The sequence below is a fragment of the Dermacentor variabilis genome, chromosome 6, assembly GCF_050947875.1.
Source record: "Dermacentor variabilis isolate Ectoservices chromosome 6, ASM5094787v1, whole genome shotgun sequence".
Lineage (NCBI taxonomy): Eukaryota > Metazoa > Arthropoda > Arachnida > Ixodida > Ixodidae > Dermacentor > Dermacentor variabilis.
In genome coordinates, this window is record NC_134573.1 from 105370838 (window position 1) to 105442926 (window position 72089).

The following is a 72089-nucleotide window of genomic DNA, read 5'->3' on the forward strand; positions in this document are numbered from 1 at the left end:
GCGTGCGTCTCTCATTCACCGCTGTACTAATAGACAGATTTAGTTTAGCGTCTGCAACCGACCTTAAAAGCATTACGCGCGTAAAGAAATAGCGTCGTTTTGACTGCGCATACTCGAAACGTTATTAGGTTTCTGCGGTTAACGCGCGCTATGATAACGTACGTTATTTGGCGAGTGTAACGACCGCCTATAATGTTTGCGGACGCTAAGAAATAGCGCTGTCGAAAATGGCGGCATCCATGGCTCCCGCTTGAGCGTGAATTCCCGTTATGGCTACGCTCTCACTCGCGTTGATCGCCAGTAACTATTGTTGTGAGCTTTAGATTTCTCTAAACTCGCCTGAAATGTTAGTTATGAGTGCACTGCATGTCCATTTTCTGTGATCGTTCGGCGATTCCGGCGCACGTACGCCTAACATGACGCGTACACATAACAGCAGGATGGTTGCTAATGGACCGTCTTGGCTTGGATACGTTTGGCACGAGGCACCAGACGGCGCCCTGTTTTATAACGTTTTCTTTACGTTTGTGTTTCCGCAAGACAAACTAAAAAACCTGAAAGGACACGCGCCGTAATGTCCGCAAAGATGATTACGTTTAACGTACGTAAGGCGACAAACGCTATTCTAAAATTGTCTGATACCACTCGCAAGCGTTGTCGTTGTCTTGGCAACTTGCGTGATCCTCAACAGACCGGTCTAGACTTCGGGGATACCGCGATGGCGTCCATCTGCGTCCTCGCTAGTGTTCGGTGTTGTAATACATGTAAGATGCCGTTCCCGCTGCGATAGCGTAAACTGGGCGTCTAACGTAGGCTCCTTGTCGTCTTCCGTGGCAGCCGACGCCATTGTGGCAGATAGCGTCTCGTTATCATCTCTTTACTTGCGCCCATCAGAGGTAGTTATGCAATGTCAAAGAAGGGCATTGCTTTTTACAATTAACTTTCGCCCAAAGGCAGCGGCACGGTACAATATTTGGCAGACTCGAGGGGACACTGTGAATCAGCGTAGTGTTGTCACACTGAGCATACAAACACAAAACACATGGGCATGGAATGGAATGCGGTTTTATAGAAAAACAGCGCAATGACGAGGTCATCATCTGGCAGCAGCTTATGTATTTCGCGCTCTCATTTTCGTTTAGGATGTAGCGAGTGTACCTGCATGTCTTCCGACGCTTGTGTCAGTCCTGACACCGCTGCGTAGTTTTCGTGGCGGCTGAGCCATGACGCCCATGCTGGCGGGTTCACGAAGTCGAACGGTGCCGGTGGCTGGAAGTTGACGCCGTACAGTGTCGGCGGGATGCCGGTCTATAGGTACATCTTGGTGCCTTCCTATCGTGGGGAGGGCTAAGGCAGGGGGGGCGTTATCGGTTCACTTCTGACACCATGTCGCGTGGTTAGTGCCGCGGGGGAACGGGCAGACAAAGAGACGGACCGACACGTACACGCCGCTTGCTCAGACGAAAAGGCTAACCCCTTTCTATTGGGCCCGGATATATATATATATATATATATATATATATATATATATATATATATATATATATATATATATGCTCCTCTTCTTGTGGAGCATCCCTGTGCCGCTGTAATGTACCGCAGATGTGAACTTTCTGTTTGTCTGTCCCCATGTTCGTGCCCCTGTTTACTTGTGCGTGTATGTGTGCGCGTGCGTGTTTCTTTATATGTGCGTTCTTTCCCCTTGTCGCCTGTCTTGCCTGTAGGTAAAGTGCCACCATTCTATCAAACAACGAGAATTTACCGATAAACTATCAGTTCAGGGCTTTTTGTTCCAAAGCACTGTTCTTGGCTTCATAATTATTCGAGACATACGCACGCATCACGCGGAAGAGAGCGTCAGTGACTGTCTGAACCTGACAGTTTTCTGGAAGCTTTCTGAGCATCCTGGGTGCTTCATATATATGACATTGCGTCTTTGCGTGTTGCAACAGCCCACACCTTAAGCTATGCAAATTCGGCAAATCGCACCGGCGCGCACAGGGCCGCCGTGTGCAGTGATGGTTGAATGAAACGGCGCACGAGGGCGCCCGGGGCGTATAAGGCAGTGTTTCTGTATATGCTCCCGCAGGGAGCAGACTTTCGCATAACTTTTCCGGCGCAGTTCGCACCGCTATTCGCTGACAGCTATCACGTGGCGCAAAATAACTTCAAATGTTCAACTGCGCCGCTGGTGAGCCAACTTTACGGCGTCGATGCGGACTCGACGTTTCCGTCAGTGCCATCGACATTGCAATCAACGGACCGTCGAGCGCGCGTTGCATTCATCGGCTCCGGGCTGTAGGTACGTTACTCCACGATATTAAGTCAAGGACCTCGGTGAAATGATACGAAACACACCATATTGACACTTGTATTCCAGTATGACGGGGTGCAGCGCACCAAACTGCACAAACCGCACTAAAGGTGGCAAAGCTTTTTACGCGGCGCCGCGAGGACGGGCAGACGTGCGCCGGCGACTAGTATGGCTACTGCGTATCAGCCGAGACCGGCCGGGCCCGAAAGGGACCAGGATATGCGACCTGCGTTCGCCTTGTTTACAGAGGTGAGCTTGCCTTGTTTACACTAAAGCAACATTTATCTCGTGTAACACCCCTGTTAACGCCGAGATGCGTGCGGGTAGCATGAAAGGTTGTTCACTTGTACGATTTTTGGCGTACATGTGATTCGCGACACAGACGCGTGACAAAGAATGAACGAGACGTCGGTGTCGCGCTGCAAATATACGCCAAGAATGTTAACTTACCAACTAACCCAATTCGCTGCCTTGCTTGTGCGATTGTTCGGACTATGCGGCTCTAGAACAGTGTTTTCAAAAAAGAGTAACTACCAGCGGATACAACTTGCCCGCTGCACGCTGGTTTTCTCTTACTGTTTGCTTTTTATTTTTTTGGCGGCGTTCTGATTTATTATGAAAAGTTGAGTGATGTGCTAGTGTTCATTGTTTTGTCGCAAGCAAAAACCTCGCGTGTTCTCTCTTACGAGATAGCTGTGATAGCTTCAGCATTTAGCGCCCGCAATATTTTGCTTGTTCGATCGGCCTTAGTCGACGTGAGCAATGTAAAATTATGCCTGTATGTTTAATAAGCGCTGTGTTATAGTAAATTGATCGTAGTAGTATGAAAAGATCAAGAAAAATCTGTCATACTACAGTCTGCAATGTGTGAATAATTACTTTGCAAGTTTGCCATCTTGAGGTGATTTGCGCAATAAAGATAACCTGTTGTTACTTTCAATAGCTTGTTGCCTTTCCAGTTTCTTTGAATTCGGCACCCCAAGACTCGAACAACCAGCACTCTTGCCCTGCTGCCAGCAGCCATAGTTCATCCATTCCCTTGAACGAAATAAATTTTGATCTGGACGCTGGTCCGTCTTTAATCTTCTTCCACTTGCAGATTTGCTGCTACGAAGCAGGTGGTAAGTCTACGGTATGAATGAATCGTATAAATAAGCTTTGCATAAAATGTTCGCATGTGAACACTTGAAATGCGTTTAAATCGACGTGTTGGCACCGGATATATCGAAAACGTGTAGCTGCTGTTCACTACGCTTAGGGATAAATAACGCTCCGTTAATGGTCCCAGGCATAACTGCAGGCACGATAGTTTTCTTCGCAACGATCACTGATCGGCTGGTTTTGGCAGCCAAAATGCGCTCACATAATTGTCCACCTTACGTGTGTGAAGTTTTCTTTAAGCGCCCTTTAAACATTTCTTGGCTTTCGGCCTCGGTGAGAAAACTTCATATGTCTGCTGGAAAAACTTTACACCGCTTTTTGTGGCAAGGTACAGCTCGTTCGCCCGCGAACTTTTGAGCTGTTCGGGCAAGGGGCATAGTCAGGATTTTTTGTATGTGTGTCAGTGCGTTTGTGTATATGTGTATATATGTACGTACAAACAAAATTTCAGGGGGTTGGAGCCCTGCCCCATTCCGGCTACGCCAATGGTTCGAGTGTAGCCTACATTAAAAGGCGCCACCTTGCTCAGCCCTTGTGAAAGATTGGCGCATTTATCTCGCGACCAGCAGGCAAAAAAGCAAATGGACCACCGCGCGGCATTTGCTTCCTGCGCGCGTGATGAGTGGTTTCACTCCATAGCTGGAACATAGTGGCTGACCTATGCGCAACTCTACTCTTTGCGGGAACATATACAGGCACACTATTACAACCAAAACAAATCCCCTGGGAGACGGGGGGGGGGGGGGGTTGGTGCGGGGGCTCAGAGCTGCGCGCCTATTGGCTCTCGCCGCACGACTGTTCTACTAGCATGGCGGCAACCAGGGCTGCGGTTACCGACGTCGCCTCCGGGATGTAAGCTCGTTTACGCTCCGACGCTGGGCTGCCGCCGCGGTGACCGCGATGCAGCAGTGGACACTGACGCCCAATCGGTGATAAGAGCACGCATCGCTTGCATTGTGTTGTATCCGAGGCATGTGAGGCAAGTTGAAAGGCTTCAAGAAACACTTGTGCAACGTTGCGCAAGGGTTGTGTGCACCTTTGACAACGCTATACGCCTCGCTGCCGAAAGCCGCGTCGCTCCGTTTTCAACAAAGCTGAAAAAGCATTCATGCGGAACGTGGATACGAGCCAGATCAAAAAGTAAGACGACGGTGGCGGAATTATCATGGAGCCATGAAACAGCCGAATCATTAGCACGAACTTCAGGTGATATCTGTGCTGCCGGCAACTGTGCACGTCACTGATGCCAGATATAGGCAGTTTTCTTTGACCCAATACGAAAAAAGAGGCCTGTATTTACCAAAATCTACAGATTTCACACATCTAAATTCTTCTTGGAAACGACAATGGTGTCCTAACCGGCAATTCGAAGTATCGTTTACAAGACTGCGTTGCCATATTGCAACACTTAATTTTCACTTGCACAGATGTGGTGCGGCGGTATCCCCTCTATGCTACCTCTGTAATGAGCCGGAATCCATCGATCATATTTTATTATCGTGTCGGCAGTTTTCTACTCCTCGAAAACGATGTCTGCAAATTTCGCTTCGAAATCTAGGACTGCCTTTCAGCAGTACTGTTCTGCTGTCCCTTGGAGCAACGGTACTAGGATACAGCCAAAGGAAAGTTTGCCTCTGCGTATTTATATTTCTTATTTTCCATATTTGATTTACTTCCCTTCATTTAAAAGAAATTCAGGAAGTAGAAACACAAATTCATGGTTAAATATAATTATTATTATTATTATTATTATTATTCAAAATTTAACTTGCTCATGTTTAAATATATCTTTTACTTTATGTATTTCAGTAAGAGGTCCTTGTTACTACTCCATGCTACACCTATCAAGACAAGGCTGACTGTTGTATTAAACACTCCTTTATCTCACTTTTGAATGGCTTATTACTCATTCTAAATTATTCACTTATTTTTTCTTTATGTGTTACTTATTTATTAACTCATTAATTTTATTTTTCAACTATATTACCACCTGATTCATAGCCTATCCCTCGTAGTGGGTTTGTGCCATTATTTGAGGCTTCATCATCATCATCATCATCATCATCATCATCATCATCATCATCATCATCACGTGTTGAGGGCCCGACAATAACGACGACAAGGTAAGGTTTTGTTACAGTTCAAAGTGCATATTTCCGAGAACGCTAGTACGATCAGCCAAGACTTAACGCCGCATAGGTTACGTGGAGCACGCACTTGTTCAAAATATTTTGACGCCACACAGAGTGACTGAGTGCATGCCACGCGGAAGGGGAAGCGCGCGTATATTTGCAGATGTGCGTCCATTATCCTCCAAAGCATGCTTCAAACCATAAGTACTTTCCTGCTGACGCGCGTGCAGCTTAGCTATGACCCCCCGTTCTCCGTGGGACATGAGTGGATATGAGGCCATACTGAACCAACTGGCACAACTCCAGGTTGGACATCGAATATATAATTGCGTGAAGAATGTTCTTACAGGTCGCATGGCCACCATTACCATCGGAGGGTTGCAGTCGCCAATTCACTTCGGCAGCAAAGGCAGACCGCAAAGGTGGGTTCTGTCCCCTTTTCTGCTTAACGTGGCCTTGCTCGGAGTACCGCCTGTATTAGCTAGCATCCCCAACCTTAAGCATAGTCTCTACGCCGACGATATCACCCTGTGGGTCACCAGTGCCAGCGACGGGGACATCTAGGACACGCTGCAGCAAGCCATCAACGAGGTCGCTGCATACATAGAACCAGGCAGCCTGGCCTGCTCCCCACGGAAATCGGAGCTTCTTCTGTACAAGCCTAATTGGGGAGGTAGACGTCAAGACCCTCACCCGCCCGAGATAGAACTCCACGTGCACCAGCAACGCACACCTACTGTACCTAGCATCCGTATCCTTGGCTTACGCCTCCAACAATATGGTAGGGACACGCAGGTACTCAAGCAATTAAATACTCATGTTCACCAAACCACTCGCCTCATAGCATGCATCGCTAATCGACATCACGGCATGAAAGAAAACAACCTTATACGCCTAGTAAACACCTACACCCTCAGCAGGATCACCTATGTCGCCTCGTACCTCAGCCTCAATGCAACTGACATGCTCAAACTCCATACCATGATCAAGAGGGCCTATAAACAAGCCCTACATCTTCCCATCTGCACCTCTAACGAGAAAGTGGACGCCCTCGGCATTTACAACTCCATAGATGAGCTTATTGAAGCGCAGCGTATTAGCCAATACGAACGACTTACCAATTCCACCACGGGCAGGCACATTCTAGGTACCCTAGGCATAACCTACACTACCCAATTCGGACCAAAAGTACCATGCCTCCAAACATTCGCGCTCAGTTGTTATCCCGCCCATTCCTCGCAATATGCACCCTGAACACAATCCGGAGTGACGCGTTCAAAGTGCTAAACAACTACAAAAGCGCTACGACGAAGCCGCTGACGTAGCCTACGTGGACACAGCGGAATACCCCAACCAAAACACCATGGCGGCCGTCGCAGTCGCGGGCTCGCAGTACCGCCGCATGAATACTCACCACGCAACCCGAAGAAGGAGAAGAAACGGCCATCGCTTTGGCCTACGCCGCTACGAATGCACACTGCATCATGAGCGATTCAAAAACGGCCATTCGCAACTACGCAAGCGGACTGATAGCGCCCGAAGCGAAGAAGATACTCTCTGGCGCTCCTCCCTCAAGGCAACGCCGCGTCCAGATCATCTGGGCCCTTGGTCACTCGGGTCTGGCTGGAAACGAAGCCGCCCACGATGCCGCCCGAGCTCTCGCACACCGCGCGCATCATCCTTCTCCTGAGTCTTCCGACACCGACCAGCCCTCTGTACTGCATGGCGGTCACGTACGGGACCGAATGGTCTCGTTCATAGAAATTCTCCTCCACTACCGCAGAGAGTGGTTATGCTAGCCCCAGCACACAAAATAGTGAATAAATATTGTCATGCGCTAAGGCAAGAGCAAGTAACAGTACGAGAAGCCAGACACGAAAAATGGCAGTCACTAAGCGACGGCTGTCCAGCTGGCGCGGGACCTTTTGACTTCGTCGTCTTCCTCGCCGTTTTGCTGGGCACGCTATGCTGACTGTTCACTGCCTCAAAACACCAGGTGGCATTAGTCCTCCTCGCAATGAAGCACCGATTCGATGCCGAAACACAACATGCGCAGAGAAAGTACGCAAATTAGGTAAGACAAAAAATTGGGAAACACGCTAGCACACATACGGGCATGCAGACGAGGCGAAAGAAGGGTTCTGTCGTCGGCAACATAAAAGTAAAAGACGCTTCTCAGTTCCTTGGAGGACGACGCGACCACAGCAAAAAACAAAAGTTTGTTTCACCAGTACAATTAACATCACCGTGTAAAATACGGCTTGAGGCGGACGACATGTACAGTCTCTGCGCGTGGTAAACTGCGCTTGGGCGATGGTAGGTCTTCGTCTGGAATCACTTCATAGCTCACGTCGCTTGTACGCCTTAGTACTGCGTATGGTCCGAAATACTTGCTCAGGAGTTTCTCACTGAGGCCTCGGCGTCTAATGGGGGTCCAAACCCAAACTTGATCACCAGGCTCATAGGTAACTTGTCGATGGTGAAGATTGTACCTTATTGCATCTGTACACTGCTGCTGTCTTATGTGCACAGGGGCCAGTTGACGTGTTTCCTCGGCACGCTGAATGTACTCCTCGACGTCAGGAGCTAACTGGCCGAGCTGATTGTTGTCTTCATACAGAATCATGGCATCTAGCATAGTTTGAACATCTCGACCATAAACGAAGTGAAACTGCATGAATGGTGTGGTTTCCTGCGTGGCAGTGTTGTACGCAAACGTTACGCACGGCAGGACTTCGTCCCACGTTTTGTGCAGCACATCCACGTACATAGAGAGCATGTCTGCCAGTGTTTTGTTTAGTCTTCCTGTCAAGCTGTTAGTCTGAGGGTGGTATGCAGTGGTCTTTCGACGACTCCTGTAACTCAAATTGAAGATGTCGTCCAGAAGCTTCGCCGTAAATGCTGTCCCTCGGTCAGTGATGATGAATGATGGTGCGCCATGCCGAAGCACAATGTGATGCATAAAAAGCTGGACAACTTCAGATGTTGTCCCGCGTGGTAGTGCCTTTGTCTCAGCGTAACGTGTCAAGTAATCAGTTGCGACAATTATCAACTTATTGCCGGAGGAAGACAAGGGAAATGGTCCAAGAAGGTCCATTCCAACTTCATCAAATGGCGTACGCCGAGGGTCGATGGGTTGTAGAAGACCTACAGGCTTGAAGGGTGGTGACTTTCGGCCCTGGCATTCACGGCATCATTTCGCGTAGCTTTTGACGCAAGCAGTCAGTATAGGCCAATAGTATTGTTGCCGTACCCTGTCCAGAGTCCTTGAGCAGCCCAAGTGACCAGATGTGGGCTCGTCGTGGCAGGCTAATAGGATGTCGTCGCGAAGGGCTTGAGGCACTACTAGAAGATGTTGTTTGTCGCCTGCACCTGTGTTTCTTTTGTATAAGATTCCCTTTCGTAGGCAAAATGACGACAACCATCGCGAAAGTGGGCGGGGAATGGACGCGATGCCGCCTTCTAAGTGATCGATGATGGGCCTTAACTCAGCGTCCGATCGGTGTCTTGCGAGCAGGTCCGGCCTGCTGAGGGCTCCCAAGAAGCCACTGTCATCTTCCTCGTCAGGATTCTGAGATTCAACAGGTGCTCTTGATAGCGTGTCAGCATCAACCTCACGCTTTGCGCTGGTTGGTCAACCAGCGCAAAACGTGATGATGGGTCACAACTTTCAATGACCGCCCGTAAAGATACAGCCTAAGCTTTGTAGTAGCCCAAATAACCGCGAAACCCTCCTTCTTTGTGGTGGAATAATTGGACTCTGCGCATGACAGAGTGCGGCTTCCGTAGGCGATAACTCGTTCAGTCCTGTCTTACCGTTGCACCAGGATATCTTCGTGACCGATATTGCTAGCGTCAGTGCGTAATTCTGTGTCAGCATCCTCATAAAGATGACCGAGCACCGGAGGAGAAGACAATCGACGTTGTAGCTCCGCAAAGGCAGTCTGTTCTTCATCTGTCCAGAGGAATGGCGCGTCATCACGTGTAAGGCGAAATAGCGGCTCTGCAATCTTCGAAAAATTTTCAATGAAGCGTCGATAATATGCACACAAGCCCAAAAACCGTCGGACACTTTTCTTGTGCGTAGGACTGGGGAAAGCAGCTATGGCAGCAGTCTTCGCGGGATCAGGCCGAACACCTGCCGCAATCACGACGTGACGGTTCTGACAGCTGGCGCGAAGTCTTTTGACTTCGTCGTCTTCTTCGCCGTTTTGCTGGGCACGCAATGCTGGCTGTTCGCTCGCTCAAAACACCACGTGGCAATATCAAACCACCACTTGGCGTCTCTTTCAGACGCGAACTTTCCCGAACCATAGCTTGGACCCATAGGAGGAGCTCTGGGCCGTCCGGATGGCCGAAGACGCCGCCAGAAAGCAAGGGCTGGCCGCCGTCTGAGGAAGGGGCGGACTGGGGGTTAGTCTCCCGACCCGTGCCACCCCTGAACCCCATCAAGGACAAAGTTATATCTCTCTCTCTTATACCCGCTATGCGTGAAGGAAAAGCGCGCAGCCAATATGTAATTCTCTCATCTCCTATTGGAATAAGGTGTAGACCAAGGGGGAAACTCTACTAAAACATCGACATTGCTACGATTCTTCAGTTATAAAAAAAAAGAAAACGGTAACTTTTGATGGCTTCAGGGCACGGCATTTGTGTAATGCGGCGAGGCATTTAGTGTATTGGGGTGAAGCGACTGAGAATTTGCGCGCATGCGCAGTATACGTAGCGCGTTATTATAAAAACTGTAAACCTCACTCGGCCACGCTTCTAGCCTTTATTATTGTAACAGGTGGTCACCTGAGGCCTCCGCGCTGAGGCGTATAGTGTAAGTGTATTGCAGTGAAGCGAAAACAGAATTCGTTATAAAAACTGGAAACCCCATAGGGCCACGGTTGGAGTCTTTATTATTATTTCAGATGCGTACCTAAGGCCTCCTGCTGCCGGTATTATTTTTCTTTTCACTTGCTATAAAATTTCACCGCAGTACATACACAAGTATTGTGGAGATGCTTCTTAAAGCACATTCACCATTACGGAATGCGTATAACCCTCCCTCTCCATAAAAAAGAAACAAGATAAATACCTACCAGATCACAACTGAGGAAAAAAAAAACGTCCATGAAATGGGATGAGAATCACGAGTGTAGTCTTCAGAAATCATTCCTCATCTTTCAGATATACGAACATGTCTTCATTTTATTGGCATTGTTTAGACACATATTTTTAAATCAATGCTCTTTCGATCAAGGCATATAATCTGAGAAAGTGTAGAGGATTCTCTAATGCTTTGGGGTTAGGAGCGCAAGCGCAAATACTTGACCCACATCTGGTACGCTAACGAGAGACCTCAGAGAAACCACTTGAGAAAACGAAGCAAGTGGAGAGGTTCTCCACTTGGCGGTAGCACATTGTTCCTACTCTTGGTCTTATAACTCGGAGATCGCTCAACTAGCTGAGGAGAACCAGTGTATGATAAGGAAGCACTTTTTAATTTCCCATAATTCTCAAGAAATGCTGAAGTAAGCTTGAGTTCACTGTATGCGCGTGCAGAAATGTGGCAAATGAAAATGATTTCATCCAAACGTACAACGTTGCAGAGCGTTGTCCTCAAGAGGAACAGTAGACTTGCATGTTGATATTGTCCCATCAAGCCTACTTCACGATTTAGAGTATAAAAAGTATTTCATGATGATGAATGCGCTTTAAAAAGGTTCTCCAAAATACTCACATGTACTGCGGTGACATTGTATAGCAAGCGACAGACGGACGCACACAGAAATTTAATTAGGTCCTGAGGTCCGCTCAAGGTGGTAGAGCAGCCAGCCGCTACCACGTCGGGACGGATAGGCCGAGCCTCATCGCCGCGTCGTAGGCCCTCTGGACGGCCCTGAGTTGATGTAGTAGGTCTGAGCTCTTGAGTATGGAGCTCCATTCCAGTTCGGTCGTGCGTTGAGGAATCTGTAATGAGGGGCGCAGCCAAAGCATGTGGTCTAACGTACAAGCGGCGCCATAATCTGGGCATTTTGAATCAACGCCTTTAATGAAATGGTTGTGGGAATAAAGACTACGTTATGACCTGGTACGAAGCATACGAAGGGTAGATGCCTGCGCTCTAGAGAGCTTCTCATGAGGAAAGGGGAAGACCCTCCTGCTCAACTGATAACGTTTTATGATCTCATTAAAAGGGAGGGGAACGTCTCTAAAGACCGCTAGATTGGAATCCAAAGATCCGCCAGGCTGCCCAGCGCGGTGAGTTTGTTCGTGTGCTCGGACGTGGGCGATCTCATTCTGTTTGGCCATGTAGGCCACATGTGATCAGAGATGAGCCGGAAAACAGCGGATTGTGTGAGGATAAATATCCCTAAGACCTAAAATGCCAGTTACTTCAGCTGATACGGATCCGGATGCAATGGCCCTGACCGCTGCTAGTGAGTCTGTGTAGATATGTTGCTTAGTATCGTCAAGTAGAGCGAGGACGATAGCTAGCTGCTCAGCCTTCGCAGGAGTGGCGTTCCTGATAGAAGCGGAGTGGAGAACAGAACCTGTGTGAACAATCATAACGGTCGACAAGTTGGACGATCGAGCGTACTGCGCCGCTACTACGAAGCAAGCAGACTCCGGGTATGCACGAACGTCTTTGAGCAGGGCTTCCCCCCTGGCCCTCCGCATCCCCGCATTGTATTGTGGGTGCACGTGGCGGGGAAAGGAGAGACCGTAATGTAAGCCCTTTGCTCCCTAGTACGATCATGTTAGCGTTTCTATTCTAGAGCTGGACTACACCCTAGGACGGCAAGGATGCTCCTGCCCGCGGCCTAGGAGGAGAGCCTGGCCATCTTAGCTGTATACTGTGCCTCAGTTATTTCTTCCAACCTGTTGTGAATTCCCAGTTGCATGAGGCGGTCCGTGCTAGTACTAGAATGGACCCTTAGCACTCTCTTGGTGCTTTTGCGGATCAGGAGATTGAGCTTAGTCGTTTCATGACTCTGCCAGCCGTGCATGACAGCAACGTAGGTAATGTGGCTCATTAAAAAAGCGTGGAACAGCCTTAGTAAGTTGTCCTCCCTGAGGCCACCTCGAGAGTTGCAGACTAGTGATAAGCCGAACCATGCTTTCCGTTTTAGCTGTGATGTGGTGATGGTCTGCCTATTAGTGTCATTAGCTTCTATAAGCATGCCAGGAACTCTGATGACCTCTACCCTAGGAATGAGACAACCAGAGCTGGTGCGAAGCTTTATATTGAAGTGCGAGAGGGAGACCCAGCCCTTAGGTGAGACACCCTTTCTTTTGCGCCTGTACAGCAAAAGTTCCGACTTGCTCGGAGAGAGTCGGAGTCTCGTCCAACTAAGGAAAGCCTCGGTGTAATTCACAGCCTGTTGGGGTGCCTGCTCTACTCTACCCTCGCTGCCGCCCGTACACAAGACGGTGATGTCGCAGGCGCAAAGGGTATGATGTATGCCCTTGACTTGCGAAAGCCTCTTCGAGAGGCCACAGAGAGCAATGTTGAATAAAAGTGGTGAGACCACTAAACCTTGTGGAGTAGCTTTGGAGCCAAGTGTATAGCAGCTGTGTCTTACCAGTAATCACCTACGGGGCAGAAACCTGGAGGCTTACGAAAAGGGTTCTACTCAAATTGAGGACGACGCAACGAGCTATGGAAAGAAGAATGATAGGTGTAACGTTAAGGGATAAGAAAAGGGCAGATTGGGTGAGGGAACAAACGCGAGTTAATGACATCTTAGTTGAAATCAAGACAAAGGAATGGGCATGGGCAGGACATGTAATGAGGAGGGAAGATAACCGATGGTCATTAAGGGTTACGGACTGGATCCCAAGGGAAGGGAAGCGTAGCAGGGGGCGGCAGAAAGTTAGGTGGGTGGATGAGATTAAGAAGTTTGCAGGGACGGCATGGCCACAATTAGTACGTGACCGGGGTTGTTGGAGAAATATGGGAGAGGCCTTTGCCCTGCAGTGGGCGTAACCAGGCTGATGATGATGATGATGATGTGAGAGATTGTCAAACGCTTTCTCCAGGCGAAGTCTCAGGAGTGCCCTGACATCTCTAGTCTAAACGTCGATAATCTGATGTTTGATCAACTTCATGGTGTCCTGGGTCGAAAGTGCTGGCCGAAAGCCAATCACGTTGTACGTAAAGAGACCATGTTCTTCAATGTGTATGGAAATGCGGGTGTTAATGACGTGTTCGACCACCTTGCCTATACAAAATATGAGCGGTAGGGGCCTGAGATTACTTAAACAGACCCAGGGCGCGTCCCGGTTTCGGGATAAGGATGACTGACACCAGTTTCCACAATTCCGAGATGGCGCCCTGTTCCCACACTATTTTAACCTCGTCCGTGAGCGTCTGGAAGCATCGTCCAGATTACGAAGGAGCCTATTAGAGATACCGTCCGGGCCCGGGGCCGAGGGCGCATTCAGTCCCATGAGGGCCTCCCTTACTTCAGCCCTGCTAAAAGGTTCGTCTAGAGTCTCCGCGTGTGAACCCCCGTAAGGAGGATAGCCGGTGTCGCATGAGAGATCAGCCGGCAAATATGTTTGCGCGAGTTTTCGAGTATTTCTTCGTCTGAGCCTTCTGTTTGGCAAGATGGAGAATTTTGTCGATTGCAACCCTCTGGTTGGATTTCGAGTTTCGTTCAGTGAGCAGGGGCTTGAGCAAGTTCCACTTGCCGTCCGTGCGCATCTGACCGTCAGCCGAGCTACAAACTTCGTCCCACTGTTGCCTAGAGAGCGTCTGACAGGGTTCCCCAATCTTATGATTCAGCTCAGCAATCTTTTTTGCGGAGCCAACGGTTGGGCTTTTGTCCTTTCCACCTCACTAGAAGTACGCTAGATGGCTGTCCATCCTGTCCACATTAAGATCTATAACTACGGATTTGGTGGCCGCAGTCACATCCTCCTTGAGGTGTGCTACCCAATGGTCAAAAGATAGCGGTGACTAGCGTTCCTCAGCAGCCTGCTCCCTGATTTTGCGGAAAAGGTCCAAGTCCATGGGGATGAACTCCCATGGGCTCTTGCTCTGTACTTCCATCGAGGTGGCGAGGATATAGTGATCACTACCGAGAGTTTCGTTAAGGTTGTGCCAGGTTAGTGACCCCGAATCGGCAACAAAGCTGAAGTCCGGAGTGGTGTCTCTGGAGCATGAATTGCCAATTCTGGTAGGGAAAGAGGGATCAGTGATTACAGTGAGGTTGTGGTCCGAAGCCACCTCCCATAGATCTCTACCCTTTGCGTTAATGTGGCGATATCCCCACTCCTGATGCGGGGCATTAAAGTCCCCCGCAATTATGAGTCCCGCCTGCCTATCCGACTGCCTTGGATATGAGAGACGTGAAACGTTGTCTCATTCCCTAGGAGTACTGTAGATGCTGAGTATGAAGAGGCTGTTCCTAAGCTGCTCTCTTGCTATGACATCGATTAACAAGTGTTCAGTTTTATGGTGGTTTAAAGAAACATGGTGAACTATGGTGGTGAACTTCTTCGAGACAAGGGTTCAAGGCCCTTTTTATCCTGCCCGAAAGGACTGTGAGACCTATATTCCGATAGGGTGAATGAGTCAGTCAACGTTTCTTGGAGTAGGATAATGTGTGATTTGTTAGGATGAGATCTTGTGAATTGAAGAAGGACCGCTACCTTACGCTGGGATCCACAATTCCATTGCCAAATTACAATGTTACTAGGTCGACCCTTTTGTGATTCATAATTTGAATGGATTTTCCTCAGCGGCGGATCTCTAATTGCCCAATCCGACGACTCGATACCGGACGCGAATTAGAGCGCTCCTACCCTCACGCTCAGAGCGGAGAACGCCTCGCCAAGCGACTTGAGCGTATTCCTTAATTCGGTCTGCAATTCTCATGTCGCTTAAGTTTGCTAAACTCAGATTTGAGCTCTTTCAGTCCCTCACCTCGTAAGGGCTTTGACAGGGCTCTCTTCTTAGCGGAACGCCCGACTTCAGGCGCCTCCGACGGGATCTAAATGGGCGTCTCTACCGTCCCCGGTGGGGGAGCCGACTGCGAATGCGGCTATGTGGCCGCTAATTTTAGTTCGTCTACCTCGACCTTAAAACGCTCCAAGGCGCTCCTTAGCAAAGCGTTTTCGCGCTTGTGTGATCCTAGCCGCGCCATTGTTTGGCAGTAGTGATACTTCCATCATTACTGTGGGTAACGTTCCCTTGACGCAGTCTTTGACACAGTTGCCCAGCGTGCCTCCCCAGAGGGCTGGCTTGTAGTCGAACGGCAGGTGGCCCCCTGGATCGTGAGACCTCCCTGGAGCGGGAGCGCCCGCTCCAGGACGAAGAGCGTGGCGCTCTCGACGTGGATCTACTGCGGCTCCGCACATGGTTGATACCAGTCTGCGAAGGTGATTTGGTGCGTTGATGTTAGCGTCTTCTGCGAACCAAATACGATACTTGGAATCGCTGCTTGCCCAGCTCGTCCGCTGTAGGGTGAGGCCCTGCACACAGGGCGCACTCGGGCGGGGAGGGGGGGGGGGCACATGTGATCCTCGCACGGGGATGGCTTCCCGCAACTTCTTCAAATCACGTCCTCGGGCGCCGGGCAGACGTCGGCCCGGTGGACTAACCTTCCTTCCATGCGTAGCATACATCCGTTTGCCGATGGTAAAGCGTGCACTGTAACATATTTCGCCCAGACATGACGCGGTTGGGCACCTTCAGGCCGTCGATGAGAATGACGACCGTTGTAGTGGTTTTTATGCGCTTGACCTCCAGTACTCTGAGGTTTCTCGGTTCAACAATCATGCTGCTCAGCTGCTCTCGATTGAAGCCTAGGTCGACGCCTCTGACGACCCCCTTACACGCGTTGTCCGGTGCGGCCAAGTAAGAGCTGACCTCTTAGCTGGCCATCCCGACTATGATTACGTCGATTCTAGAATATGCTCGGGCATTTTTTTTCGGCCGGCGTATTATCAAGGAGAATGTTCTGCATAGCGTTGGGACACAGAATGTCGTCGGCTATCTCGGCCGGGCTGAGTTGTGCTTCCACCGCCATGGCTCGGGCCTCTTTGATTTGGCTAACATTCTTGACGTTCAGGTCACTTCGATGTCTAACGATGATTCTAAATCGCTCCTTCGGTAGACGGGGGAGTCTCGAAACGGCGGCGAGATACTTCTTCACGGCGGTGAGAGTGCAGCCTCCGCCGGAAACGCCACCACGTTGCGTACCCGTCTTGCACGAGCGCGCCGTGTTGCTTGCGCTTTGAAATGCCCTTGGTACATCCGGACTCAAGGCACTTTTCGGAGGTTATGTCCTGCCCAACGACTTCAACTTGCTTTGACATCTTGTAGGAAAAGTACGGCCGTACGGGGGGAGAGTCCCCTCTGCAGCGCTTTCGCCGAGAGAGTAGGCCGAGCTGGTATGGCCTAGCGTCCGTTCGGTGTGGTATGGCAGAAAAGTTAAAAAGAAATCGGAAACATGACCACTCATTGAGAAAAGTCCGACATTGCCGTGATCCTCAGAACAAACTGCGTCGAATGACGTAAGTTTCAGCCACAGGAACTACAAAATTCTGAGCGAAAACATTCAAAGTAGCGGGAGCCGATGTGTGCGAAATCGTACTAGTCGGCTTCTTCTTCTTCCATCTTCTATAACAACAGAGAGAGAGAGAGAGACAGTGAGAACTTTAATGAGAACCAGCAGTTTAGTCGGCTGGGCCTAGGCCTCCCCCGATGGGAAGTCGAGGTCTTGCCTTTACGTCGCTTCGTAGGTCTGCTGCGTAGCCCAGACTTGGTCGTCGAGATGGGAGCTGCGCAGGGCGGCGTGCCATCTCGACGAAAGCGTCAGGGGATCAAGGTCTAGTTATTGACGTTTGCACTCCCGTTGCATGTGGGGGAGTGTTGCTGATTGAGTTTTACAGATCTTGCACGTATGGCTCGGGTAGATGTCGGGGTATGTGATTTGATAGCGTGTGAGGAAACGGTATGTATAGGTCTGTAACACGCGAAGGGTGGTTGCCTGTGCCCTATTTAACTTGCGGTGAGGGATGGGCAAGGTTCTTCTTTGGAGGTAAAATGACTTCACAAGGTCGTTGTATATTGTAAGGCCGTCGCGTCAAACAAGGCAGAAGAAAAATTGCAAGCGAGAAGAAAACTAATACCGGCAGACGAAGGCCTCAGATGCACAGCTAATAATGAAGACTGCAACCGTCGCCCAGTGGGGTTTCCAGTTTTTATAAAAAATTCTGTCTTCGCATCACTGCAGCTCACTATACACTTCAGCGCGGAGGCCTCTGGTGACCACTTGAGATAGTAATAAAGGCTCGAAGCATGGCCGAGTGAGGTTTACAGTATTTATAATAACGCGTTCCTTACACTGCGTATGCGCGCCAATGCTGACTTGCTTCACTGCAATACAAAAACTGCTTCGCCGCATAACACAATTGCCGTGCGTTGAAGCCATCAGAAGTTACCGCTTTCCTTTTTTTATATATAACTGAAGAATCGTAGCAAGCTCGGTGTTTTAGTAGAGTTTCCCGCTTGGTCTATGTGTTATTAAAATCAGAAACAAGACAATTACGTAACGCGACGCGCTTTTCCTTCACGCATAGCGGGTACAAGAAAACCACATTCCGCGGAGAATGGGGAGTGAGACCTAAGCCGCACGCGCGTCAGCAGGAAGCTGCTTATGGTTTGAAGCATGCTTTGCTGGCTTACAGATGCACATATGCAGATATATGCGCGCTTCTCATTCCACGTGGGATGCACTCAGTCACTCTGAGTGGCGTCGAAATATTTTGGACAAGTGCACGCTCGGCATAACGTATGCGGCGTTAAGTCTTAGCTGATCGTACTAGCATTCTACGAAATATGCACTCTGAACTGCAACTAAAACTTATCATGCCATCGTTATTGTTGTGGCCTCAACCCGTGATGCATGCTGATGACGACGATAAAGCCTCAATTAATGGCACAAACCGACTACGGGGGATAGGCCACGAATCGGGTGGTAATATGATTGAAAAATAAAATTTATTACTTCGTAAAAAAATAGGTAACGCAAAAAAGCAATATAACTGAATGATTTTATATGAGAAAAAAGCTATTAATAAGTGAGATAAAGGAGTGTTTAATGCGAAAGTCAGCCTTGCCTTGATAGGAGTAGTAACAAGTTCTTATGACTGAAATAGATAAAGTCAAGGACATACTTATACACTGGCAAGTTAAATTTTGAATAATAATAGTAACACTATTTTAACTGTGAATTTGTGTTCTTATTTCTTGAATTTTCTAAATGGATGTAGAAGTTATTCAAATATGAAAAATGCCAAATATTAATAAGGCAGCCTTTCTGTGTCATAAAGAGAAATTAAAATGGATAGGCAAACGTTTTTCTGGCTGTAATCGAGTACTGTTGTTCCAAGGGAGAGTAGAACAGTACTGCTTAAAGGCAGTCGTAGATTTCGAAGCGGAAATTGTAGACATCGTTTTTGATGAGTGGAAAACTGCCGACGTGGCAATAAAAGATGACCGATGTATTCCGACTCATTGCATAGGTAGCATAAAGGGGATACCGCCAGACCACATCTGTGTAAGTGAAAATTAAGTGTTGCAATACGGCAACGCAGCCTTGTAAATGATACTTCGAATTGCCGGTTAGGACACCATTGTCGGTTCCAAGAATAATTTATATGCATGAAATTTGGAGGTTTTGCTAATGACAGTTTTCTTTTCTCTTCGGTCAAAGAAAACTGCCTATATCTGGCTGAAGTGATGTGCGCCGTTGCCGGCAGCACAGATATCACCGGATCTGTTAAAGAAGCTCGTGCTAAGGAATCGGCTATTTCATGGCTCCATGATCCTTCCACCGCCATCGTATTCCTTTTCGATGTGACGCGTGTCCACTTTCCGCATGAACGCTTTTTCAGCGTCGTTGAAAACGGAGCGACGCGCCTTTCGGCAGCGAGGCGTATAGCGTTGTCAAAGGCCTGCACACAACCCTTGCGCAACGTTGCACAAGCGTTTCTTGAAGCATTTCAACTTGCTTCACATGCCTCGGATACACCACAATGCAAGCGATGCGTGCTCTTTATCAACGACAGGGCGTCAGTGCCCACTGCTGCATCGCGGTCACCGCGGCGGCAGCCCAGTGTCGTAGCGTAAACAAGCTCACATCTCGGAGGCAACGTCGGAGGCTGCGGCCCTGGTCGTCGCCATGCTAGCGGAAGTGGCCTGCGGTGATGGCCAATAGGCGGCACGTCTGACCCCCTCCCCTAGCGTTCCTGTATATGCTCCCTGAGGGAGCATATACAGGAACACTACCCTCCCCCACCCTTCACCGGCGCCCAGGGGATATGTTTTCCTTAGACGCGCCCCGTGGCGCACTATTGCTACTTGTCGAGGATGCCATTAGTTTCGCTTTTAGTATCATTAATATATATAGAATCCGCGGCGAATTCCGATATGGTTGTATTGCTGTATGCTCATAGTTGAAAGTGCAGGAAGAGTCAGTAAAATAGAACGCCTATGGCCCCATTTTTTCTCTAAATTTTTCAAACACGCAGTACTTTCGTTGCGACTAATGGCCTTTGAGCACTCGGCTTTGGCTTGCGATAATGTACAAAATATTGTCGAAAGTGAGGCTTGTTATTACAATAATTGCTTTATTTTTATTAACTAGCTCAGATATTGTTGCAGCGTCGGCTGCCAGAAAAGCTAAAGGTAACCAATATAGGGACGTGGGATGGCGCAACATTATGTGGACGGCCAAGAAAATGCTTTGTCTGGCATTCAACTTACAGTTGGATAGCGTAGGCCTCGTGATTGATAATGATTTTGGTTTCCAAATGGCTGACTTGCGGGAAGGTGCATTTGTAAGCAAGAAATACTGACGTCACTAAGATCAGAGCTGACAAACAGTTTCGATATTATGTCTCTATTATGAATGCATGTGCCACATTAAGCAGAAACAATAAGACACGCTTTGGAACTCGGTCTATATACGACGTTCTTGCTTTATCAAACAGTTGTTGCTGTGTGGAGGTCGTCGTCTTTCTTTAGCAGTGCTTCATTTGTTGCAACATTATCGCCTGCGTCAGCTTTTACCTGAAAAGAAAAGGTGTCCAAATCAAGATCATGGTTCCTTATTCACGAAAAACAAATTCTGACAACAACAAACAGGCTCAAAAGTAAACAGCGCTGCTTCTAAGCTCTATCGCTAACAGTACTTGAGCAGGATAAATTTAAGTCGGTGCGCCGCCATGCTGAACATATGGACACACTGCAACTTTATATTGGTACAAACATGCCGACAAGACATAGCACAAGATAAGAAAGCGAACAGACAAATGTCTTACAGCCCGTCTTGTGTTTCGCCTTACTTTAGGTCTCATGTTGTCTTGCGTTTTTCCTAGCCTTCCTTCTGGTCGCGTAGTTTGCACTAGCGCATCCATTCCACCAAGTGCTACTATCAATCCTAACAATAGTAGAACACGTGACGTTACACAATCGAAATGCAAAAAATTCACACAGAAACTCCACTAGAGTTGTCCAAGTATGCGTAAGCATTGTGTCACTTGCTCATCTCCACGTAGCCCCATGTCGGTATAAATCTTATCAGACTTGATCGGATTAGCATAAGCACTTATCAGCCCTTATCGCTCATTATCTACCCTTTAGGGCTTGATCCGACCGACTCCTATCAACCCTTATCGGTCCTTATCAAACTTATAAGAATTGCTCCAACCATTAAAAGCCCTTCTCGCTCTTCAGTAACTTATATATCAGCCTCGAACCATTATCAACCGTCATGAGACCTATACAACTCCTCATCACGTCATTAAAAATTAATTCTAGGGTTTTACGTCCCAAAGCCACGATTTCATTGTGAGACATGCCGTAGTGGGGGACTCGGGGTTAAATTCTACTACCTGGACAAGGGTGGTTGCTTGAGCTAGTTGGTAATTCATGATTAAAAATAACGTACAGCACGAAGGACAAGGACTGCGATAGACGACATACACAGCGCTGACTTCCAACTTGGAAGTCAGCGCTGTGTATGTCGTCCATCGCAGTCCTTGTCCTTCGCGCTGTACGTTATTTTTGATCTACTACCTGGGATCCCTTAACGTGCACGCATTGCACGGTATACGGGCGATTTTGCATTTCGGCCCCATCCAAGTGCGGCTGCCACGGCCGGGAGTTGATCCTGTGATATTATGCTTAGCAGTGCGCGGCCAATAGAGAGAGATAGAGAGGTAGAGGGAGAGAGGGAGATAGAGAGAGGGAGGACAGGGAGGTTTACCAGATTACACATCCGGTTGGCTACTTTGTATAGGGAAATGGGGTAACGAATGCGAGAGATGTGAGGAAGAAAAAAATACCCCCCCCCCCCCCTCCCCACAAAACAGGACTGTTTCAGTGGGAGCTGTCACACAGTCCACGAAGAATTTACATAGTACTACACAATGTCGACATCCCAATAATATATTCTGCGTCACACAGTACAAAGTCGCAACTCGCCACACAGTTCGGTGTCCTTTAATAGCGCAGTGGTGCCTTGATAACGGCTTACGCTGATGTTAGCCTAAGCCAGTTTCGAAGAACTGTAATTTTCGCGAGTGGGCCTTTGTCCAGTTGGTCTAGCGCGGCTGAGAGGGCCGCTCTTTCCGGGTTGAGGCAACGCCAAAGTCACTAAGCAACTACGGCGGGTGAAGCAATGACTGTTCAGAAAAAGAATCACTTTTGAAGTTGGTAACTTGTTATTTATCAGCTGGTGTGCTACATACGCGCGCCACATTTTTTAAACAATTAAAATGCCTCAGTTATATGCTGAAGCCAGCCATTTGTATGTGTAGAAAGTAACCATCTGCTGATGCTTGTTAAGACAGGAACCAATTTTATTTCGCAAAAGAAAAGAAAGAAATTCCGACAGGACCCATCTCACGATGAATGTCGGCATTACGCTAACATTGTAGCAATGTAGCGACATAAGTACTGTCACTACAGAGACACTTCATGCACGAGACATGTATGCAGCCAGGCGTCTCTGAGGCATCCTTCTGGACACGCTGCACCATCTGCTAGCAGCTCCATGAAATCTACGCCTGGCGAAGGCCGGAACACATATCCAGAGCAGATAGTCTGAATATATCAGGTTCAGTTGCGCCAAGGACCCGCCCACCTGCCTTCCGAGTGCTCTGGGAAGACAGATTATGTTCCCAACAACAAGGCCATAAAGTATGGAAACCCCAGAATTACACCAAGGAGTACCCACTGACCAACGTTGTTGAGATTAAGGTTAGGCAAGGAAAAACTCTTTCCGCTTCTCCTTCGTGCACAATCCTTCGATGAGTCTGTTCCCTGTGCCATGGACACGTTTCAGGCGCACCCTGCGCAGTTAGTAGCGGCGCAGACTCCACGCTACAATACTCGTACAACATACAAACATACCGCAAACTAGGTGCAGTTCCCAAAGAATGCTAATCACATGAGCTGAATAATATGTAACGTCGTGTGATGTTTTGTCATTTTGATGCTGCATCCTCGATGTTCGTGCCATCCTGCGGTATTTAAAACGCACTACGTGCGTATGTTTCGTCGCCTGCGGCGACAAGACTGCCTAGACCAGTTAAGTTCAGTTCTTCATAGATCTAACGTTAGCAGTCTGGTTGAAGCTCTTTCAGAGAGTTCCGCAGCCATTTGTCATCACATCGGGGATGAAAATTTTGCGTAATATTTTCCGAACTAATCTTGAAAAGGGTTGCAACAATGTCCTGTACAATACACATGGTGTCTCTAGGGTATCTAAGAAACACGGCCGCCACGCAGTTTTTCCGGACCTCGCGGAATAACACGGCTGCCAGTTGTGGTAAATGTGAATATCCGAAAGTGAAGCGAATCTAAATGTAGTGCTGGAAATAAAAATGTTTTACAAGGAGCGCAAACCCCAGCCACCAAGCAATAACCCGGTGCAGAAGGGGAGCAACAGAATCGACAGGCTGCAAGGTGCAAAATTCACCGTCGCTGCGAATGTTGACTATGTATACGTACTTGCCTGAGACACGTTAGCGATATGTTTAAGAAATTGTCGTTCTGGCGGCATGCCCTGCATGCGCGCTTAGTTTGCCGCCAAAAATAATACTCTAAAAACCATTAAAATCGGTGTCAATGCATAAGAAACAACTTAAACGCCCTGCAAATCAGAGCAAACGCGTTGCAAGGAGGAAACGCCTGGACATGCTCGCTGCTGTCGGTAGTGCAGCCTTTTCTTTCTTCATCAACGATATAGAGCTCTAGAAGTATTTTTGTTCTCTTATATAATACCGAAGCAAAGCTAGCGCATCCTACACACTTTTCTGTGATTATGAGTGTGTTCTGTCACAAAAAATTTACAATTTGTCTCGCATTGGATCTTATTGTTTGGCTCTTCGATTGTCTTTCTAAGAATTCACGCTTTTTTCTTGCTTTTGTTCATTGCCAGCTGTTTCTTGTTGTACTCTCATTTATGAAACCAGTATTTTGGCAAAGTGCACCTGACGGAAACAAAGGGAGGACATATTATCTGTTTGAGTCGATTAATAGACACTGTTCTCAATATTCTGTATTCCAAGCAATATATTTGAAATATCAGAACTTCAACTACAAAGGTTAGGGGTGATATATAGCCTCACAGAAAAAGAAGTAGTAGACTGAGACACATAACAAACTAACCTTCTGTTCGTCGCACTCCATAATTCCTAGTTTTGTCCACATTTGTACAAACCAGCTGTTTAAAAGACTCGAATCTGCTCGACGCTGCCGGTTCTCACCTGTAAAAAGAGAGATAACCAAACTTGTTAAATGTCAAGGTCTCTTACTTTCCTTTAGCGAATAGTCGTTATTCCAGTCAAATAAAATCTCATATTAAACGAAAATAGACACAATATGCCTCTTTAAAAAATTATACAGGCAAGTATTAGGGCGCGGGTATAGTTTGAAAATATATATCAAATATTAATTTGTTTGAAGTTTATAAATTCTAATAATCCATTTAAATTAGAGAAGATTTTCAAGCATTATAAATATTTAATGAAATACGAAACTGCCAGAAAAATTTAATAAGCACGGGCTAATCGTTCGCTCCAAGGTTCGCTTGAATGTTAAACAGTTGTATCGTGTTTCTTTTTTTACATTTCATGATGGTTTTAACGACATTCGCACAGTCATTTAGCTGAAGAGCCAGCGTACTGTTCCTATATTGTATCTAATGTCGAATAAGAGAAAAACCTAGCTCCTTAAGTGAGCATCAAGATAAATAACAACATAAAACGGTCCCTCGCTTGAAGCAACTTTGCGCCGATCACCGAAACAGTGACTCCAATCGCGTATATTGATGAGTAGGCAGATTTGTATTTTTTAGCATTCTCAGGAAGCACACCTGAGGTAGCACGCGCGCGAACCGTTTGATTTGCGACTTGACAGCTGACTTCAAGCTAGGTGAACGGTGAACGCATGTAAAGTGTCTCACTTAGTTAATAAAGTTGGCGTATTCTTCATACCTGCTGCGCAGCTTATCAAGATTCCTAGGACAACTGTAGCCACGGTACTGAACAGGCAGCTCCAGAAAGGTGAAATCTGGAAGAAAACTGTGCTATCCTGTGACCTGCAGGGATAAAAAAACAACAATAGAACGTCACATTTCTGAGACATCTAGTGTAGCCTGTGCCAAAGCCATCAAAGTGACTAGCCATAGACGGTGTAGCTTACTCTGTGATGTGTAGCCTGCTCACAGATGCGATGCAGTACTCGAAATCTCTAGAGAGGCTGGCGAAGTTTCGCAGTAATGCTACAGAGCTTTGTAGCGCCGAGAAATCCACGCACAATGAAAGATGTCATGTCTAGTTAGCAACAGTAACAAATCTCCAGGGCTTTGCTATTTAACGCAACAGCGTTCTCTGCCGGGCTCCGGCAAAAATCTATCCCATGCACGTACGTCACGCAAACATCTACACGCAAATCCGCAAGATTAGGATATCTATATATATCCTATGAGTAAAAATGGTAGGCATAAAAAGCTTACAAAGCTCTCCTGTATTAGAGGAATTGTACTCTTGATGATGTATAGTTCTTGCAAAGGGGATAAAACAACGATTTGTTTTATCGTTGAATAATTCCGTAAAAAACAAGGACGAAGACCTAACTACCTATACACTAGGTTCAGTTGCAGCAATGGCATGCCTACGGCATGCTACGGCGACACTGGGCTACGGCGACACTTGTTGCTGTGCAGGAGCAGATTTCTCCCTGCACTGGTGGGAAGCAGATTGCGGTGCTCAAGCAGCGCTGACTAATACGAAGGCCAGTGTGGTCAGCGTGGTATGGCGCCGCACGGTAGGCGAATCTAACAGACTGCCGAAAAAGGGCATTTCCTGTAAGCGGCGTAGTGCTTTTTACCACAGTCACTGTTCGCTTCTTTTTTTTTTGCACAATGCTTTTGCATATCCTGGCCAGCTTACATGGCGCAGAGAGCGCCAGTTCGTCACCAGTCTTCTTTGGGGCCACACGCTTTAGGGGCTGAGAAAAACAATACAAACGTGAAATTACCGTAACCTTTGGTTCTGAGATTTAGGTAGTTACTGCTTGCTTCCCATGCATACTTTGGTTGACCCCCCCCATGCACGCACGCACGCACGCACGCACGCACGCACGCACGCACGCACGCACGCACGCACGCACGCACGCACGCACACACACACACACACACTCTCACACACTCTCACACACACACGCACACATACACACACACGCACACACACACACATACATACACGCGCGCGCGCGCGCGCACGCACACACGTAAGCATAATCCGTAAGCGTTATTTGGATCAGCTGTGACTTTTATTTTACTTACTTTTGCTTACATGCTTTTCCTAGCTTATGCGCATCTACCCATGGCCTTTCCGGTGGCAAGGAAGGCTGGAGCTTTAGTAGACAATTGTCAGATTTTCTCGCCGAATGCAGCCCCTTGAAAGGGATCGTGCGAATTGAGCCGGAACGCAGGACATGAGCGTGCCGCCTCCACGGAGCAGAGCGGCAGCAAAGGAACGCCACCGGCCGCAGTAGCGCGTGGGATATTGCGTGAAGGAAGAGTGCATCATCGCCATGCCATGTCACCCTCGCGGTCGCTCTCGCAAGCCTGTGTTATGCGGTTGTTCCTTGTCTACACAAGCTCTCACCTGCGTTCTAGGAGCGCGTCGGTGTGGCCCAATGAAAACGCATCAAGCGCGTCAACGCACTCGCTCGCCCGCGTGGAGTTCATAACTCGAAAGACTCTCAAGAGCGCTTAATTCGACATTGCGCTACCACAAATTTCAATTTGGCCCGCACCCAAATCTCAAGTTGACCCTCTCACACTTCAATTGGCCCACCCCTACTATAAGCTTCCCCACACATTTTCTAAGGAGCCTTATGTATTTCGGTACGAATACTTACTGTACAATTACTGTACTTACTGTACGAATTTTTTTCTTGTTTATATTGTGTCTTACCGCTTATAAACCTACCCATCATCTATATTTACACTATTAAAACGAGTAATTGCTTTAACTTGGCAAATTACACGTTCTTGTGCGAGTACGAGACATTGAGGTGTAAAATCGCTTGAAAATCCTTTACACGTCTAAAATTATACGTGGCTCTGCTATCTTAAACACCAGAGCCCAATGGAGCTAGGGTAAGGCCAGTAAGGTAACGCCAAATCGCACACAAGACGCACGAGCGCCGGCAAGGCATGCCTACGGCGTCCGCGATTCGCGTGGCCAAGGCCTTTTAGTAGACAACGCGATTGTTTTCACTCTGTACGGAGAGGCGGGTGATGAGGACATCGAGACACCCTAGTAGCCTCCGGAGAACACCTCTCCTCCTTAGCCTGACTCCCTGCCTCGAGGGCACCGTGCTCGAGGGTCACGGGAGAAGGCAGGCATCAGGGACGCGTTCCTCACTCGCGTGCTCGCCGCTCCTTCTCCCCAACTAGGCTCCACGCCCCCTCGCCGCGTCGCTGTGTTGCGCGATGCCATTTTTATACTCTGCTTTCACTCTTTCTCAACTCTCCCTCCTCTAGCTCGGCGAAGCTGCGCAGGTCACGAGAAACCCAACGAGCCTCTAACAGCTCTACTTTAAAAATACGTACACCACTTTTATCGTGCAGCCTTAGTACACTGCAGTCAAACTTGTCTAAAAGAAATGCGCACCAACCACCTAGCAACACTCGCCTAGATGCATATACCCTTCCTTCGAATAAAGAGCCCGTTGTTAGAGAATACAAAAGTCTTTGAGAGGTAAAACTTAATACCTTCGATAAAGGCTCCACTAGGAAGCAGAAAAAATGGATAAAGGCAACTTTCCCCTTTCTTCAATGAGCTCTCGGACTGCTACAAACAGGTTCCAAATTGCAATTGCATTAAATTGCTTTTCAATATAAACAGAAATCGTGGCTCTGGCACAAAGCTCGTTTGGATTGAGCCAGTCCATGACATACATGTACTTTTTAGACAGAAAACGGGTACGAAGGAGCCAGACTTTGTAGCGATCGCTGTAAGAGCCCCCTAACTTCTGCCAGGAGCTTCTTTTAGTGATAATGACCCTAAATGGTACATCTAGCGTGTGCGTGTCTTCGCGGCGAAGAACACAAGCAGAGCTTTGCTGTCACATTGCTTTAGCGCTAATTCGAGTTCCTGGAGTTTCAGATTCTTTAGAAGTTTAATTGCTTGAGACTTGGCTCATTTAGGTGAGACGTGAATATTTTCTTAATTCTCATTTTTTCACGTACCAAAATCACGATATGATTATGGGGCACGCCATAGTGGAAGTGGGGAAGGGAGGGAGGGGGATGGGTCCGGAATAATTTTGACCACCTGGGATTCTTTTAGGTGCACCCAATGCCTGGCACATTGGCGTTCTTGCATTTTGCCAACGCAGACATGGGGCAGCCGCGGCCGGGATTTGATTCCGCAAGTTCCTGCTTAGCATCGCAACGCCAAAGGCATTAAGCAACCATGGGTGGTCGCGCCATGTCAAAAGGCCTAAAATTCTTCTCAAGGGCTTAAAAGCGTGCCTGCCAACGCTCCTAATTTTTCGTAAAGTCTAGAAATCTGGACTCGTTTTACGATTTTACGAATTTTCTGTGCAGTTTGCTGAAAAGAAAAACAGTTCGCAAATACGCTGTGCTTCTCGTTCTCGGAACCTTCCTTTGGAACTGTTCTGATCATATCAGAACGTAATAGCAACACATAATCCGAAAAAGAAAATTTATTGGGAATTACGTGCCAAAACCACGATCTGACGATGAGGCATGCGCAGTAGGTTACTCCAGAAATATCAACCACCTAGGGTTCTTGAACATTCACCTAAATCTAAGTGCACGGGCGTTTTCGCATTTCGCCCCATCGGAATGCGGCCGCCGCGACCAGGATTCGATCCCGCGACCTCATGCTTAGCAGCCCAACGTCATAGTCAGTAAGCAACCACGGCGGAGCAAGTTTGTGTCAACACGTACCTAACGGCCCAAGCTGCTACATAACTTTGGTCACTAGTTCGACGTAAGAGGATAGATAGATAGATAGATAGATAGATAGATAGATAGATAGATAGATAGATGGATAGATAGATAGATAGATAGATAGATAGATAGATAGATGGATAGATAGATAGATAGATAGATAGATAGATGGATAGATAGATAGATAGATAGATGGATAGATAGATAGATAGATGGATAGATGGATAGATAGATAGATGGATAGATAGATAGATAGATGGATAGATGGATAGATGGATAGATAGATAGATAGATAGATAGATAGGCAGATAGATAGATAGATAGGCAGATAGATAGATAGATAGATAGATAGATAGATAGATAGATAGATAGATAGATAGATAGATAGATTCCACGCAGCTCAAGTTGTCAAAGAATGCTAATGGCTTTAAAAATCCAGACATCTGCGTTTATGCACCTGTCGGTCTGAATAATCTGTATTGTGTGTAAATATTGGGGTTCTCTTGGGAACGCAATTAACTATGTGCAGCTCCTGCACAATTAGTACCTGTGTTGCATTGAGAGAAGAGTGACATTTTTCTTGGGGTTAAAAGAGCTGCTGTTTTCAAGGCAGTAGTCGAGATTCACCGGCATGTGCGGCGGTTTGTGTCCACTGCTGATTCTCTGCCACATAAGGAAGAGTTGAATGGCGAACGTGATTAGCGTAGCGGTGCCAGCACCCTGGAAAATTGCAACCTCATTAGGAGTTTATACATATAATTCGGAACGCTGCATGCTTAATTATCATCATCATCATCGTCAACAACAACAACAACAACAACAAAGGCCTATCTTCATGCCCACTACAGGACGAAGGGCTCTCCAAGTGATCTGGAATCCCCCTCTATCTTGCGCTTGCTTATTCCAACTTGCACCTGCTAACTTCCTAATTTCATCACCTCACCTAATCAGCCATGGTGAATTTGTTGTCGTTTAGCAGATAAAAATCGCGCATAGGTAATGGCAAGTCTAATATTTCAGGGTGATTTGCGTCACCTATAGCACCCATAGCCAGGCAGTGTCGTACTTCAGACTCAAGAGGAATATGCAGTTTTTATGTTTGATTTTAATTTTTTTTCAAGAACGTTAAACACCAAGTGTCTTTTGTTCAAAGGCACAAGTGTACTCAAGGCTGACGTGAAGCGTACGTCATATTCCCATACAGTCATTTGGTCTGTCGATAGTTATTTTCCACTTCTGTTCTCCCAAGAGTGCCAGAAGGAATAGAACCAGTCATCCCAAATCCCTCGTTCCTTATATATTCGTGGCCTGTATGTTAACTTAACCTAAACAATACAAAAGTGTTCCTTTTAAATACGAGGTAGAAAGCTGGTTTCAGTAGGGAAACCTATCCCAGCAATCTGGGCTAATTGACCATCATTCATGCGTGATTACAAAAAATGGCAGATAGCAAGTTGAAGACATGGATTCACTACCCCTCGATTTCCACACAAGTAAAAACTAAGTAACAGTGAAGCAAAGAAAGGAAAGAAAAATAGAACTGCCAGAACGAAATGTGCCGAACCATTAGCAGTGTAAATTCGCAACATTTTACCAAGGACATCTCGCCAGAAAAGTTTCTGAATTTATTTGTTTTGCTAGTTGCTGCTGATAATGAGCTACATTTCTTACCGGGTTGGTTCTGAAAGTAGTATAGTAAACTATAAATGCAATGGCTTTTGTTATTTAAATAAGTTGTGGCTAATCGCTGTCTGCTGTCGTCTATTTTTTATCCGTTTCGCTTTCCATGCGATTTTTTATGAAACGTGTCTATTTCTGGGTTCACGTAATCACTTGCGAAATGCATTCTTAGAATGCTTTATTTATTTGTTAGTTTAATTTGTGCTATACTGCGATCGTAGAGGGCCCAAACAGGAGGGGCAAAGAAACTATTGCAGGAACCCGCGTGTAACAGCAATAATGCGTGAATGCCATACGCTAAATTGATACATCAATACGAGGAGAGCTTCCCACTACAAATTCAATCACGTTGATAGATCTAGGCAAGAATGCACAACTAACGCAATAATGCCGGGCAGCATTGCAATCAGTTATTGCTCTAGAGCATTTCTACACGTTTGAGCGCACATATACGAACTTAACACTCAGACTGTGCTTATGACGGGAGGGCCTAGCTGTGTCTCTAACTGCAAAGCTAACAAAGACAGTCGGAAATCCGTTACTTAAAATACAAAGTTGAAAACTGCGCAATTATCTGTATACTAGGATGCTTTAAGCGCAGTGACTTCAAGAACTATGCCAAGAAATACAGCGAGGTTATGCTGGCATTATACAGAGAACACCGCGAAGAAATAAAGGTGACAATGTTCTGACCTTGGAGTGCACAAACGGGCATGTGATGGCCAGGATCAGCAGTCCGATGCAAGGACCGTGAATTGCTGAAACCACCATAATTACGGCCTGCAATAGAGAAATGAAAGAAGATCATGGTTTACTTGCTATGAACAAATAGTGTCAAGACGGCGTGGGATGCCAGGCCGTTGTGTTCGGGGATTGGGAGCGTGCTCTTTCCCCGCTTGTTGGCGCATGATTTCACAATGGATGTTTTGTCCATAACAATTGCACTTTCAAATGCTTTGCCTTTATCCCTTTTACAGCGAAGCTGTGTACCTCTACCGTCCAAGGAAAGTTTCGTGTCATAAGCAAAAAAATCCCCATACGTGGGTCGATCCCGAAGATAGTGCAATGCCGTGCCGACCCGCTGCGGAGGTGGAGTTGGCCATTAAGGAGCTCACATACACAGCTTCGCTGGTCTTCCTTCTTCACAGAGTGAAAGGGCACTGAGTTTTTCTGTTTGCTTCTGTCGCTTCTGTATGTTTAATAATTTTGCTCCGGTTTACCTTGTCTATTGCTGTTATACATATTTAACGACTTCTGCTACAGCTATCGTCATAGAGGGTTATGGTATGTGGAAATAAATAAATAAATAAATAAATAAATAAATAAATAAATAAATAAATAAATAAATCGGTGAGTACGCTTACGGAGCTACCTGGTTGTACTAAAACGTCACCGCTGAGCACGTTTTCGAGAAGGGCAGATAAATTTTGATAGGTTTGTTTCCGCTGTATTGGCGTTTTGGCTGACCATGGTTCCATCGGCTGCAAAATGAAACAGTGGCAGTGCGTCGAGAATTCGCTCTGCGTTTTCCATAAGAAGATGTGGTAACGCCTTCGTACGTGACACATAGGCCTCTCTGTTTAGCCATGAGACACGTTTTATGGATTCCGAAAACCGTAACGTTGAATAAAAAACCGGGCTAAGTAGGGAGAAACATGAAATTACATTTACCCTAGTTACGGATCCCAAATAGACGCAGACACAGCTGTAAACAGTCATGATGATGCCAAGAAGGAATGCTGAAAAGAAAATGTGTGCTTTCTTTAGAATATATTTACTGAGAAGCTGACACGCAAAGCTTTACAAGAAAATTAGTAATAGCGACCCCAGGGATGTCTGTCAAGATCGTACGAGCTTGGCATCCAAATGTAGTTATATAATTTGCATTAAGACGATATTGTAGTTGCATCTTTCCGAATAGAGTTCAGGGTAACGATGATTATAAGCGATCGGGTTTGGGAAGGTGTGAACATCTTGAAGCGGCAGCGCAAAAAGGTTGCCATTTCGCAGAGGAGCGATTTATCACGTCGAGAAAATTTTCACAATCACAGTGTGGTGAATGTGCCGAGATAATTATGGTTTCGCTTCTTTCTACTGAAGGCACACTTCACATTAGTACCCCCATTTAGAGGGTTGAACGAGAGAGCGAGAGACAGGAAGAAAAAATGCCGATTCCATGCACAGTGAGAACCAATGTTACGCAAGACACTTTCATTGTACTTGATGATCTAGCATCGTTAGAGGTTTCGCAGATTGTTACCAGGTGGCACAACATGTCCGTGTAAGGCGAATAATCGTGTGGCGTGACTAGAATGGCAGGTAAACGCGGGAAGAAAACCACGGGATGGCGACGACGGTGGCTTCCACATGACGGCGTCGATGATGCCATGAGAGCGACGACGATGTCATGACTAAGGAGGTGACTACAGTGACGTCACGTTTGATTTAATGAGTTCCCAGCAACAACAAGTACACCGCAGCAGTTTAGCTTCTAATTACTGCATGAACCACAAAGAGGTGTGTCATACATTCCGCAAAGGAATGCGCGAGTGGGAGTTTATCCTATTCCTTATACTGATGGGTTTACGCCAACAATGTCGAGTAAGAGATTCCGAAGTGGAAGATTTGCAAAGAAGGGTATTTGGTTCATTGCCAAAACGAAGTCCCCTCGCCTCCCCCCGCCCTCCTGCCCCAAACATTTTTTTTCGAGTTGTACAATAAATTAAACCGAAGTAGGAGCATGAATATGAAGTGTTTATAAGTGCAGCTAGGGTGGGATCATATATTCTGTGCTACTTACCAAGGCCGCGGGTTATCCAGCGGACGTGAGAATCGAGCTGCCTGAAGTGTGGTGATAAGACGTCGACGTAGATAACGGCTGCCTGGGAATTTATGGCGGAGGATATGGTGCTGGGGAAAAGGCAACAGGTACTGTCAGTTAATTGTGAAAAAATATTGCGGAAATCACAATATTCATTGTCTATTACAACAACATGATGCCAAGTGGACAGCAGAGCTAAGGAAGACGCTGTGATAACTTAGCTGTGACTTTAATTGAAATGTATAAATAATTTCTCGTTATTCTTGCATTTAAATTGAAATCACAGTTAATTGTCCGCATTTTCATTCATCGTGATCGAATGTTCGCATCGTATACGGCTGTAACAAAAATCAAGCCGCTTGGTTCTCCAGCTTGCTCAATATTTCTACTTGTGTTTTTTGTTTTTTTACATCAAATGATATCAGTTTCGGGATATCTTTCGGGATAGATATGGTGTATAAAATTCATTTCTGAGAAACAGCTCGCACTGTATTGTGGTCGTTCAGTAAGCAAATTGAATGATAGTGAAATGTGAGTTTTGAAGAAGTTATCTTAAATCAAACAACACAAGATAATTTCTTAGCTGTTTAGTTCATCGAGGTGCCAACTTGCAACTGTAGTACTGATCTCATGTGAAATGAACTATCACATACTGTACGAATCATGCACAAAATATAACATTTATTACCGATTTGGTAAAAATACAGCTTGCTAAGCATGCCCAACTTTAGCCCCCGCCTAAATGGGAATATAAAAGAGAATAAATGGTTCGATACCTCAATTCAGTACGCCTTACTTACTGAATTTATAAATTGGTACTGGCGTCGCCCTTCTGTTTCTTGTTCATCCCCCTCCAGCTTTGACAACAGCTTTATTGATATCTAGCAAAGCTGCATCTTTGGTGAATTAGTGCTCCGATGACATAGTATTGCAGCGGTGAATAGAGCCCACGAGGACAAAGATGTTCACGCAGTAACTCCTCCGGGAGTTTCGCAGTATGCGTAAGCATTTTGCCACTTGCTCATATCCACGTAGCCCCGTCTAATTATCAATGTTGCGAAACTTGATCCGACCAGTAACAACCTATAACAACCCTTATCGGTCGTCATCAAACTTATCGGACTAGATATGACAGTTATCAACTTTTATCGGTTCTTATCAACTTTATCGGACTCGATCCGACACTTATCTATCCTTATCCACAGTTATAAGCCTTATTGGATCGATCAAAGCCTTATCAGCACTTATGAGTCGGTATCAACCTTATTGCAATTGATGAAATCCTTATGAACTGTGATCTGTTCTTATGAATCCTATCGGATATGATTCGATCATTATCAACTTTTATCGGTCCTTGTCAACCTTGTCGAACTTGACCCGACCCTCACCAACCGTTCTCGGTCCATATCAACCTTATGAGAATTGCTTCGACCATTATAAACCCTTATCGCTCTTTGGCCCCTTATCCATCCATGTCAAACAATTATCAACCGTGATGAGACAAATATAATCCCTTATTACTGCGTATCATCCTTATCAACTCATTGACTGCATATCAGTCAGTGTTGCGTGACGCGAAGCGTATTAGCCCTCACAGATCAGTCGTATTTCGGTCACTGAAGAAACTCCCCAACGGAAGGCTCATCCGGTGACCACCAAAATGCATCGTGATGGGAGGTGCCTGGCATAAAATTTTCGAAAAATCGGAATTGTCGTTGTCATAGTTCTTTAAGACGGCGCTAAATGTGATCCTAGAGATGGCTTTTATTTTGCCGTCACCAAATATTTCAACGAAGTCTTCGTAGAAGCTGTTCTCCTTTGACGCTTGTTTTGTACCGCGGGGACAACACCTTCATATGGTTAAGATTCGATAAATCGAATGAATGTTCAGCGAAAGTGATAACGCTTAACATGATGTGCCGAGAAAAGCAAAAAAAAAAAAGCAATGGCTCGATCATTTCGATCAAAAAAAAAAAAAAAGATGAACCCGCACTTTGCTACCACGCTTCACGCGAAAATTACCATTTTCAAAAGATATTGTCGTGCTTGACTATCACCTGGTTGCGGCACTCACTACTGCGGCGAGGAAAAGTCCCGTGAAACCCGGGAAGTTCATCAGGGAGGTTTTTATATAAAAGGGCAGGATCTGTAGGAAGAAGAGAACAGTTAGTAAGCATACCTTCCGCTATAAATGAGTCGCAGTCTTGTCTGGTGCAATGCTGTTCGTGTGCTCAACAACCCAATTCATGCGATCTCCGTGATCAGAAGACTTAGGTACAAACAAGAACCAAATATAACACGTCTTGTGGGGCTCAGTAGCTACAAATACCATTACTAGCAGAACTATTGTTCTGCTTTTTTCGTTGTGAGAATAAGCGCCCTACTTCTTATCAGCCGAACTAAGGTACGTGCAAGTGATTACAAATGTACGTATTATAATACATGCCTTACACTATTTTTCTACAGGGTACCAGGGTACCCATACTGGCTCAGATATTTGTCCCATCCCAGCACTAAATTTGAGATGCCCCCTGTCGTCAGTCAGCGATGCACGCTGCCTCCCCGAACCCTCATTGTAATGCAAGTCTGCACGGCCATGTGCGAACTCAAAACACCACCACCTCACACTACTGAAAGCGAGGCACCCTCCTCATTCGTGCGCTGCATTTTTCCGTGGGTTTCGATGAGCGTTCGTCCCTTGCTCCATAGAATATGATTAACACTTCGTTGGTCGTACGCTTGGACGTGTGAAGCAGGAACGCCATCTTCAACAACCGAGAGCAGAGCCATGTCGCGGAGCTACCGGCAGATGAGGCCGGGCCGGTCCAACAAAGGTCAACCGCCGGGAATGGATATGTTGACTTGGCATTTACAGCCATAATTTGGTTAAAAATAAAAAGGGCAAATACTTTCAGATTCGCCCTCATGGAATTGCACATCTTCTACCTGTAGGAGCAAGGAAATTTTGAGCGCCTGTTACCTACAGGGCGCATAAACTGCAACTTTAAGGTTGTGCAGCCACGGCAGCGCCTCGAAAGCAATTTGTTCGCGTACCATGCAGACGGATGCAATATATGCCGCTAGATGTAAATGTTCCTACCTTTTCTTTTCACTGACGTTATTACCTATGGCTTTAAGAAGCCTCTCGTCGATGTACTAAGAAATAACAACGCGTCCACTTTGTTATTGCGGCGTAAAGCGGCATTAGTTAACGTGAGGGTAACAAATATAGAAATGAAAGCGCGTACTTGCCTGGTCATGGCTTCTTATTGCTCCCGAAAGCTCAGGATCGCAGCCCCGAAACCACAGGATTAGGGCGACTGCCATGGCTAATTTCACAAGATTGACGACAATGAGGAGGACGGCCCCTAATAAAACTGTCCTGTGTGGAGGAAGCAGAAGGACAAATAAAACATGTTTAGGTCCACTTCCTTACAAACGATGTAAAGCGCACTGAAATAAAATCGGAAATTTTTTTTGGCACTCTTGCCATTTCAGTAACAACTTTATGCGATTGAAACAGAATGCAAACGTAAAAATCAACTTGTTATTTATACGATGTAAAACTGCCTGTTGTCCGGTTTTGTGCGTTCCAAGACATATCATAGCGATTTCTAGACTACGCACTAACCGGGGTACGATTTCACTCAGCTATTTATTCATAGGCGATTTTTCCGATTGGTTGGCCGCCCTCATAAATGATATGTTTAAAAGTAGGTTTAGCTGGAATTGGCTTTTTTAGTGGATGGGTGGATGGATGGATAAAACTATATTAGAACTATTTAAATGTGGTTGGGCTCCTTGACGTATGGGAGCCCCCTGGCCGACATCTCTAGGAAAGCATGGTCCACCAGCCAGAGCTGGTCATCTGAGCAAGTGGCTCGAAGAGCGGCCTCCCACGAGGAAGGCTTTTTAGTGTGTTTGTGAATACTTGCCCTGGAGGCGTAGGCAAGAGCAAAAAGCAAGGAGCAAGGCACTGCTACACGAGGGACAAGGCCAAGGAATTTATGAAGACGGTGTCAGTATAAACGTTTCATTCTCAATCTCGTTCCACCCAAGTTTAAAATGTACACAAAAATGTTTTCAATTTTTTCAGCTTACTTATGTGGTACGAAATTCCATTTCCAAGCGGTAAATATGTGTAACGGCGTTCCATATCTGTGAACCTCTCAACTTTTAAATGCAAACATTAGACGTATGGAATTGGTTGGCAGCGAAACAGGCTCTCCTCTCCGGTACAGGTGGGAGGAACACCGTTCCCGTAACAGCGGCTACTTCCCTTGGACACAGGTTTATTACAGCGAAGCTGGTAGCCTCTAGTCGGTGTGGATTTTTTCTGACCGCGCGTGCTGTGCTCATAGAGAGATGTGGGCCAATGCTGGAGGCAGTGCAAAGAACCGGGAATCGCACAGTGTGCCGCTTCTCGAAGAGGCATCACCTGACGTTATCAGGTGACATAATCGTTTGACGAAGACGTCATTGCATGACGCCACGTTGGATGTGACGACGTCATCGGATTACATTAACACGCGATATCGTCATGTGACGATGTCGTTATCATGTAATGTAACGTTTGACGTGATGATGTCAGAACGCGACTTTTTGTGTGTTAATATCATCATGCGACTGCTGACTTGATCACGTATTCACGTTACATCATCATAAGTCGATCGTGTAGGGTGTAGACGGGTGTAGACGAGCCGTGTGTAAAAATACTGAGAGATATCTATAGCGGCTCCACAGCCACCGTAGTCCTTCATAAAGAAAGCAACAAAATCCCAATAAAGAAAGGCGTCAGGCAGGGAGATACAATCTCTCCACTGCTATTCACAGCGTTGTTTCCAGGAGGTATTCAGAGACCTGGATTGGGAAGAATTGGGGATAAGAGTTAATGGAGAATACCTTAGTAACTTGCGATTCGCTGATGATATTGCCTTGCTTAGTAACTCAGGGGACCAGCTGCAATGCATGCTAATGACCTTGAGAGGCAAAGCCGAAGGGTGGGTCTAAAAATTAATTTGCAGAAAACTAAAGTAATGTTTAACAGTCTTGGAAGAGAACAGCAGTTTACGATAGGTAGTGAGGCACTGGAAGTGGTAAGGCAATACATCTACTTAGGACAGGTGGTGACTGCGGATCCGGATCATGAGACTGAAATAATCAGAAGAATTAGAATGGGCTCGGGTGCGTTTGGCAGGCATTCTCAGATCATGAAAAGCAGGTTGCCATTATCCCTTAAGAGAAAAGTTCATAACAGCTGTGTCTTACCAGTACTCAAGTACGAGGCAGAAACCTGGAGGCTTACGAATAGGGTTTTACTTAAATTTAGGATGATGCAACGAGCTATGGAAAGAAGAATGATAGGTGTAACGTTAAGGGATAAGAAAAGAGCTGATTGGGCGAGGGAAGAAACGCGAGTTAATGATATCTTAGTTGAAATCAAGAAAAAGAAATGGGCATGGGCAGGACACGTAATGAGGAGGGAAGATAAACGATGGTCATTAAGAGTTATGGAATGGATTCCAAGGGAAGGGAAGCGTAGCAGAGGGCGGCAGAAAGTTAGGTGGGCGGATGAGATTAAGAAATTTGCAGGGACAACATGGCCACAATTAGTACGTGAGCGGGGTAGTTGGAGAAGTATGGGAGAGGCCTTTGCCCTGCAGTGGGCGTAACCAGGATGATGATGATGATGAAGTCGATCGTGGAGGCAGTGAAAAAAAAGGGAGCAGTGCACAGTGTGCTGCTTCTCTAAAGGCATCACGTGACGTCAACAGGCGACATCATCACTTGAGAACGACATCATCGTGTGACGACATGTTTGACGTGAGGACGTCATCCCATGACCTTTGGTGTGATAACGTCCTCACGCGACGTTGGAGGTGATGGCGTAGTCACGTTTTCTCATCATGACAAACGTGACGTCACCACTTGGTCACACCGGTTTCGATACCATCGGGTGTTAACGTAACTTGGTCACATGGGTTTTGTCACCATCAGATCTTAACGCCGGATATAATGACTTCGTATTTATATAGCATACCCCCCTCAGAAGTTGTAGTGGTGTTTTTTCCACAGCATCGCGCGACATCCACTTTTGCAGGGCTGGGATGGCGAGTCAATTTTTATTGTTAGGAAACTATAGATAAAAAGTAAGAGGTTGAAATATCTGGGACACCGTTCCATTTTAGGGAGTGGCATATACATTCACAGCCTTTGTGCCTGTATTTGTAACGTAAATGGAAGAAAATTGGGCATGTGTGGCTGGACATTGATTAGAAATTTTAACAAGAATAATCGATTACATTTAGACGAATAATTGGATTTGTCAATTTTCTACGTTTGAGAAAACTCAGCGGAATATAGTCGACAGTGTATCAAGGCTATCAAGCTCACATAGTCCCAGTGTTGCTGCAGTGAGAGTATTCACTTTTCCACCTGTCTGACTGGCTTGAATGCAGTGCTCATCGGCCACTTTTTGTTCAGACTCCTGAGGGACATAAACACCTGCGACTCCTTAGTCGTGACATATTAGCTTGCTTTATGGCTAACTTTCTTGCTGTTTAGCAGGCGAAGCTTGGACTTCAGTGGCGTGTAATATAAAACGAAATAATAGAGAAGTAAACTTATCTTGGAAATTTCGCAAGTACAAAAGGTATATTCAAAATTCCTAAAAGTAATGAGACCATCTGTTTTGAATATACACAATGAATATGCAGGAAAATGATCGTGTTCATTAAAGGGTACATTAAGCTGACATATCATCAGAAATTTCAGGAAGCAGATTTTACCAGTGCATGAAGCTGTTCCTTCACCTTGATAGTCCCAGAGTGGAAATACAAGCAAAAGAAAACGAAGGAACATGTGACCTTTGCAATGTTGTCATCGCGTTGTAGCCATTCAAATGAAAGCCTAGCGACCAACCGGATATTTATGCTCATTTTAATGCTATGGCATTCTTGCTCTTTGCATCCTCATTTGCTTGGAAATTGAATATATATATATATATATATATATATATATATATATATATATATATATATATATATATATATATACATATATATATATATATATATATCATGGGCCCCACACATCACTTCTACATGCGCCAAAGCATCACGTTCTCTTGGCTATCTACGACGGAATTTGCGAAATGCCCCGCCAAACATTCGAAAACTCGCTTTCCAAACATTGATTTTGCCACAGTTAGAATTCGCCTCCCCAATTTGGTCCCCTCATCAAAATTACCTAATAAATTTGACGGAAATGATACAAAACAGAGGAGCCCGTTTCATATCCCGTAAGTACAGTATATACTCGAGCATTACACATATTAATCTAGACCTACTGTTGCCGCCATTAGATATCCGCCGCAACATCGCTCTTCTGTGCTTATTCCACAAATATATTTACACTAATAAACGAACCCGGTTGCAACTACAAATACCCCACTCTTTTTCACGCAGATTACATAATCAGTTCAGTTTCATGCGCATATACGGTAAAACAAATGCATTTAATTCACCGGCACTACCACGTGCCATCCGTCTCTGGAATGACCTCCCTGATAACATAGCCTCCATATCTAATCCCGACACCTTCCGCTCTCAGTTACTCATGCTTTTCCTATTTAATACCGTTAACGAGTGACCAATCTAGTGTATGTTATCGTGCACTTTTGCCATGTTGTATATCATTTTCATAAACGGTATTCCTTGCTATGTTAACAGTAACAAGTGTTCGTGTGCCTTCAGATATTGCTTTGTGTTCCTAGTGCCTTCAATATTGTGTAACACGGTAATCTTCTTATAGCACTGTTCCTGTTGGCAATTTGTATATTTTATACATTTTACTGTTTAGTATACCCCCCTTACTTTATGCCCTGCCATAGGGCCTGTAAGGTTCTTTTGAATAAATAAATAAATAAATATATATATATATATATATATATATATATATATACACAACTGACTGCACTCTGACGAAGGCTGGTCCTCCAACTGAACACGCTAGTAAGTACGATACGTCTTGTAGAAGGTTCGTCGTCTCTTTCCTGCGTATATATATATATATATATATATATATATATATATATATATATATATATATATATATATATATATATATATATATATATATATATATATATATATATATATATATATATCTTTACATAGTAAAGCTATACGTACAAACGGTACAAATATGCACAGCACTACAGAGAAGAAAGCAGACAAAGAAAGCTGAATAGCACTCAACTTCGCGCAAGAAATTGCTCGACGAGCTAGAACGAATTTCTCCAGGCACGAAATAGCTCCAGGCGTTTGGAGCAGGGCCATCTCAGAAAAATCTAGTCTCGGACGCTGCACAGACTTGTACTTTATGATTAGGTCAAAGTGCTCACCATACGTTTGCCCATGAAACATTGTGCCAGTTCGGAAACAAGACGCTAAATTAAATGCTCTTCTGGGGTAGCGGACAAATACATTCCACATGTATCCACTTTCTTTAAGTACATCGAAATTTGCACGATACAGAAAAAGTACGACTAATTTGCCGTTTTATGCCGAATATCGCAAATGTTCTTACCTTTTAGCACTGGCTAGACTTCTGGAAGCCAAGCACCTTTGAACGACGACTTGGTCCATGCCCACACGGTAAAGAGATGCCGTCAGTGCAGCGACAGTAACCCAGACGTTTTCATCGTCAGAAAGGTTGAATTCGATGCTTGAAATTTAAACAGTCCAGGATTGCAATTATCGCTACAGGTTAGATTATTGTAGTAAAATTCGCCTCGGACATGCTTTAACATAAGCAGAATCCTAACGTCCACAAAATGACACGAAACATATTTTAATTGACTTCGAATGAAGTGTGATTTAGGCCCCAAATTGCGCACCTTGTCCTAACCCTATAACCCTTTCTGCAGATGTATAGCTGAAGAACACAGTAGTGGAGCTCTAATGCACGAGCTAAGTTTATTCGTTGATATAATGTGTTACAGCGTATACAACACACTGGCATGTACCATATAAATTACGTGCATTTCCATACCCACCGGTGTAACCCGGTGGCTATGGCGTTCCGCGTATCAGCTTAAGGTCTAGGGTTCGATTCCAGCCACAAAGGTCACACTTCAATGGGGATCGTGTATGTAGTATTAGGTGCACATTAAATAACGCCTCATGTTCAAAATCGATTGTGAGTCCCCCCACTATGGCGCACCTTATATGAGCTTCGTTGCTTTTGCGCAAGAGGCGGCTGTGTTTAAAACAAATTAATGCGGTCAAATACAATATAAATTACTAAATGCAAGTCCACATTTTCTGTGATTTAAGCAGGACGGAATACAATATAGCAAAGAAGCAAACATTTCGAAGTAAGGACGGTGCTATAATTGAACTATAGATAACTTTGAAACTGCATGAAATGTCTTAGACTAGAGGCTTCACATACCGCACACATTTACGATTTTCAGATGTGCCAACAATATTAGGATCAAAATTAAACAGACGCCAACGAAGAGTGATTGCGCTGAGCGCCAAGGTTTATTGGAGACAAGTCCAGAAATTCTGTTATTTTTAGGAAAAAATACTTAATGTAGTTTTGCCAGAGCCAATTCCGGCGCCGTTTATGTTAGGGTCGTAGTCTGAGTCGTTCTGTAGGAGAAATTTCATTGCTTTCGAGATCGGCTCGTGCACTTTACATAAGGATAGGTCTGTATGATTGTATCATGTAATCTCTAACATAAGGTTCCTATATTGTGAGTGACATTGACGCCGCAGAATTTACACGTGTGCAGTTTTTCTTTCAACAATAACGTTTCGCCATTTAATATCAGACTGTGAAACTGCACGGAGTGGGCAAGATTCAGGTGTGGTATCAAAACTCGACAGAGGTTAGTAAGACTGCTTAGGTGTTGGAATGCGAAAACATTATACCGTTTGTACATCTCACAACGCGTTGAGCGCGCTCATGTCATATACTCATCACGTGGCGCCACCTGCTTCCCATTGGCTTCGCCATCACATGCCCAATTACGCACGCACTAGGCCACACCTTTAGTCAGACAGATGGCGGCGACGTCACTTGTTTAATGGCGCACTCACTGGGCATAGCTTTAGTCAGCCAGAACCGCGGAGCCGCTGTGGCGTCGGAGAAGCGTGCTCGCGTCGCACCCTGCAGACCCGGATTCGACTCCCACTAAGATCAAAACTTACCAAATTTTATTTCTTTTCAAAGCCGTTGACTTACTTTGTTTAACGCAACCTCCCTGAGAAATGTGACGCCAATCCTAGCATATTTTCATGTATTTTTACTCCTTGCGACGTCGGCCCTTTTTGACACCATCATTCGGTGACGCCCGCTGCCTTTGATTTTCGCTCTATGCAACTTTAGGGCACGTAATGCTTTCACATTATAATGCCTAGCCACGGGAACAGAGAAATAGACGTCATTATCTACCATGCTTGGCTAGCTAAGAGTGCATGATATACTGAGGATCCTGCCTACCTACCGTAAGCTGATCCTCGACTCATTTCTGACATTCTTCAAACTCACAAAGCTGCAAGGGATCTTCTACACTGCTGTCTCCAAAAAACCCAGTAGTAAATTCTCAAGAAGGAGGAGAAAGAAGACACAGGAAGACATGGAAGTTGACCAGTGGAAATACTGACTGACTACATGTTACTGGAAAAAGGTGAAGTGCAATAAATGCTCGAGAAAGGCGAGCTAAAACAAAAATATGGAAAGAGGTGCACATAAAAGTAATGCTGGGTGCTAGAGCTCTCGAAGCACGGTTACGATTTCGATGAAGGATGTAAAATGTCCACCTTAAGGGTGAGGCTGTGCCACTTTTGTTACATTACATTATGATGAAACATCATCGCAATTCCTCCTGCAAGTTTTCCTAAAATACAATTGAATCAAATCCCGTCTTAATCCTTCCTACAGCACCGTCTAGCTAACGGGCCAATGGTACAGAACAGTGCAAAACTAAAGGTTTATTGAAGAACGAAGCCGAAGCGAAGCACATACCACTACGAAGGCCTGGTGTCTACTGTTACAAACGGGCCGAGAACATGCCACTTGACTACAATGATGTTACCACGCCGAAGCACTTGTCACTTATGTGGTTTCCGCTAGTGTTAAGACATTAGCTGCGCGTTTCACCACAGCAAACAAGGAACCGCTATAGCGGTTGCCTGTGAATTGCCGCGGTGGTCAATTTGGACAATCCTGCTAATGTTCTACTCGAAGCTTGCATATACGGTTTCCACGAGTGCACATAGGTATCTTGTATTTCTTAAGGCTTGAATAAAGGGACGATTTCGTATGACCTGAATATTGGAGTGACGCCTGACACCGCAAGCTTGGAGGGACGCCTGACAGCGGGAAAAGATGCCGAGACCGAGTGGGACTATACTAATCCAGGTACAACCAAATTAGGAAGGCCACTAAGCTTCAACAAAGACACTTCCACACCAGAACAGGAATTAGCCTCCCTGGTGCAGTATTCGGCCACTACCTCCTGAATTATTCCTACAACTAACCCATGGCCCTCAGTCCCGAGTGGCTGCGGAGCACCTGACCAAGGTGGCGGTCAGGCCTGTAACGCAGCAGAGGGTGCTAAGAATCTCTGTGCCCGGATAGGCCGCCAATGGAAACTGACCCTGCCAACCTTTAATTGCCGAACTCTGTCGAGTGAGGCTAGCTTAGCAGGATTCTTTGAGGAACTATCAGACTTCGTTTGCAATATCATCGGCTTTAGTAAGATTAGAAAAACTGGGGAGGTTTACACATTGCTGAATAACGGACATGTCCTCTGCTATAGATGTCTCGCAGATAAGAAGCAATACGGGGTAGGATTCCTAATCCATAAGAACATAGCGGGCAACATTGACGAATTCTACAGCATTAATTAGAGGGTAGCTATAGTCGTAATCAACGTAATGAGAGGTATAAATTAAAGGTAGTACAAGCCTACGCTCCAAAATCCAGTCACGATGATGATGAAGTAGATCAGTTTAATGAAGATGCTGAATTAGCGATTAGAAAAGTGCAAACTGAGCATACTGTAGTAATGGGCGACTTCAATGCAAAAGTGGGGAAAAAGCAGGCTGGTGAACAACCAATTGGCAACTACAGCGTTGATTCTAGGAACGCTAGACGAGAGATGCTAGTAGAATTCACAGAAAGGGATAAGCTTCAAATATTGAACACGTTTTTCAGGAAGCGTAGCAACAGAAAGTGGACTTTGAAAACCCCTATTAGTGAAACTAAAAATGAAGTTGATTTCACACTTTCTGCTGATCCCAGCATAGTGCAGGATGTAGAAGTGATAGGTAGGGTGAAGTGCAGTGATCATAGGTAAGTGAAAGCTACGATTCACCTCAATTTGAAGAGAGAAAGAGTAAAATTGGTCAAGAAGAAAAAGGTCGACCTAGGGGCAGTAAGGGTAAAAGCAGACAAATTCAGGCTGGTACTTGCGTCCAAATATGCAGCCTAAGAACAGAGAGATGAAGATGACATCTAGACAAGGAATGAAACCGTAACGACGCTGACTTAAAAAGCACCAATTGAAGTCGGAGGCAAGGCACCAAGGCAAGCAGCAGGCAAGCTCTGCCAAGTAACTAAGGACCTTGTATAGAAACGACAAATAATGAAAGTGTCCAACTCAAGAGATAACGTGGAATTCGCGGAACTATCAAAACTGATCAACAAGGCGGAAACAAGTGATATTCGAAACTATAATGTGAGAAAGACTGAAGAAGCCGTAAAAAATGGACGCAGCCTGAAATCAGTGAGAAGGAAACATGGCATAGGACAAACCAAGATGTATGCACTGAAATATAAGCAGGGTAATGCCGTCAGCAATTTCGAAGACATAGTAAAGGCAGCGGAAGAATTCTATACTGACCTGTGCAGTACCAAGAGAAGTCAGGATACCTCAATTAGAAACAGTAACGAGCAGGATACAGAAACTCCTCCTATAACTAGCGTTGAAGTCAGAAGGGCCTTGCAAGACATGAGACGAGCAATAGCGGCAGGAGAAGATGGAATAACAGTCGGTTCAATCAAAGATGCAGGAGACATATGTGATACTTGGAAAACTGCCGGCTTTCTATACGAAGAGTCTATCGATTGCAAGTGTCCTAGAAAACTGGAAGAATGCAAACATTATGCTAATTCACATAAAGGGAGACGTTAAAGAATTGAAAAATTATAGGCCCGTTAGCTTACTCCCATTATTATATAAAATATTTGCCAACATATTCTGCCATAGAATAAGGGCAACACTGGACTTTAGTCAACCAAGGTAACAGGCTGGCTTCAGGAAGGGATACTCTAAAATGGATCACATCATGTCATTAATCAGGTTATGGAGAAGTCCGCAGAGTACAATAACGTTCTCGGTATGGCTTTCATAGATTACGAAAAGGCATTTGATTCAGTAGAGATACCAGCAGTCATAGAGGCATTACGTAATCAAGGAGTACAGACCGCTTACGTTAATACCTTGGAAACATTCTACAGAGGTTCCACAGCTACCTTACTCCTACAAAAGAAAAGCAGGAAGATAGCTTTAAAGAAAGGGGTCAGACAGGGAGACGCAGTCTCTCCAATCCTATTCGCTGTGGGCTTGGAAGAAGTATCCAAGCGTTTAAACTGGGAAGGCTTAGGAGTAAGGATCAATGTCGAATACCTCAGTAACCTTTGATTTGCGGATGACATTGTTCTGTTCAGCAACAATGCAGACGAATTACAACAAATGATGGAGGACCTTAGCAGAGAGAGTGTAAGAGTGGGGTTGAAGATTATTATGCAGAAGAAAAAGAGAGTGATGAATAGCCGAGCAAGCCAACAAGAGTTCACGATTGCCAGTCAGCCTGTAGAGTCTGTGAAGGAGTATGTTTACCTAGGCCATTTAACCACAGGGAACCCTGATCTTGAGAAGGAAATTCATAGAAGAATAAAAACGGGTTGGATCGCTTACGGTAGATATTGTCAGCTCCGTACTGGAAGCTTACCATTATCATTGAAAAGGAACGTGTAAATTCAGTGCATTTTACCAGTGCTGAGTTATGGGGTAGAGACTAAAAGACTGACAAAAAAAACTTGAGAACAAGTTAAGGACAGCGCAAAGAGCGATGGAACGAAGACTGCTAGGCATAACGTTTAGGGACAGAAAGTGAGCGGTTTGTATCAGCGAGCAAACGGGTAAAGCCGATATTCTAATTGACATTAGGAGAAAAAATGGAGCTGGGCATGTCATGTAACGCGCCGGTTAGATAGCCATTGGGCCATTAGGGTTACAGAGCGGGTACCAAGAAAATGGAAACGAAGTCGAGGACGCCAGGAGACAAGTTGGGGCGATGAAATTAGGAAATTAGTGGGCGCTAGTTGGAATCGGTTGGCGCAGGGCAGCGGTAATTGGAGATCACAGGGAAAGGCCTTGGTCCTGCAGTGGACATAAAACAGGCTGATGATGATGATGATGACGATGATGGCGATTGAATATTTGTCGATAATGTCGCACAATAGTATCGACTAATCTGTTGGTGGCGACAGTTGAAGACTTATTTCGGCTTCCCGGAAGGCGCAGGAAATTGTTGTTCAATTAAGATATAAGAGTGTCATTCTTGAAGGCAACTTACTTTGCGATGTATGGGCGCAAATCGAAATCATCTACTGGTTGTATCGCCGTTGCAGAACTTCTCGAGTCTATGATGACCTTCGCTATGACAGTTGCCGGTCCCAGCAGGATGAAGACTAACTGCATGCAGTCTGTCCAGACGACACCTCTGAGTCCACCCTAATTTATATTTTGTAGAGTACAAATGGAACATAGGAAGGAGACAATGAAAACAAACCATGGCAGGTGTTCACTTATTTTTCGTCACACGTTTATGCTCTTCTCGTGGTTTTCTTCTATTTTAGCATCATATTATAATATATACCAGTGTATTTCAAAAAAAGTTGAGGCCGTTCCACTATGTGAAGATTTACGACCCGTGAAGCTGTTTAGCGCACGACACGGAGGTGACCCAGAATATTTAACAAAGGTACAAACATATTTTATGTCCTAATCTGTGTTGATCGTGGCGATACAGGTTCACACACATTCGCGTATTAACTCTGTCATGAAATGTGTCCGTCACGTAAGACAATGAATGGCTCATACCACCTTAAGCAATGGCTCATACCCCCTTAACGCGGCCCCCTTATTATGACGACAGAAGTCAAATTGGGAAGCTTTGCTGCGGAGCGAGGACCCTACCCCACAGCAACACGCCATCCGTCTGGCGGAAGAAGCCGCGAGGAGTCAAGACCTCTTTGCCTGCTTCTAATCGTGGAGGTCCCGGCCGCCGTCCCCAAGGCCTGTGTGCCGGGGACGGGGAGTAGGAGTCCTCCGTATCCGGCGAGATACAATAAAGCTGCTACCATCATCATCTCCGCTGGAATGATGAGCGGCAACGGAGCCAGCTGTGCAACATGACGACACTCGAGCCATTGCTGATCATGTTCGTTTTTCGCACAACGGAGCGAGCTGTTGATGAATAATGACGACGAACGCGCGAGCAGTGGCACTAGCGCGTCTGCACGGCTGGCGCCGCGAAGTTTTTAACAGTCCTTTTTTAAAAACATTGTACAACACATTTTTAAAAAAAAATCTGTTTTACCCGTCTGCCTAGGACCTCTTTGGGTCCCACGTGTGACAAGGATAGTTCAAGGGCACGTTGCAGGTCACCGAGACCACAGAGGCACGTGCCGTTGAGCTTGGACCCTTTCTGCGCTATCACTCATGATGATTTGTGCTTGTCAGCATTTCGGGAGGGGAGGGGCACATTTTTTCCGAGGTAGTAGCCATATACAGCTCGGCTGTAAAAGCTTGAGCATGGGTTCGAAGTAAACGTAAGTGGTGTAAAAAATTTGGACATTTAAAAGAGGTTAAAGTTGAAGAAAAGACTACAATGTCGGCAAAGAAATACAGAAGCAGCAGGGCACAAAATAATGTTAAGGTTAAATGAATATATCGTTGCGCGAAGTATTAGGATTGCCCGTATGAAAATGAAGTTCTTGGATTCTACTTGAAGTGGGAGAATCGCTCTGTAGGAATCGGGACTATTTACTAGATGCGCATTAAGAATATCACAGTTCCAAAGTCAGCAGGTGCGTAATTTGAATCTCTGACATATGTTCACAGGCGAATGACCCTGCTTCTAAAATTGCACTCGGTTTAGCTGGACTTCATCTGAAAGCACACAAATTTAACAGACTTGGAGGTTTCTATGTGCCTAAAACCCATAAATGCCTGCCCCAACTTCGCAGCGCTATGTACAGGGTTGATTTTGCTTTCTCGGAGGAATAACGGCCGCCTCATGCAGTAATTTCAGTCAACAGTTAGAACTGTGCTCTCGACCACAGGTAATTTTTTGGTGCAGTTGAAGAAAATTAGTACCCTTCCGGTCTGTGCAGAAGGATGACCAGAGAAGCTGTGAAATGCGGGCCCCTTACTGGCAAACTGCACCGCCGCCACGGGTCAGCCCGGTATAGCCCAATGTTCGGGATCGGCCAACGCATGGGAAGTGCTTAACGCTTGCTTCACCTCCACCGTGGGTCGGCCTGGCATTGCACTATCTTCGGGATTGGCCCAAGTATGGGGAGTGCTTAAAGCCTACTTCACCTCCACCGCGTGTCGGCCCGGCATTGCACAATCTTCAGGATTGGTCCACGTATGGGGAGGGCTTAACGCCTACTTCACCTCCGCCGCGGGTCGGCCCGGCATTACACAATCTTCGGGATCGGTCCACGTATGGGGAGTGCTTAACGCCTACTTCTTCCACCTACCCGCCGTGGTTGCCCAGTGACTATGGTGTTGGGCTGCTGAGCACGAGGTCGCGGGATCGAATGCCGGCCACGGCTGCCGCATATCGAGGGGGCGAAATGCGAAAACACCCGTGTACTTAGATTTAGGTGAACGTTAAAGAACCCCAGGTGGTCGAAATTTCCGGAGTCCCCCACTACGGAGTGCCTCATAATCAGAAAGTGGCTTTGGCACGTAAAACCCCATGATTTTTTTTTACTTCCTCCACCACGGGTCGGCCTGGCATTGCACTATCTTTGGGATTGGATCAAGTATGGGGAGTGGTTAACGCCTACTTTACCTCCGCCGCGGGTCGGCCTGGCGTTGCACTATCTATTGGATTGGCCCAAGTATGGGGAGTGCTTAACGCTTAGTTCTTCTCCGCCGTGGGTCGGCCCGGCATCGCACTATCTTTGGGATTGGCCCAAGTATGGGGAGTGCCTAACATCTACTTCACCTCCACCGTGGGTCGGCCCGGCATTGCACAATATTTGGGACTGGTTCACGTATAGGGAGTGCTTAATGCCTGATTCACCTCTGCCGCGGGTCGGCCCGGCTTTGCAATACTTCGGGATCGGCCCACGTATGGGGAGTGCTCAACGCTAGGTTCACCTCTGCCGCGGATCGGCCAGGTATTGGACTACCTTCAGGATTGGCCAGCGTACGGGGAGAGCTTAACGCCTGCGTCACTTCCGCCGCGGGTCGGCTCGGCGTTGCACTATCTTTGGAATCGGCCCACGTATGGAAAAAATTTGGTCTATGTCCACAGAGAAGCTAGCCATAAACACCTTCGCTGTAAAAAATTCCATATAGAATGAGGCTTTCCGTGCAGCCTAGAAGGAGAAATTTTTACCTCGGAACTTTTTGGCGGTTCGTTACTATTAAGCGCTCTTAAAACCGATTGCAACAAATGAGCTATATATGACCAGATTGCGTCTGTATTTGCCTTTAGTCTTCATTTTCATATAGCGCAATTCTTTCTTACGTTCTGCAAGGATTTATTTTAATGGCTACGTGACGTTCTTGATTGGTATGGATCAGCCAGTGTGGGTCTCTAGTTGCAGTCTCTCATAGCCAAATCATTGAAAAAGGTTCCTTTTGTAATGAAGAAGAAGAGCACAGGAACAAGGCCAGCCACATCGTCTCTTCCATGCCTGCTGTGCAACCAGTGGGCCAGCCGGATCACCAGTGCTTGGCACGAGTGTGAGCCGTTCGAGCTACCAGCTGTTCCTGCTCTGTGTCACCTGCCTCCTCGGTTACGAAGAGACGTTACCATCGGAACTGTTCAGTGCACCCATTACAATTGGTGGAAGGTGCGGTGTACTCAAGAACATCTACACCCTGGAACTCCGGTCTCGGACTCTGCCTCCCGTCATGCCTGACTCTCGCCAGCCGATGCCGCCGCCACCCCCCGTTGCGTGCTCTGGCGCTGTCCCGCAACGCCATCAAGCGGCTTTCAGCGGTACGGACGAACAGGACGTCAATGACTGGTTGGCTACGTACGAACGGGTGAGCTTGCACAATCGATGGGATGATACCGCCAAGTTAAATGCCGTCATGTTCTACCTAGCGGGAGTGGCTCACCTGTGGTTTAGGAATCACGAAGCCGACTTTCAGTCCTGGTCCGCGTTCAAGACCAGTTTCGCTGCAGTTTTCGGTCGCCCTGCCGTCCACAAGTTGCGCGCCGAGCAGCGGTTACGAGAGCGAGCGCAACAACCCGGTGAAACATTCACCTGTTACATCGAAGAGGTTCTCGACCTGTGCAAACGTGTGGATGCTTCTATGCCCGAAAATGAGAAATTAAAGCACATTTTGAAGGGCATCGCCGATGACATTTCTCAAATGTGGATCGCCAAGAGTCCGCGCACCGTAGCAGAGCTCATAAACTTGTGCCAAAGCTACGACGAGTTGAGAAGGCAACGCGCTTTGACCAGGCGCCCCTCAGTGGCTGACGAGGCCCTCTCTTCCATGACCGTCCTCCCTGATCGCTCCCCCCTGCTCACACAAATCCAAGCTTTCGTGCGGGAGGAAATTGCACGTCAGCTCTCTCTAATGCTCTTTGCTGAGCTACCCCAACAGCAGCCGCTGCCTTCACAGCCTCCTACACAGCTCGCCCCTACGCTCCGGCGGGTTATTGAAGAGCAAGTTGCTGAGGCCCTACCTATGCAGCATCAGCAGTACCCTGTCGCCGCGCCACTTACCTACGCAACCGTCGCCGCGCAGCCTCAAGTTGCTGAGGCTCTACCAATGCAGCATCAGCTGTACCCTGGCGCCGCGCCACCTACTTACGCATCCGTCGCCGCGCAGCCTCCTCGTCAACCACTCGTTGCGCTACATCCACGGCCGCTACCACCCGTTCGTCATCCCGTTCATCGCCCTGCTCCTGCGTTTGCTAATCCTTGGCGCACACAAGACAACAGGCCCATATGTTATGCCTGCGGTATTCCCGGCCGTGTTGCACGACTCTGCCGCCGCCGCATGCTGCACTCTGATGGGTTGGTGCAGTCGCCTCCCTACGCCGACGTGCAACCTTTTCAAGACACTTATCTTAGTCGGCAGTCGAACAGGCCACCAGCCGAGCGCCCGGTCCTTCCACGTCGTTCGCCTTCCCCGCGTCGCCGCTCGTTATCCCCCTTGCGTCGGCGCCCTTCACCCACGCAAGAAAAAAAACTAAGCGCCGCAGTTCAGGAGGCAAGAACTGCGTCGCCATCGATCTGTACAAGTCCTCCTTTGTCGCCTTCGAACGTTGTCGATCTAACTGTGGACGGCCTCCCTACCGTTGCGCTAATTGATACTGGAGCGGCCGTGTCTGTCCTAAACGAACGCCTCTCTCGCGCCTTACGAAAAGTTACGACGCCACTTTCTGGGTTTTCTCTTCGCACAGAAAGCGCCCAGCCAGTGCAGCCTCCAGCAGCTTGCACAGCTAGAGTTGTTATTCAGGACGTTCTCTATATTGTGGAGTTTGTGGTTCTTCAGTCCTGCTCTCACGACGTGATACTTGGGTGGGACATTCTTTCGCGAAATAACGCCGTCATCAATTGTGCACGTGCTGAAGTCGAATTATCGCCTCTGTGTGACGTACCCCTCGTCGGCGCCACATCTCTTCCCGCTAAGCTAGTCCTTCGGGAAGACATCACCATACCGCCGTACTCGTCTGCCGTTGTTCCCGTCTTCTGTGGCGCTGTCTCTGGAGGCACTGTCCTCTTCACTCCTTCGGAACTCTTCATAACCCGCAAAGATGTTCCCCTCCCTTTCGCCACGCTTGACATTTCAGCCGGACTCAGCGCCATCGTTGTCTGCAATCTGCTTCCTACAGCCCTGACGGCTCTTTGCGGTGAAGCACTTGGCCATGTTCAGCCTCTTGATGACATGTTTATAACCGACGTGCCGGACGCTTCGTATACAGAGCTCACTGACTTCTGTGCACTTTCCACTTCTGCTCCGCCATCAGGTGACTTATTCACACCTTTCATTGCCGATGACCTTACTTCCGAGCAGCGCTCCCAGCTTCTTCACCTGCTTGCCCGGTTCCGTTATTCTTTTGATGTCGCTCAGCCTACTCTGGGTCGCACGTCAACCGTCAGCCACCACATCGACACTGGCTCCAACGCGCCATTGCGACAGCGCCCGTACCGCGTATCCGCCAAGGAGCGTCAGGTGATCAGTGAGCACGTGGACGACATGCTTCAGCGCGGCGTCATTCGACCTTCCAATAGCCCGTGGGCATCACCGGTGGTTCTTGCCACAAAAAAAGATGGTTCCATTCGGTTCTGCGTCGATTATCGCCGTCTCAATAAGATAACGCGCAAAGACGTATACCCTCTACCGCGCCTTGACGACGCTCTGGACAGCTTGCAAGGCGCTAAATTCTTCTCTTCGTTGGATTTACGGTCGGGCTACTGGCAGGTCCCGATGTCAGCAGTTGATCGCCCTAAAACTGCATTCATTACGCCAGATGGTTTATACGAATTTATTGTGATGCCATTTGGCCTATGCAATGCACCTGCTACCTTTGAACGAATGATGGACACTATCTTGCGCGGCCTAAAATGAAGCACGTGTTTGTGCTATCTCGACGACATCGTTGTGTTCGCCCCTGATTTCAGCACGCATCTTCTTCGCCTTAGGCATGTGTTGACGTCCTTGACCAACGCAGGCCTGCAACTGAACCTAAAAAAGTGGCAGTTCGCCGCGCGCAAGCTCTTGATTCTGGGTCACGTAGTATCACAAGACGGCATTTGCCCCGACCCATCAAAACTTCGCGCCGTGGCAGAATTTCCGAAACCAAAGACACTCAAAGACCTCCGCGCCTTCATCGGCCTCTGTTCTTACTTCAGACGCTTTGTTCGCAATTTTGCCTCGATAGTATCCCCTCTGACACAACTCTTAAGTGGCGTGAACGGCCTATCCTCCTGGTCTCCTGCATGCGACACCGCGTTCGTGACCTTACGCCGTCTCCAGACGCCTTCGCCTATACTGCGACACTTCGACCCCACCGCCCCAACTGAAGTGCATACCGATGCCAGTGGTATTGGCCTTGGCGCTGTCCTTGCGCAGCGCAAGTCTCGCTACTCCGAGTACGTCGTTGCTTACGCCAGTCGTGCGCTGACCAAAGCGGAACGCAATTACAGCGTCACAGAAAAAGAATGCCTGGCCATCGTTTGGGCACTCGGGAAGTTTCGCCCCTATGTATACGGCAGGCCTTTCAATGTGGTTACTGACCATCACGCCCTTTGTTGGTTATCCTCTTTAAAAGACCCGTCTGGACGCCTTGCCCGCTGGGCTCTGCGCATTCAAGAATACGACATACACGTCATATACCGCTCCGGTCGCAAGCACACTGACGCTGACGCTCTGTCCCGCTCTCCGCTGCCTGCCGACGCGGCCTCCCTCTCCACCATTGAGGCGGTATCCTCGGTCGACATCGACACGTTCGCATCAGAACAGCGCAAGGATCCTTGGGTGGCCTCTCTTTTGGATCTCCTTTCTGGCTCGCCTGCATCTCCCATCTCCCGCTCCCTGCGTCGCCAGGCTGTCCATTTTGCTGTCCGGGATAAACTCTTGAATCGGCGGAACTACCAGCCCGATGGTCGCCAGTGGCTCCTGGTTATCCCTAAGACTTTGCGTTCCGACATGTGCGCGTCTTTCCATACTGACCCACAATGTGCACACGCAGGCGTTTTTAAGACGTATGAGCACCTGCGGCAACGTTACTACTGGCGCGGAATGTTTACTTTTGTCCAAAAGTTTGTCCGCTCGTTCCCGCAATGCCAACGCCGCAAACCTCCGCCTCATCCAGCCCACGGATTATTGCAGCCGCTTCCGTGCCCTGCTCGTGCCTTCGACCGTGTAGGAATTGATCTGTACGGGCCGCTACCACTAACACCCGCTGGAAAACGATAGATTATTGTCGCAGTTGACCACCTTACACGCTATGCCGAAACCGCTGCTCTACCTGCAGCGACCGCCAGTGACGTTGCATCCTTTCTGCTCCATCGTTTCATTCTTCGTCATGGCCCACCTCGGGAGCTGCTGAGTGATAGAGGCCGTGCGTTTCTGTCGGAGGTGGTTGAAGCTCTGCTTGCTCAATGCCGCATAGTTCACCGGACCACCACGGCGTACCATCCTCAAACTAACGGACTTACAGAGCGTTTCAATCGCACCCTTGGTGATATGCTCGCCATGTACGTTTCATCGGAGCATACAAACTGGGACATCATCCTCCCATTTGTCACGTAGGCATATAATACGGCTACACAAAGTACCACAGGATTTTCTTCATACTTTCTTCTCTACGGTCGCGATCCTTCCCATACCATCGATACGGTTTTGCCTTATACACCAGACGCGTCAGAATGTGCTCCCGTTTCAGCCGTCACCAGATACGCCGAGGAATGCCGTCAATTAGCCCGAAAGTTCACCTCCGCTGACCAACAACGACAAAAAGCCAATCGTGATGGCGACGCTACGAATCCGAACTTCGCTCCCGGCGCCCTTGTCTTGTTGTCCGTGCCTTCTACCACGCCTGGACTTTCGACAAAACTTCTCTCGCAGTATGATGGACCATACCGCATCGTCGAACGGACCCCTCCCGTCAACTATGTCATAGAGCCGCTTACATCGACATCCGACAAGCGCCGCCGTGGACGGGATGTTGTTCACGTGCGCCGCCTGAAACAATTCTATGACCCGCTCGTCTCCACGTCGTAAGTCACCAGGATGGCTCCGCTTTTGCACCGGGGGTAATTGTAATGAAGAAGTAGAGCACAGGAACAAGGCCAGCCACATCGTCTCTTCCATGCCTGCTGTGCAACAAGTGGGCCAGCCGGATCGCCAGTGCTTGGCACGAGTGTGAGCCGTTCGAGCTACCAGCTGTTCCTGCTCTGCGTCACCTGCCTCCTCGGTTACGAAGAGACGTTACCATCGGAACTGTTCAGTGCACCCATTACACTATTTAATATTAGTTCTGTCCCCTCAACATTATACTAGAAATCTGATATATTGATATACAGTACGAGACCGCCGTGTATTGTATGTCGTGTTTATTATTGGAAGTTACCGAAGTATCTTGTGTTCAATTGATCACACAATCAAACTCAAACTTAAAGTCTTGTTGCGCCAGCTTTGAACGCATCGCACAAGGAAATAAAACTATGAGAGTAAACCCATGAATGTAGTGCAGACTTCAAGGAGCTTCACTGACATATGGTGTACTTCTCATTTGAGCAAACAAACCTCATTACATCTTCTTTTCAGCTAGCGATCTGAAAAAGGGATACGATTCCTCGGTTTATCGTTGTAACTGTAGAAGTGTATGTTTTGATCATGTCTGGACACGTGTAGAGTTCTTCGACATGCACCACTGAATGTTTCTGCCGCGTTCGCTTCCGCTTGTTCGGTATATATTTATAGATGCGAGCGAAAACACAATCTATAGTTGAAAGTTGCCCTGTTTCTGTGTGTCTGTTTCTTTCTACGTCCTCGTCCAGTCGAGCTTAGGCATTCTATCATGGCAGAACGTGTACCCGGTGAACTGCTGCACAACACTGTGCAATGTGGTGAACGGGGTATGAATGATAGATACTGGAGCTCAAACTGGTGTGACGTCATGCTAATGCTCTTCTGTCGGATTTACCGCTGAACCGCCACTGAAATATTTTGCATGGGAACCAGGATATATATATATATATATATATATATATATATATATATATATATATATATATATATATATATATATATATATATATATATACACACAACGAACCGCCACTGATGCCGAATTTCGGGACCGACACTGTATGTCACGGTCACGTTGACTCTGGACAACAGGAAACTGCCGCCGTTATTTTCGCTGTCACTCAATGAATCGTCAAGTCCCCCGTATTATCCGCGTATTATTATCCCGCGTAGGACACATCGCCAGATGCCGCCACTTCTGAGTGTCCCAGAGGCAGAAGGGCACATTGTCTCCAGTCTGCTACGTGTAATGTATCTCGCTGTAATCTCGCCACGTTTAATCTATAGTTCAGTGATCGAAGACGTCAACAGCCCAACAGCGTAGAGTCTTCCGGTGGCGCCGAAGACCACATCAGTATCACCGTATATGACACTTTTAAAGCCTACGTATCATCACTGCAGCTGCTGCAAAACGGCTGCCCACCGTCCATGACATGTAGCTGTGGAGACCGCTCACACATCCTCCCATCTTGCATCAAAATCCCTTATATGGTTGCAACGTAATCCGAAGCTGGTCTGCGCATGTGTTCGCTAAGAATGCTCAAGAGGTAACTGTCCATATATATAGTAATTCAGTGAAACTGATGAAAATGTAAATAAGATCAGAGACGTTCTCGGAGGGCGCAAGTAGAAAGAAAAGTAAACATTTACCTGGCTTTGCTTGACGTTGCTGACTTTGAGACATAGCTTAATATCTTTCTTTTTTGCTCCGTGACGGCTGTTTTGCAATGAGAGCCTATTACGGCATGTTCAATACGATCCATTTTTACAGATTGTAGGATTTCTAGGTCATTTATTTGGGTGAAAGTACTGTCTGCCAGAAAACAGCTCGCATACTAGTGTGCAATGCTATAGTACCATCTTCCTGAAAGAAATGTTAAACTTACCAGTGCCGTGTAACATGTCGCGCACAGTCCAATTATGATGTTACTCCAGAGCAGCGAAAATCCGAATACTGCAAGAAATGGCAGTGTTCTTGCATAACATATTTGTTGTAGTTCCGCATGAGCATTAAACACTATTTTCCGTAATCACGAAGGCGTCTCAGAAGAGAAAGCGATAGCGTAGAGTTGAGCCAGATTTGCCAAGGCTACACTGCAAAAGCTGGTAAAGCCAACTGTAACGTCTTAAAGCTTCATTTCCGCCGTACGAAACACTGTGCAGTGATGAGTTCTGCTTTATTTTGAAGAACAGTAATTAAAATTACAGCGCGGGAAAAAAATTGAGGTTAAGGTTTCTCTGCGTGTTACGTAAGAAGAGCAACTACAGAATTATGTGGAAGTAAATGAAATGTTTCTAGATAACTTCTAAAACATTTTAAGGACATAAGGTTCTGTTGAAAGAACGTTTGAAGACAAACGTTTTGACGCAAATAACTGGTATAACGTGGCGCTCACTTATAATGGACATGCAGTTGTCGTCGGGTGCCGCACCCTCAATTTAACTTCACCTGCATAGTCAACCTGTCGTCAAACTAATTCACTAGTCAAAGGAACACTCACTCACTAGTCAAGCGAACATAAAGCCGCGGGAATATATGTTTTTTGAGAGACAGATATTCTAACCACTCCACCGCAACAGTTGCTATGAAAGGAAAGAGTAGTTGGATCACGTTACGTTGTTCGATGCATGTGAGGCGAGGCAGTTAGATTCTAAACCAGAAGTTTTCAATTTGCTTCACCATGGTCTCGGGTATGGCATTTCAAGCTTTGCAGCACTATGTTTCTTCGTGGAAGCAGCCAGCATTTTCGTGTGATGAATAATAAATTAAAATACTTGTCAGATTGAATGTCGGTAAATGATCAGACTTCGTGCACACAACAATAGTGTATCATCGCATTGTAAATAAAGGTAAAAAATATAGTAACATGCTATGAATATTTTCTGTGAACACATTCATGAGGGAAAGGCTGGATTCCCCTCCGTTCTCGCGAAAGCCTGTATGCTCTATAATCCCAAGGGTTTTGTAATTTTTCTGTCAGCAAGAGGAAACATTGACAAATTTTGCAACTTTTGTGTAACGTTTTTGACCTTTTGTTGTTACGTTTTGTTGTAACGTTTGTGAAAACTACTTGCGGCGAGTGGCCGCTGACCGTAATTAAAGATAAATTCAAGGCAGGTTGACAAGAGAATATTGATTATTTTGTTCCGTTTTTGAAGTCGCCTGTTAAGATAGGTGGCTAATACGTTTGTTTTTGTGTAGTTGCTGCTGTTCTCTCTAGATCTGTCGTTTTTTTTACTCTCATGTCCCGCCTGCTGCCATTCTGATTTGTCTCGGCAATTAGGACTAGTAGTCAAGTCGCTGTTTTTCTGACTTTCTTCCGCATGCCATAGAATAATGTAATTTATTCTGCAATTAAAGTTTCTGATTGATTGATTGATTGATTGGCGTATTGACTGACGTATTCATCGATGTATTGATTGATGCATTTATTGATCTATTGTTTGGTTCATCGATTGGTTGAATATCTCACAGTACACGAGACATACCTGTTACAATCGTCAGGCTTGCCGCAAAAATGGCCAGCGCACCAAGGCTTTGCTGAAATGAAAGCAGTGGGGGTTAGTTCTTGAAAAGCTCGGTTAAGGTTAGGTACGCGTGTTACAAACACTTCAGTATTATACAGCGAATAGCGGTTGGGGCCTCTTTTGGCGTCGACACAATCTTAGCACGAATAGTCCCCTAAGAGAAATCCTTCTAGTCGCGTGTATCCACTTTACCCGCGCAGCGTGTCCTGCAGAGCTGTGGAGTGGCAAGCTCCATTCCATTCGCACTTCATTACAGGAAGTGGAGAACACCGTAATTCCAACACTTTTACCTCTTCGGGAATGTTGAGAGATGGACCATGCTGGCCGCAGGAGTGTCTGAACTGATCTATTCCACAACTCTAATTACAATGAGTGAAACGCTTCTTTTATATTTAATTATGAAGCTACTTCCCTTTGCGCCTATGGTAGGAAATACCATAGTTTAGAAATCACAAGCACGAAATAAATAACGTTAGGTGGTACTTTTTCGCGTACGTACTGCTACCATGAAACTTTGAGGGCTACCATAAAAACGAAACGCTTTCATATGTCTTGCAGGATGACCTTTCTTGTTTCACATGTACTGCCATGTTAACGGGCACTGTTTTTTTTTCAGCAAACGTCTCTGAATACCAATTATCAAGTCGTCTGGATACACGACAGCTGGAGAAAATGCATTCCGCGTGTTCGACGTCACAACGGACCCACGCACGGTGCAAATGTTTGCGACATCGTTTTCATCCTCCATCCTTCAGCCGTAGGTGAAGCAAGCTAGATCGAATCACTCTTGACAAGTGAAAGTAGCTGATGCATAAAAGATACCGTGGTTTCACAGGATTAGGATGTCTAGAATACCATACTGTTTATAATTACCGCGGCGGATGTGGTGATATCTCTAAGAATATATTGAAAGAGCAGGTATTTATTTAAAAAATGGAGAAATGTAATTAATTGGCCGCGTTTAGTTTAGTTGAATTGACAAATGTACCAGTTTTGCAGTCTCGCCTAAAATGAACTGTTAGTGCTCAAGAACTCTGTGCCCATTCTATGCGAATTCTATTCCGGAACATCGGGTTCCAATTCCACTGTGATTCCACCCTCCTGATTGCTGTCGTCCCATTTTTCCATTGCATTTCGAGTGCTTGATAACGTGTAATGATTGCCGAATCATGCTAGTTCCGAAGTTGATATTCCGCAACTCTGGTATCGAGTACGAGTAATAGTGCATGTAGCGCGCGACGCAGCGTCACGCGACAGAGGTGCAATGGTGCAAGTTGGTTAACACGGCGCCCTTCAAATCGCTCAAATTAGTTATGCAGCGACAATTTGCAGTTCTACAAACTACTTATCGTAATGAATTTGTGATAGCAGTCACACACCGTGGTTATCTGCGCTAGCTTGCACAATGCCCACGAGATTACAACTTCTTGTGGGAAATTTACGTCCTTTAATGCTGAAGCTGCAGCACAACATCAGAATTCAAGCACTGCTGTTTAAAGTATGGAGTCAAAAACATGACCGCCATTATTGGCTTGCTAAAATATCAACCCACAGTTGTCATAAGACTACAAGAATACGCAAGTTAATGCGCTTTCGGCAATTTGCCAAAAAGGTGTTGCATTGGAATATTACTTTTGTCCATTCAAGTACTACTTTTAAACATTTGTGCCGTCGGGCTATTTACTTACACCTGTGACCTAAAGACGGAGATAAACTTTTGCGGACGTGTTGTTCGGATGCTCACATTCGAGTTTTCTTTAGAAAACGATGTTCAGGAAATTGTTTTTGTTGCTTACCGAGCCAAAGATGTAGATGATTGAGATGGTTAATGAGATGTAGGGAGCAAACCGCAGTCGAATGTACTGAAAGAAGCAACATGCATTTTAATATTGAGGACTGCTGTTTTTTCACAACAAATGCTGTGCAGACTCCTAGCCGAACTGACATCAATTTATGATGCCATATCCGGTCATATACAACTGAGCTGGCGGTTAAGTACAATGAACATATTTAAAGCTTGATCTAAAGATTGACATCTTGCAAAAGCAACAACGTATCACTTTATCAGCTGTCATAGTGCTCTAGTTATCTGATTCACTGTAGAATGGTGTGAAGATAGGTTCGCAACGAAAGATTGCAATGAGACAATTTCATAATATTGGCTCTTGAAATTTTATTCAGTATTACAGGTAAAGATAATCTTTTGTGCTGCTTTTTTGGGCGGGGATGTCACACCAAAGGGGCATTGTTGACCAGGTGAAACAACAGCCACGTTCCCTGGTAGGTGATGGCAGGTGTGACACACCCAGTAATTATGCTGACTTAGGTATATGTACTTTACTAGACACTACCATGAACAATGCCCGGCACGTGGAATTTGTCAAGGCGCAGGATTTCATTCTTATTAAAAATTTATCCAGATGAAATATGGATGAACTCAGTGTGTGCTTACATTTATTCCCAACCTTTTTAAATGAGACAGCAATGTCCAGTGTCTTCAGCTCAGATGCAGCTGTATGTCATTTACGATTTTACGTTCTCCTATTCAGCATCTCACAAAAAATCAAAGTAAACAATACTAAACTTCTATTCAAAATGCATGCCTAAACAGAGATTTTGCAGGGTGAGGCCTTCCGAGTAATAAAGGTGCATGCAGTCGGGGGTAGCATGGCTTCAGAGTTGTAATACAGTAACACATGGGAAACAAAAGTAAGACAGCACAATGCTCATTACATATAAACTTTCTTATCAGTGGAACCTTGCACATTTTCAGCAGTGGAACGAGTAAAAGCCGATACAAATGCATAGCAACCAGAAAGGCCAAATAGTCATGCCGTGGAACAGGGCCTGACTTCAATGCACTGTTTCGTTTGGTTTCATTTCGGACAGCACTAAACTCTTTCTAAAACTTCAGTAGACTGCTACTTGGACAGTCCTTTACACATTATTGTGCATGCAAAAATTTTCAAATGGGCCCTATAAACTATTCGAGGCTCAAGGGCATGAAGTGGAATGCACAGTGTAATTACACCCACTGGGGGTGTAATTACACCCACTGGGTCACGTCCGTGTCGCTTTTTTTGTCGCGCAGTATCATTTAAGTAATGGGTGTACCTACTGGGTGCACTGGGTGTACTTCGTTTTGCTGCTATAATTGTATAATTGGTATAGTTGCATACTTGAATAGCTTTCAACTTTTCTCCAGTCCACTGAAGTGTCATCCAGCAATAAGATGGAGCAAGAAGGTTTATAGAGAGCCCTTGCCCACATAATCTAGAAGGATGTGTTCGTCTCATCACTTGCGACTGGCAGGATCTCCGAGATGAAGGCGTTTGTGAAAAAGCGCCACCCCAATATAAGACACCTGTTCGACCTGTGGCACATTGCAAAAGCCAAGTTGCAAGTCGTCATATGCCCTTAGTGCAATGTGGAGAAGTTCAAAATGCATAAATGTTTCACGTCATTATGTGCTGCTGAATGCAACGAAATTTCATATTGAAATGGAGGCTTTTTTAATTATCTTGAAGAAGGTTTGCGCTCTTGGCCGAACAAAGCAACACGATATTGATCTGGGGTGTCGGAGGACTGTCATACGGCATTTATATTGGTGCGCAGTCAACAGCGATGGTGATGAGAAGTTATTTCTAGCCAGGTGGCTCTCAATCCTTTGTCACATAGTGAATGTTCATGAGCACCTCGAGCTGTTGCATCCCTTGTGCTTTGATGGACCAGTGCCAGACCGTGACTGGTTGCTAGAAGGTAATGTCTGAAGGGTTTTCAATGCTTTTACGTTTGTTCCGTAACACAGTTATGATATATGGTGTAATCTCAGGCATTTGCATCTCACAGGCTTTTCATGAACCTGCGCTGGTATCTGCATGCACTAATGCAAATATTGTTGCTTTTAGGATCATACTGTGGTATAAAGATTGAAAACAGGGATAAGGTGCCTCAGAAAGGCTGGCCAACGTTTCGATAGGATGACATATCTTCGTCAAAGGCGGCCTCGTCGTCCTCGGCATGTTAGTTTTAAAGGGTTAGTGCAGTGACGTCACGTGCGGGTGTTGTCGCTGGCGGCTGCTTTTAAAGAGAGAGACTTCAGAGGAAACGAGCGCTGTCGTCCGACGTCTGTGAGCTTTGTTCCCAAGCCGGGGTGACAAGAACGGGAGAATGGGAGCGCGGGGAGAAAAGAAAAGAAATACAGGCAGCGAACAAAAAAAGGGGGAGGCGAAGTCAGGGCGACTCCAAGACAGAAAAAAAAGGGGGAGACAGAAAGAACAAGATAGAGAAAAGCAATATTTTGAGAAAGATCGGGGCTTGGGAGCGTGTTGCGGATGCGAGAGGTTAGGAAGCATCCAGAGGTATCGCTGGCGGCATGCTCCCGTGGCACCAGAAGAGCCGGCCAGGTGGTCAGTGCGCGAGTAACACAAAATACAAAAAAATAAATAAACAAAAAACATGAGTGGGAAGGATGACTTCAGGAGCATAGTAGCAATACGTGGAGTATTTTTGAAATAGTTAGGATAGTCATTTCAAAGACAAAGGTCAATTCTGGCCCACCCGCCGTGGTTGCTCAGTGGCTATGGTGTTAGGCTGCTGAGCACGAGGTCGCGGGATCGAATTCCGGCCACGGCGGCCGCATTTCGATGGGGGCGAAATGCGAAAACACCCGTGTACTTAGATTTAGGCGCACGTTAAAGAACCCCAGGTGGTCGAAATTTCCGGAGTCCTCCACTACGGCGTGCCTCATAATCAGAAAGTGGTTTTGGCACGTAAAACCCCAAATATTATTATTATTAATTCTGGCCGTCACGTGCCTTCTCCGAGACCTGCCAGATCCATCAACAACCGCGCAGACTTTTGGCGTCGAAGCATTTTATAGGTTGCTCATCTATTTTGCCCGAAAGAGTAGCAGATTCAACTATAAAGGCATGCTGGCAAGGTAGTATAACATACTAGTTGTCATTTCTTTGAGCCTTCATGATGTAAGTTCACGAATTGATAAAGTCGCCTGTTTGTTTGTGGTGTACCCAAAGGTAGCTCTATGTTATGTTTGGAATTTTCTTCTAGGTGATTTTCTTATGGAGTTCGGATTTTAGTGTATACAGTGGTGAAGAAAAATATGTATTTTTATTTATATCCTGTATGCTCAGCTCTTTAGATAGTTGTAGCTGCATTAAGCCAGACCGCTTACCTAGGGCAATGGTCTCTTGAACACGCACTGCGATCGTACTTTATTCATACCGCATAGTCCACGCATCGTGTACATTATTGATTATTCCAATGCATTGCAAGAAAACCATGGTAATAACCAGTGTGAAATTACATACGTGCTGCAGAGATAACCGTTAATGATGGGAGGGGAGGTTAGCAGAGCACAAGGTTTGGCATGCTACTACAGGTTAATATATATTACGTTAAATGTAGGCTTAGATGCACATGAACTCTGAAACAGACAGCAGTGAGCTCCATGAAATAAACAAAAGGGAAGTCGAGCTTTATGGCACCGTCAATAAACAATATTTTATCCATCTTTGTGCTGGAGGCCAATACGACAAAGATGGATAACATTTTTGTTATTGACAGTGCGATACAGGGCTCGAGCTGGCTTCATAACACAGTACCAACCTTACTAGCTTTTTAGCTCGCAGGACCTAAATGGAACATATATCTTTTAGGTCGCTACTGAAAACATGTAACCACCGACTACCAACCACAAAAACAGCAAATGAATCGCTTTCTTTAGCTCTTACGCCCATTTTTGTGGTCACTAGGCGGACCTTCACAGTCGGGATCCCTGTTGCTGCGCGCCAAGGCAGGTAACCTTTAAAGATAGCATGTGGTGCAAGCATGGCTTTGCATGTTGCAGCCGAAATCTCAGCAGATTTCAATTGGACAGTGAGGCATGCTAGTGTTCATATAATTGAAAAGCTGTCTTCACTCGTGTTGTTTTCTACAAATGAAGTGGTTGGCGCGGATTCGCTGAAGCACTTTGCATTTGAATGAAACGTGAAAGTGTCGGGTGCTTGGAACTTGCAAAAGTTGAACATTTCAACGATGCAAGACAGATGAAACTGTAATGCACTAGTCTCCTTTTTTTCACTAAAGTACTACGCCCTTATTAACATTCAAGGTTTAAGAGTTTATTTTGGAATTCCATGTTTTCCAGAACACAAACTTGCTGCTCGTAATTAGAATAAGAATGGCAGCAAGGCTATACTGACAGATATGAACGTGGTTCAACGAATCTCTCAGAAATTTTCTCGTGGTGAAAAGGAATGGACCATGGTACCAGTGAAAGAGCAGTCAAGTTACGGTAACTAGTGTTAATAAAAACTTTATCATAACATAGCTACAAGAATGCACTTGTGTTCAACAACGCTTGATGTTTCATTATTGCTCCATTGCTTAATATGCACGCTCAAAAGTTAGTGATAGCCGTTTTATGACTAAACTGCCCTGTACTTCCTGCATATTGCCCGTTTGCCTCATACATTGCAGAGACATATAAACCCCAGGGGTGGATGTGCAACCTGCCTTATATTCAGCGCCTGTAGAGTGTCTTGTTATAATGCAACACTTGGCAAGCTGAAAAGAGACATATTAGGATTAGGAGTATTGCAAGGAGAGACATGGCGAAGTGTGTTTTGTTAAATGCAGTGCGGCCATATTTTTGTTTCAAAGTATGTGTCCATCCACATCAGCCATGTGATGGGTTGCATCGAGAAATGGCCATATTTCTCTGCAGCTGAACAGGCTTCTGTACAGCACCACCATGACACCCTTTTCTTGAAGTATGGCCCAAAGGCAACAAAAGACGAGTCAAGAAGGAAGCAGTCTTCATGGTTTGCTGCACAGCAATCTGAAGTGAGGAAGCCGCAAGACCCTGCTGTCACGCTATAAGGACGCCCAACCAGTCAAAAACGACCCTTATCAAGGCCTTCATATGTCTGCGTTTGCAAGGGATGCGTATGGTACCCATTGCACTGTTCTCTGTTTGGTCATACTTGTCTTTATTATTTTGGTCTTCTGCCCATGCAGCTCTTTGCATGATTATAGCATGCTTGAGAACCTTGTTAGGGCCTAGATAGGTACTATGTTGAATTGCACTTTTTATGTAGAGCCTTTGAGCAGTTGCTGCCGCATGCATAGCTCAATTTGACAGCAGCACACGGCTACACATGCCTTTCGGCCGCTTTTATACTGAGCTCTATGCCAAGCAGCCACTGCATGATCATCGTACAAAGTGCAAATAATCAATCTAGCTAGGCCGGTTGCTCATGCACACAAGCAACTTTATAGAAATCAACCAGCGATGTTATAAATCAATTAGTCTTCCTGTGCATAAAATTCTTAAGCTTTCGAACGAAGTGTTCTTGCAGGGAAGAACACATCTACCATCACTCACCTAAGTATAGAATACAGTACAGAGTAGGAAAAGTGATACTCACAGGAAATGGAGTCAACATATTTCTTACAAGGTTGAAAGTTAAGTCTCAGGAGGACCACATTTCCAGAACATTGTGAAGAAAACCAGGGAACATAGCTGTTCATGCCAAACAAAGAGTGATGCATGAGCATTTTTTTCCATCCATAATGAATTTAAGGGCAACGGAATTGATGCTAAGAGCTATGGGCTCTCAAGTGTCTCTCTCTGACCCCTGCTACACAAAACCTTTGAAGTAACACAGTGCCACATGTCTGAAGGAAGTATATAATCGTAGGGTAATAAAGAATACACAGCCACCATGGCCAAACGCGCACTGGCTAGCAGTCCAGGGCCTTCGAAGACACACAGAAATACCCAAGAAAGTAGACGGAGAGATGACTGTCGCCATAGCTGAATTGGTAGGGCAAAATATGCGTAATGCGGATGCAGTAGGTTTAGGACCACTGTGCAGTAAGTTATCTCTTCATTTATTTTGAAGTACAGCTCATGTCTTATATGATATTGACACAATGATGTGGGGCTCCCGCACCGCAGGACGGCGCGCGCAAAGGTCAGCGCCATAAAGGACGTCGAAGCGCGTGAGATGCATGTTCTTCTCATGGCCTGCCACTAAATACAAGCGTCTATTTTGTAAGACTGCGTCTTCAATCTACGTTCCATTTTTCTGGTGGAGGTGCGGGGTACATGCTGCCACTCCCAGATCGAACACCGCCCACAAGCCCAGTACGAAGTCCGGTCGAGCTGACTCCAGTTCAGGTACGGACAAGCCGTCGCCTTGAAGGACTGCCACCTGAGCACGGACCGAGCGAGGTCGTCCGCACCGACCGAGGTCGTCCTTGGGCCCGATTTACGCTCGAGCCTCCCATCGCCGCAAGCCGCACCGCACGCGTGCGGTCGCGCGAAAGATTGCACGTATGAAACACTTGTGCTCAAATTTCGCTTTACAGTGTGTAAGGTATACACTGGTGTACGCAGTGTAAATGGTAATTTGTACACAGATGCTGCATAGGTGCAATTTTTCGCGTGACCGCAAGCGTGTGGTGCGGCTTGCGGCGATGGGCGGCTCGAGCGTAAATCGGCCCTTAACCAGCCGCTAATCCACACATCCTTCCATGGGGACACCATCGAAGATGTTGAGGACTGGCTCAATCACTAAGAGCGTGTCGCAGAATTCAACTGCTGTACTCCAGAGCGTAAGCTACGCGACGCCTACTTTGCCCTCGAGGACTATGCGCGGACATTGTTTGAGAACCGCGAGGCGGCCCTATCGACATGGGATGAATTGTAACGGTAGCTAATCAGCACATACGCCAAATACAGCCTCGATCGCAAGAAGCGTGCCGAATCTGCACGCTCGAGTCGAGACAAGTCGAGAGTGCAGCGGCCGAACGAAAGCGTCGCAATGTTTGTGGAAGATATGTGCCGACTTTTATGACGCGCGGATCCATCCATGCCGGAAGAAAAGACGCGCAGGAACTTGATGAGTGACGTCAAGCAAGAGTTATTCGGTGGACTAATACACAACCCACCAAAGATCGTTGCAGAGTTTCTCGCGGAAGCCATATCAATGGAAAAGGCACTGCAACAGCGAAGAAGCCAGCACAACCGCGACGTGTCGACCCTATCGCGTGACCCTATCGCTATACCTTTGGACAATACCGATGCCTTGCGGGAGCTCATTAGGCTTGTTGTTCAGAAGCGCTTCAAAAGCTTCAGGTGGCTCCGGTATCGGTACCGCGAGTCGCTCTGGCTGAGGTCGTCCGGGAAGAAATCAGGCAGGAAGTACAAGTCCCGGAGCGAAGCGAGACACCACAGCACGAGGTACGGCAGCCACAGCCTCGCATGTCGTATGCGGAAGCTGCGCGAAGTTTGTTGTCCGCGACTTCTTACGATGAGCGCGACGTCACGGACTTTCATCGTGTGCGCGCCATTGAACAAGCAACTGGCGACTTCATGACTCGCCGCACGCCATTCATGGCTGAAACACCACCGTCCCGCAAGAGTGACGTATGGCGCACTGCAGACCGGAGGCCCTTGTGTTTTTATTGCGGTGAAGCCGATCACCTCTACAGGGTGTGTCCATACCGCCGAGCTTAGGTCCGTGGATTTTCACTGAATACACCTTGGCCGCGCAATGGTGACGACCCCCTGGAACTTGAAGCCTAGCTCGTGCATTCCAGGACCTCGTTTACCCCACGATTCCGTGTCCCCCTGTCACCGTCACCCGCTCGAAACAGGTCTTGCAGCCCCATCTTCAGGCCGAGCTCAACAAGGCGTCGCTTATCCAGCCCTGCCTCCCGAGAAAACTGAGTCAAGCGACCTGCGGAGGTGAGGTCACTGACGTTGCCAACGCTGAAGATCCTCCGCTAAGACGACCGCGAGGTGACGTGATTGAGACGCAGAGAATGCAGTGTAGTTCGGTGTTAGTATCTTGCGACGTACCAGTTACCATAGATGACCACGAACTCACGACGTTAATCGACACGGGTGCTGATACGTCGGTTATGAGCCAGACTCTCATGCGTATGCTGAACAAAGCTTCGACGCAATAGACCGGGACTTAGATTCGTACCGCAGGAGGGCACCTCATAACTCCAATGGGCCGGTGCACGGCACGAGTCCACACTCGGGGCTTCACGTACATCGGCGACTTCGTCATTCTTCCTGAATGTTCGAAGGACCTTATACTCGGCATGGATTTCTTTCAGGCGAACGGTGCCATCATCGACTTGCAAGAGTCTAGAGTCAGCTTCGCTACTACAGAAGCCATAACGAACAGCAATGGCAACGACCGTGACATCGCGCTTCGCGTAGCTGACGATCACGTCACGTTACCACCCAAGAGCAGCGTGCTTACCCTTGTCGGATGAGACATGGAGGACGACGCCGAAGGAATTGCGGAGGCAAACATCCCTCTGCTTCTGGAGCGCCACATTTGCATAGCCAGAGGACTTCTTCAGGTGTGCGACAAATGTTGAGTCGTTTTGCTAACAAACTTTAGCAACGAATACCGGCATGTACCGCGAGGAATGGCAATCGCATTTCTTCGCGAAATCATTGATGTTACTGACATTGACACATTGGAAATTGCATCGTCTCAGCAATCCGAATTACCCAGCCTAAAAGAACGGATTCACGTTAACGCTGCTCAGCCAGACCTTCAAAAAGACCGTCTAGTGAGTCTCGTGAATGAATTTGCGGACTGTTCTTCAACGTCGTCCAAAGTACGGCGCACGTCCATCACAAAGCACCGCATTATAACGGACGAGACCGCACGTCCTGTTCGTCAGCATTCTTAGAGTGTGTCTCTAGTGGAAAGGGAAGCGATCAAGCATTAGGTGAAAGAGATGCTTCAACGTGACGTGATCCAACCGTCCACAAGTCTCCCCTGTAGTGTAAGAAAGCCAACACACTACGCTTCTGTGTAAATTACAGAAAGTTGAACCGTGTCACCAAGCGCGATGTTTATCCATTGCCACGCATCGATGACGCATTGGATCGTCTACAACATGCCAATTTTTTCTTCGTTGGATATTAAATCAGGGTATTGGCAAATTGAAGTTGATGAACCGGATCGTGAGAAAACAGCGTTTGTGACGTCTGACCGGCTTTATGAGTTAATGTTCTGCCCTTCGGTCACCGTGCCGCACCTGCCACCTTTCAGCGCATGATGGATATCGTGCTTGCTGTAATGAAATGGCAAACCTGCCTCGTATACTTGGACGACGTCATCGTGTTCTCGAGCACGTTTGACGAACATCTCGCACGACTCGAGAGTGTCCTCGCGGCGATCCGTAATGTCGGCCTGATCATCAAGCCTGAAAAATGCTACTTCGGTTTCCAAGAGCGCAAATTTCTTGGCCATGTCGTTGATCCTAAAGGCGTCTGACCAGACCCCGACAAGTTAGCTGCCACAGCCGTGTTTTCGCCACCCACAGACAAGAAGGCTGTCCAACGCTTCCTGGGTTTGTGCGCATATTATAGGCGCTTCGTCGAGGGATTCTCGAGAATTGCTGAGCCTCTGACACGGCTCACACGCGACGATGTGCCTTTCATTTGGTCGGACGAGCAGCAGCAGTCGTTCAATGAATTGCGCAAGCGCTTGCAAGCGGCCCCAATACTTGTTCATTTCGACCAAGACGCTGAAACTAAAATTCATACTGACGCCAGCAATGCGGGTCTTGGCGCAGTTCTTGTACAGTGGCAAGGTGGTGCGGAACGCACCATTGCTTATGCAAGCCGTAGTCTCACCAAGGCTGAGGAAAACTACTCAACCAATGAAAAAGAATGCTGAGCGGTTGTGCGGGCAATTGCCAAATTCCGACCCTACTTGTATGGTAGACCCTTTAATGCTGTTAGCGATGACCACGCCCTGTGCTGGCTTGCCAA

At 46.5% G+C, this 72089-nt stretch overlaps 1 protein-coding gene and 1 long non-coding RNA gene across 2 annotated transcripts; both read right to left on the minus strand.

Annotated features, from left to right (window-relative positions):
- Window positions 1-20517: 20517 nt before the first annotated feature.
- LOC142584309 (sodium-coupled monocarboxylate transporter 1-like) lies at window positions 20518-32528 on the minus strand. Its single transcript, XM_075694457.1, has 6 exons — window positions 32466-32528; window positions 31488-31574; window positions 29662-29834; window positions 25117-25220; window positions 24290-24387; window positions 20518-20683 (listed from the first exon to the last, which is right to left on the minus strand). Exons 1-6 carry the CDS (start codon window positions 32511-32513, stop codon window positions 20597-20599), a joined length of 597 nt encoding a protein of 198 aa, XP_075550572.1. The 5' UTR covers window positions 32514-32528; the 3' UTR covers window positions 20518-20596.
- A 4345-nt stretch (window positions 32529-36873) lies between these two features.
- On the minus strand, window positions 36874-48425 carry LOC142584310 (uncharacterized). Its single transcript, XR_012828753.1, has 3 exons — window positions 48273-48425; window positions 42205-42342; window positions 36874-36997 (listed from the first exon to the last, which is right to left on the minus strand). It is a non-coding gene; the product is annotated as an uncharacterized LOC142584310 (long non-coding RNA).
- Window positions 48426-72089: the final 23664 nt, after the last annotated feature.

What these genes read in the sequence shown, in the direction of transcription:
- LOC142584309 (XM_075694457.1), bottom strand. Translation starts at nt 32,513, where the DNA reads ATGACTGTTTACAGCTGTGTCTGCGTCTATTTGGGATCCGTAACTAGG. An exon ending in GCCCGTTTGTGCACTCCAAG is followed by an intron (nt 29,835 to 31,487) that starts GTCAGAACATTG and finishes GCAATTTTCCAG; the next exon opens with GGTGCTGGCACCGCTACGCT. An exon ending in TGGAGTGCGACGAACAGAAG is followed by an intron (nt 20,684 to 24,289) that starts GTTAGTTTGTTA and finishes TTTTCTTTTCAG; the next exon opens with GTAAAAGCTGACGCAGGCGA.